This window comes from Myotis myotis, unplaced genomic scaffold (assembly GCF_014108235.1).
Source record: "Myotis myotis isolate mMyoMyo1 unplaced genomic scaffold, mMyoMyo1.p scaffold_m19_p_12, whole genome shotgun sequence".
Classification (NCBI taxonomy): domain Eukaryota; kingdom Metazoa; phylum Chordata; class Mammalia; order Chiroptera; family Vespertilionidae; genus Myotis; species Myotis myotis.
In genome coordinates this window covers 15,052,138-15,124,226 of record NW_023416316.1, presented here as the reverse complement: position 1 = coordinate 15,124,226, position 72,089 = coordinate 15,052,138, and the positions used below count along the sequence as shown (strand labels likewise).

The window sequence follows — 72,089 nt, the reverse complement described above, 5'->3', positions numbered from 1 at the left end:
ATCATTGATGTTTCTACCTCTCTATCCCTCTCCCTTCCTATCTGAAATCAATATAAAAAAATTAACAAAAAAAGGAAGTCTGATGTGAATATGACTATTGTTCTTTTGTAGGCAAACTTCCCTTTCTCTCAGATATTTGAGAGAAAGGACTTCCCATAGTTCTTTACCCCAAAGAGGGCAACCCTGAATGAGAAATTGTTGTCATTGGCCAGACCAAATCACAATGGCTAATTGCTGAAGATGTGTAATTGGGGCCAGCCATTTCCTGGGGCATCTTCCAATGCCATAATGACTGCCTGGGGTTTGGCCAATTGTGCTGACCCTTATATTCCATCCTTGATTGGGGATATTCAGCTGAAGGATTAAAAAGTAGCAGCCCTCCAAAGAGCTTGACTAAGTAAAGGGAGTAGGGAAGACTTAGAATTTGCTGGTGCTCCCAGATGAATAACTGCCAGGTCTAAGTGTTAGTGATAATCTGCTCGGGACTGGCTAGTGCTTCCTGTCTATTGGGGTGCTCAGCAAAGTGATATATCCATTGTATCTTACCAGTTTTCCTCAATAATTGATGCCCTCTTCTCAAGTTTCCCATTTGGGGAGGCATATGCATTAATGACTGCAGCAGCAGCATGGGCTATTTTTCATGCCATGAATACCCAGTGGAGCAGAGAAAAGATTGGAGATGAGCCTGGGAATATTGGGGTGGGTGGACATTGCACACCCATTTCTATAAGTCTAATGGATCCTGTTATTACTTGAGAATCTGAGGGGATTCAGTATTCATTTGAGGATCACGAGATATGCAAGCCAGTTGGCACATATTGGCAGAAGTTAAAGGTAATTCTGAGCCAGAATTATAAAGGTGAGGCCCAGATTCTTTCCTTTCTGGTGTCTCTCTCTCTTCTGTCTCCAAATGCAACTGGATCCAGACTTAGGAGCTTAGCAAATACCAGGAAATATAGGGAGGGCCAGTTAGCACACCTTTTCATCTGTTAATTGCATAAAATCTTTAATAAATTTGTAATTTTCAATCAGGTCAAATCTTGAACCTCTGTTTCAGTTTCTTACCATGTATTGTTGTTTTTGAGTTGTTATAGGACATACTTTAAGGGGGGGATCTTCTCTACCCAGTTCATGGTGGTACGCTTCCTCTTCCAGGCAGTCCCAATCTGTATCACTAGGATTAGGCGGATCCCCCATCGTTGCTACCTTATTGGCTTTACAGACCCAGGACATAGGCTGGTAGTAGAGTAGCTTTAGCATTTAAGAGGACCCACAGTCACTGCTAGTCCTTTTATAATAAGCCAGCAGGGTCATGGTGTCCTCTGGCCCCTCAGGAGGAGTCAGGAAAAGAAGCCATCATGGCCACTTTTCATAATTGTTTGTGCCACAGACAACCATGGGTCATCTCCCCACCCAATATTCCTTAGAGTCAGGGTCTTTGAATTAATCCCCCCCCCAACATCCTCTCACAGAGCAGCAATAGACCTCTTCCCTAGACCAATTCTCAACCGAGCTTTCCGCCCCACATTCTATTCCAGCTCATAACTGTCTTCCTTTCCCTCATGGGTTTCTCGGTTTTAATATTACTGTTATATTTCCTAGATTATTTTGTTTACCTTAGTTTCTCAAGGACTGTTTTGGTGGGTAGGAACCAGCAGCCTAAGCTAATGACCCGTTTAGCAACAACCTGAAATCCAGAGGCTCAGAGAAGTCAGACAACACCCTCTCCCTCAAGGTAGCGGGGCCAGAAAACCTTTTGGCCAGGTTTGGAGTCAAAGTTTGCTGTTCTACCTCCTGTCCTGACCTCCTTCTGCCCTCGCTTCCAGCTTTCTGAGGAGATACCCCAGAGAAACCACTGCCCTGAGATCAAGACACACTCATCCCTGGGCACAAAATTGATCAAATGCAAACCTCCCCTGTATGCTCTGCATTCCTCCCATGCTCCTGGGTGAGCCTGGCCTAGGGAGCCAGAATATGAGGCTAGCTAGAGTAATTACTTCATGTTTGTCTCTGAGGATCAGCCAGGGGAATCATACTCTAGAGGCCCTGAACCTAGAAATACTCCCATGACAAGGTGCACAAAGGATGTCTAACACCCATCACTGCAGTCAGGGTTGCTGCTCTCCAGCTGGCTCAGTGAAACCAGCCTCACCGGGTCCTTTCAACCTTCTCACCTGCTGTAGGCTACGAAGAGCCCTGCGTGCTTGAAGCATGGTCCTCTGAGACCAAAGGGAGAACCCAGGAACAGTGTGGGCTCCTTTGCGGGTGCATGCTGTTTGGGCCAGAGCAATATGGTGAGTGCTGCAAGAAAGGGGCAGGCAGGGTTGTGTTTTCCCTCTGAGACCCACAACGATCGCAGTCAGCATCCCTGTGCACTGTCCCAGACATCCTGAGGTGAGCAGTGGGAACCGAGTCACCTAGGTCTGCCTCCTGCAGAGGAAGAGGTTCAGCTCAGAGGTGGCCGTGATGCAGGGTATTTAAGGATGTGGGATATGCTGTATTTTCTCTTTGTGACTTTGTGAGAGTGACTGAATATCATTGAGCCTTGTGTAACTCTCTGTGATGTCAGATAACAAAAGCATGCACTACACAGAGCATTTGGTTAGATCCTGCAAAGTATAGTGCTTTCAGTTCAGCAAATGGCAGCTCTTAATGCCCATGTTTTATATAGCATGCATGGAAGTAACCTGGAACTCACATCCCCAGCCAATACCTACCACTTTGCATTTGTGTTTTAATCTCTCTGCCTACTTGCTCTCTCTTACCAGCTAAACTGAAGAGTAGGGAAGAATTAGGGGAGATCCAGGAGGGAGGGTCTAGGGACCTTTATAGTCTAATCTACTGAATAAAATATGACTCTCTCATTGAGGACCACAAGTGTTACTTTTTGTGCAAGTTTCCTGTATCTCTTTTCTCTTCCTAGAAAGAGTGGTGGCATGGACAGAATTAACCAGTCCAGTGTCACCGAATTCCTCCTCTTGGGTCTCTCTGAGAGCCCAGCGCAGCAGCCTCTCCTGTTTGACATCTTCCTGGGCATGTACCTGGTCACTGTTTTGGGGAACCTGCTCATCATCCTGGCCATCAGCTTTGACCCTCACCTTCACACCCCCATGTACTTCTTCCTGGCCAACCTCTCATTTGCCGATGCCTGCTTTTCTTCCACTACAATCCCCAAGATGCTGGTGAACATCCAGACACAGAGTCAGACCATATCATATGGGGGTTGCTTGACCCAGATGCAGTTTTTCATGATATTCGGGGCACTGGACGACTTCCTCTTGGGGGTGATGGCTTATGATCGCTATGTGGCCATCTGCAAGCCTCTGCACTACTCCACACTCATGAGTCCTCTTGTGTGCGTGCTTTTCCTCATGGCATGCTGGGTCCTCACCATCCTCGCTGCCCTCTTACACACCCTGCTTGTGGCTAGGCTTTCTTTCTGTGCAGGCAACACCATCCATCACTTCTACTGTGACATAGTCCCTCTGCTGCAGCTCTCTTGCTCAGACACCAGCACCAACCATGTAGCCTTGTTCACTGTGGCCTCCATGATACTTACTGGCCCTCTCTTCCTGATTATCTTGTCATATGCACACATCATCTCCTCTATCCTCAGGGTCCCATCTGCCTCTGGCAGGCAAAAGGCCTTCTCCACTTGTGGGTCCCACCTCACTGTGGTCTTCTTGTTCTATGGCACAGCAATCGGTGTCTATCTGTGCCCGCCTTCGTCACACTCAGGGGGGAAGGACAAGGTTGCAGCTGTATTTTACACAGTGGTGACTCCCATGCTCAACCCCTTCATTTACAGCCTCAGGAACAATGACATGAAGACTGCACTGAGAAGGCTTTTTGGACTTCACAACTGTCTTCCCAGGGACTCTAATCTTGTATCCGTATTTTGACATTACACTCTGAAGAAACCCAGTGTTTGTGAAGAATTATGATCCGCTATCACATTTACTTAGCTTTTAGAGAAAAGTGATCTAGAAATAATTCTCTTAAACCCTCCAAATTCTACAATGTATGTAGTCAGCATATTTCATAAAGGACATATACTATGATAAGTGTTGTCAGTATTTCCTTGGTTTGAATGGTGAACTCAGCTAGATGGGAGTAAAGGTCAATTAAAACTTCATTTATTTACTGTCTTAATTAAAGTGTGAATTTTTTAACATGCAAATCAACATTTATTAATCTCTCTCATTTGCCAGATACTGTGTCAGGCAGAGGGGATACTGAATCCATCTCTCCATGTGCTATGTAGTTGCACTTATAGTTGCAATTAATGACAATATATGCCCAATCATGATGATTTCTCCATAAAGCTTAATATTTACTTTGTTCCACTTTCTTATCTCTCTAAATGTATTATGCCATTTACTAGTAGTTCCTTAATTGTAATCATCTTGGATATGGTACTATGGGGAAACTATTTTACAGATGGGGAAACTATGCTATAAGAAGGAAGGGAAAGTTGAAATTTGTTTCTTGTCTGACTCTGGAGTCCACACTCTTACATGCTTGTGTATCCTGCTGCTCAATGCTAATGTTTGTACTAAGAGGATTATTCATATTAAAGCTAATATGTATATGTTGATGCCTACCATGTGCCAGGTACTATGCTATACACTATGAAAAAATGTTCAAACGAGTAAGATACTGTCCATGTTTATACATGGTAGAGACATGTTCTATTTATTGTTAATCAAATCAGATGATGATAGTTTCCATAACAAGTGTTGGAGCACAAAAGGAAGAAAAAAAATGTGTCAGGTACAGTTTTACCCATGAGGTGACATTTTATTGAGGTTTAACGTGTGAGCTCATTTGAATTAATGAAGAAAGATTCCATAGGGACAGGCTAGTTACAGAGGGTCATGCTTGTTCTTGGAGCCATTGCAGTCCAACTTTGGAAATGTTTGCAGTGGTTATCTCTCTGAAGGTGGGTCTTGCCTTTCTTTACCAGTTCAGTTTCCATAAAGTCTCTTGGTCAATTCTGTTCTTTGTGGCTCTCTCTCTCTATTGTCAATGCTTTTGAATTCTGGCTGCAGATTAGTATTTCCTAGGGCTTCAGAACTCTCTAGAAAAGAGATCCTAGTGTCTTTCATAAAAACAAAATGATAAAACTGGTAACTCTAGTGCAACCAGGTTTGAGAATACTGTTGTGGGATTTTATTCCTGGCAGCAAAAGGACAGATGAAATAAGGTATGAAAATATCTGGTGAATGGTTTACCCTAGAAGAATTAGTAAGATAAAAATCACTGGGCCGGGGGGGGGGGGGGGGGGAAGCAGGGTGGGGAGGGGCGGGCAGGGCATAGAGCACTAAGTTCCTAAATACTCAATCCTGGCTTAATCCTTTTACACCTAGTTCAGTTTTTAATTCTTTGTCTGCTGTAATTCTCTGTCCAGAAAAATCCTTGGGACTTGCTATATACTTTCTACCTCTGAATAACATTTATTTCACTATTATGCATTATTTTAAATTATGTTAACAATAATATCAGAGTGAGGCATTTGTCACTGCCAAAGAGTCTATTTATATCCTTATCTTTGTGCTTCTACTCCCATTCAAAACAGATAAGCAGATAGATTGCATACTGTTCTGCCCTCTGGAAGGATTTCTCTTCACTGCTATTCTTCAGAGTCACTCCTGGGTGGGGTTGTATATTGCAGTACACATTCTTGACAGTATCTGTCCATTCCACTTTTGCTCTTGAGTCATGATTTTATCCATGAACCAGGTTGAAGTGTTTTCCACTCTAACAGGCCAGTGTTGTGAGCTGAGTGAAAGGAAACTGAAACCAAGGTAAAGGACATGGGGATCTGGGCTGATCATCCCTATCACCGGTGCTCTCTGGATCTGCTTGAGGCTAATCCCAAATACAAGATGTTTCAAAAAAAAATGTATCCACATTGTAACAGCTGATAGCTCAATTTTGAAAATCAAATGCCTTTTAGTAAACACTGCCTTTATAATTATTCAAAGTGTGTGTATACATTTCTTGGGGACACCTATAGTTCCATTGTATGATGGCTTGCTGCACCCTTAAACTTTGATTCAAGTTTAAAACTGGGTGATGGATCATGATTTTTTTTTTTTTTTGCAAAAGCTACCATCAGCTTGCCACATACTATTTTTAATTTTTTTATTATATAATTAAAGCAATACCCTCATTGGCTTCTCCTCTACCTCAGCCTTAGAAATACCACAGTGTATTAGCCAATACAACAGATCTCTATAGGAGATCTGGCCTTGTTGCACATTTTGGTATTTTGCCATTTTCAGTCACATACCAGTGCTGCCTCCTGGGCCTCTGATGCCTCAGGAAATTTTATTCCTGTGGACACCAAAGAGCCAAGCTCCATTTTAGCATTTCCTATCAGTCTGTCCTAGGGAAGAGATCATCAGTCAACTTTTCAGTGATTCTGATGTCCTCAGAATCACTGAATTCTTTATTGCTTTAGTGAAGGGAGTATCTTCTGTCCCTTCTTGGGGAACACAGTAGCTGGTGGATTCTCTGGTCTCCTATAATAAATGCATTCTCATATGGCCATGTACCTAAGATTCTGACCTCTTCTTCAATACTTTGCCAAGGGGTTCTAGCATCTGCATTTCATTTATTGTAGGCTGCCATCATTTCCAAGCCTGTCAATGATTCCAGCTGTGTAGAAGAACTCGTTCTAGGTGTTCCTCATATGAGAAGGCTCCCACATCAAACAAATGTACTCTATCTAGCCTTATGAGACTTATGTTCCATAACTTCCTTGTCCAGCACCCTGAGGATCCACCTCCACTTGTATTCATTCAGCCAGTTATTAATGGGATGTCTTAGCCAAATCTGCTCCCCTTTTGATGAATCAGGTAACTATTCATATAGCCAGGACTGTTGTCCCCTGTTGGGACTATGCTGAAATCTGTTTCAAGTTATGGATCTAGAGAAATGAGGGAGGGAGGCAGGCATTTTAAGAAGTCAAACATCACCTTGCACATCATCCACCTCAGGGGAGAACTTTTTCATTTATCCAATGCTCCAGAACAACTCCAAAATTAGTGTTTAGAAAATACCACCATTTACTTAGTTTTCTTTTCCATGGGTTATCTGTTTAGATTCAGCTCAGCTGGGTAATTCTCTTAGTGGCTTTGGAGGCTCACTGATGTGTTTGCAGAAAGCAGTCCATCGACTGGGTGACAGTGCCCCTGGAGCCTGGCTGCTTTTAAACTGAAACAATGGGAGTCATACAGGATCACATGCCTTTCATCATAGGACAGGCGGGCCAAGGCATGTCCACATGTCACCACTGTTCCAAGAACAGCAAGAAAACAAACACTTTTCAAAACCTTGCTTGTGTTAAATTTGCTGTTACCCTATTGGCAAAAGGAAGATGTAAGGCCAATCCATATTCTAGGGTTGCAAATTTTACCTCTTTGGAGGAGATACCAAGTCACATCTCAAGGATGCAGAATCGGAGAGAAAGAATTTGTAGCCAAGTGCTAAATCTATCACAGAACCTTTTCATGGCAATCAGGCAGTGGGCCTCTGCTTTTGTCTGCCAAGGGAAAGTGGAATGCTTCCACCCATCTGTAGGATTTAAAGGAATATGAGATTCAAATAACTCTATCTAAATGTCCCAATATTAGGTCTCACATTTCCACCCTTTCTCTTTCAGAACCCTGAATTTAGAATAGGAGACCTAGGGCTCTGCCCCTCAAATTCTTATGATCAAATTATGAGCCAGATGTTCTTAAAAATTTTTTTTCAATTACAGTTTACATTCAGCATTATTTTGTATTGGTTTCAGGTGTACACTATCCAGCGGTTCTCAACCTGTGGGTCTCGACCATCGGAAAACACATATAGCATATCAGATATTTACATTACGATTCATAACAGTAGCAAAATTACAGTTATGAAGTAGCAATGAAAATAATTTTATGGTTGGGGGTCACCACAACATGAGGAACTGTATGTATTAAAGGGTCGCGGCATTAGGAAGGTTGAGAACCACTAACCGTTAGACAATCATACTTTAGAAAGTGTTCCCCCTGATATTTCCAGTACTCACCTGACACCATACATAATTATTACAATACTAGAGGCATGGTGCACAGATTCATGCACGAGGGGGTGGGAGAGTCCCAGCAGTCGGACATCCTCCGAGGGGCTGGGTGCCACTGCTTGATAGCACTGCTGCGGAGTCGGGAGAGGCTCCCGCCACTGCAGCTGCATTCACCAGCCATGAGCCCGGCTTCTGGCTGAGTGACACTACCCCTGTGGGAGGGCACTGACCACCAGGGGGCAGGTCCTGTGTTGAGCATCTGCCCCCTGGTGGTCAGTGAGCATCACAGCGACTGGTTGACCGGTTCTGGTTGTTTGGTTATAATGGTCACCTAGGCTTTTATATATAGAGATTATTGACCATATTTCCTATGCTGTGCTTTACATCCCATGACTATTTTGTAACTACCAATTTGTACATCTCAATCCCTTAATCTTTTTCACCCTGCCCTGCAACCTCCCTCTCCTCAGGCATCAGACTGTTCTCTGTCTCTGTTTCTATTTTATTTGTTATATTGTTTTTTAGATTCTACATATAAGTGAAATCATATGATACTTGTTTTTCTCTGACCACCTTATTTCACTTAGCACATATCCTCTAGGTCCTTCCATACTTTTGCAAATGAAAGATTTCATTCTTCCTTTAAAATATTTTTTTTATTGAATTCAAAGAAGAAGGGGGGAGGGGGAGAGAGAGAGAGAGAGAGACAGAAACATAAATGATGAGAGAGAATCATTGATTGGCTGCCTCCTGTATGCCCCACACTGGGTATCGAGTCTGCAACCGGGCATATGCTTGACCAGGAATCGAACTGTGACCTCCTGGTTCATGGATTGACTAGAGTTTGGGGCATCACCATAGCCTTAAATGTCACTCTATTTGCTGATTATGTAGTAATAAATCCTATATTTAGGTATAAAATTGGGTAAACATATTGCATTTTGCATATGGCAGACAAAAAAGAGATGAAAAGATTGGGGTGAAAACTTGATGCCCATAATAACAATAATATGGATGGGACTCACAGCAAATGCTATATTGTGGACTATGTCAAGGGGCATGGCAAGTCAAATGAGGACTTTTAGACACAAATGACATCCTATAGCATAAAATTGTTCAGTGCCTTGCCAAGACCTCAAGTGTCCCTTTGTGGATATAGGTACTTGAAAATCAAGTGCCTTATAACAAATGTACATTTTATTGTGCATCCTGTGTGAAATAATTCTCAGTTAAAATATCAAAATATGCTTGAGTGACATTAGCAAGATTACAAGTGTAACTGAAATCCCACAAGGCTTCATAAAAACAAAAAGCCACTAATGGATATAGGTTGTAATTTTTTTCAAAGCTTTGGCTTCATTTGCATAGAACATATAGTCTGCTGTGATGACACAAAGCATGATATATAGTATCTGATATATCTATGTTATATATGAAAGACAAAAGAAAATCTAATATCTCAGGAAAGAGCCATTAGAGATTGGAAAAGAAATGTACTGCAGGCAGAATCAATCTGAAAATACCATCATGAACCAGGGATTTCTCTATTACTAACATAATTTAAGTATTCTCTTGTTTCACTCTCCCCACTCCCAGAGTTCATGTAAGGTGTTATAATTTTGCATCCCATACCTCCATAATTTAATTCTTTACACCAGGCTCTTCAAATCAGAGTTCACAGATCTGCAGCATCAGCATCTTGTGGGAGCATCATAAGTGCAAATCTGGGGGCCCCATCCCAGAACTACTGAGTTGGACTTCGTGGTGGTAGATTTCAGGAACCTGTGTTTTAGCAAGTTCTCCAGGAATTCTTGTGCACACTAAACCTTGGGCAGCTTTGCTTTCTTTCTTCATTTGGGAAGGCAGGATGTCCATGAAGGATAGTCAATATCAACCACACAGTACTAGCAAAGGGGGGCCTGTGGCCAGTCTTGATCTCCTAAAGGGACCTTCATCTTCAGAGTTAGAACATTTTATATCATTGGTGGAGAGTAATACATTTCTTTTTATATAAGTGACAAGTAGTTTGGATTCTTTGCTTTCAATAGGCCCACAAAGATGAAAAGAAAACCTATTTATTTTACATAAGATTGTGTAGAGAAATAATGTAGCTAATTCTTTAGATTCTTGGGTTAAAGCTTGAGATTATGGTCTCAAAATATAAGAGTTTCCATAAAATCTGCTCTAATAACAGATAACCACACTGTATATTATTATATCTCTTCTGCCTCCAAGTTCCAGAAATCAGTAATAAAATTGATCTAACACTTGCTAATCAAAAGTTACTAATAAAGGAGAGCATTGTTAATAAGATAATGAAGTTCTGGTCAACAAATATTTACCAGGTACATCCAATATGCCATCATTTATCTTAGGGCTTATGTCTCCAAAGACCTTAAAATTTTCAGACATACTCAAATGAAAAATCAGATATGTGAGATCAACAAAAATGAGTTTCTGATTTAAATAAAAGTCACAGATATTACTGTGAGAAAAATGTTACTTTACTGAAAAGTTTCCTAAGGGCCTTCTTCATGTCCCTGTTCCTAAGGCTGTAGATAAAGGGGTTCAACATGGGTGTGACCACCGTGTACATGAGAGCCACAATGATGTCCTTGTCAATGAAATTGCTTAATGTTGGGAAAAGGTACTGCCCAAATATTGCCCCATAATATAGAGACACCACAGAGAGGTGGGACCCACATGTGGACAATGCTTTACAGATCCCCTTGGTTGAAGGGACCCTCAGGATGGTGGCCCCAATGTAGCCATAAGATACCAGGATACATATAAATGGCAGGGTAATGACCACCACCCCTACTGTGAACATGACCAACTCATTGAGAGAGATGTCTGAGCAGGACAGCTTGAGCAGGGCCCCAAGGTCACAGAAGAAATGGGGAATGGAGTTAGCACAGAAGGATAACTGGGTCAGGAGGAGGGTGTGGGAAAGGGAGTTGGCACAGGACAGGATCCAGGACACAGCCACTAGTAAAACACACAGCTCTCTCCTCATGATAATGGTGTACTGAAGAGGGTGACAGATGGCAACATATCGGTCATATGCCATTGATGTAATAAGGAAGCTGTCCAGGTCAGTAAAAAATATGAAGAAATACATCTGTGAAATACACCCTGCATAGGGGATGGATTTATACTTAGTGTGCATGTCTTTGAGCATCTTAGGGACAGTGACAGATGAAAAGCAGACATCAGTGAAGGCCAAGTGGCTGAGGAAGAAGTACATGGGCGTGTGCAGGCGAGAGTCCAGCCTGATGAGCAGGATGATGAGCAGGTTGCCCAGCACCGTGGTCAGGTACATGCCCAGGAACAGGGTGAAGAACACGTCCTGCTCCCCTGGTGGGATGGGGAGCCCCAGGAGGAGGAACTGGGACATGCTGCTTTGATTCTCCCTCCTCATGGTCCTCTTCTGTCTGCTGGGGATGAAGAATTGTTGAGAATATTAAAACCAATCTTTATTGTTGAAAGTATTACATATGTCCCCCATTGACCCCTTCTAGCTCACCACGCCCCCCACCCCAGGCCTTCACCACACTATTTATTGTCTGTGTCCATGGGTTATGCATATATATGGTTGAGAATATTAAGGACTCTGTAGTAATGATTTTTAGCTGTCATATGAAAAATATGTATGTTTTGTCTCAGAAACTGGGAAACTTAACCTGTGTTTCATATATTCCTTATATGTTGGCACATAGGAAATTAGAAAAATTGTCAATGAGGTATGTTAATGTGAGCCAGCTTTTCTTAGTTCACTGACAAAACAGAATTTGTGCATCTGTGGCATCTGGGACCTGATGTCTCAGCCACGTTATTGCCCCAAGGATACTCTGTGGTGAGTGCTCCAAACCATCAACCATGGCATGGCAACTTTTAGAAGATTTGACTTCAGTACCCATTTTTAAATTTCATATGAGAGGCAAAATTTTAAATAAAAGGTTACAAAGAACAGTACTGTATTCCTTAAAGAAGACTCATCAGTATACACATATTTTTATTTATGTCAATTTTTAAAGGATCCCTGAGAAACTCTGGATTATGTTAATTCATTCTTCCTCCTGCAGGGAGGGAGATAGTTTGAAAGTGTAAGCAGCTGGCCTTAAGCTCCTGGCTTACCCACCTGAACAGTTTCAGAATGCTTAAATCCTGGGCTGTCCAGACCTGGTTTCCTATGTTAGGATCCAGCAAGTGGAGATTCCTTCTGAAAGACTCTGCTTCCCTGTGTCTCTGTCTTTATCTCTTGAGTCACTTTTCTTTCTTTTCATCTCTTTCTCTCTTCCTGTCTATCCCTTCACTTTATCTTTCTCTCTCTCATTTTCTCCTTCCTTCCATCTCACTCTCTGCCTCTGTATCTTCATTCTCCTGTCACCCCATGTTTCTTCCCTTCCCTTCCCTTCCCTTCCCTTCCCTTCCCTTCCCTTCCCTTCCCTTCCCTTCCCTTCCCTTCCCTTCCCCCTTTTTCATTCTTTCCCCTTCCATGCCAAAATAATATTTTTGATCCTTCCTCTTCCATACCCATATATAAACTCATATATTGCTGAGAAAAAAATACCCATTCCATTCGTAATACTGACCACACCTGCATTTATAATCCAATGTTTGGTGGGTGTATCTGGAGATTCTCTTTAGGAGACCTATATATCAGCTTCCAAGGTCCTAGACATTCTTGGGCATCAAAAAGAGAAGCTACAAGCTCAGATTTTCACTCCTGTTGATTAGTTCCAGAGCTATGAATTGAAGAGTATAACTAGCCCAGGAGAGAACCCTAGGGGGTAGGGAGCAGAGCTTGTAATTTCCTGTTGAAGACATGCATCAACTTGGATTAATTGTCCAATTTCCCCCTTGATTCTTTTAGAAACGTGTCCTGTGGGAGGGGTGTTTGTGCTGAGAACTTTAGAGAATGAGCCTACAGAGAAAGCTCTCAAGGCACCATTAGTCTTCCTTCTGTCCCAGGCCCTGCTTTCCCATAGGTTAAACTCCAGAGAGCGTAAGAAAAGAATGACTGGCTCCAACCAGGCCCAAACAGAAAGCCAAATGACTAAATGGCCTGTAAGAATTTAGGTAGAACCATATCCCACTCAAAGGGATCTCATTGGGTACCTACCCACCAGGTAACCTTGTATTTTCTCTCTCTAGTGATAATTATAAAATGCAATGTGGGGAGAGACAGGGATAATTACCTTTTTTTTTTTGGAAGTTTTATTGCTTTATTGACAAATTTAGATTTGGTTACATCAAATGAAAACAGTTTTCAAGCAAGAAAAAGGAATGAAGGAAGGAAAGAAGGCTGAAAATAGGCAAAAAATAACCCACAAAGAAAGCAAAGTTGCAAATAGGAAAAAAAGTTGACACACGCAACCCATAAAAATTTGACTCTTAAAATTGAAAAGCTTCAGGTTCTTTGAAATTGACCATTTGAGAAGATGATAATTTGTTGTATCATTAGTGATTCTTAGGGGTGAGATATATAGGACAACAAATAAGTATTTATAGCTTGAGATAATCCTCTTTGGGTATTTATTTTGCCCTTTTTGATGTCTGGGTTTGAAAGGTAGTCAATACAGCATAGCTTCTCCCTGCAGAGCTTCTTTCTAGCTGTGATGACTATATTACTGCCACAACTATTAGACCTCGGAGCAGAGGACTTGGGAGAGACTATCAGCTCAGAATTGTTGAAGTCCAACAGCATTCTAGGCAAAAGCCAGAGAAGAAAATTCCCCGAATATTAGCCAGTAGCAGCTTAGCAAACTCAAAGTGGGCCATAAGCTAGATTGGCTATAGGCTCTGGATTCCCTGGGAAAGACACACTAGACATGCCCTGGGGAAGACATGGTGGGGCTAGTAGGTAGGTCGAACAGACAAAAAGGCTTGGATATAGGATTTAGGGAACTCAGGTAGGGAACACAGGAAGCGATGTAAGCAAGCAGTACAGACAGGAGCAGATGGCAATGCACAGGCAAAGGTGTGTGTGTGTGGGGTTTGGACAGATTGAGTAATGAGTCAGGGTGGAGACACTTTGGAGCAAGACCTGTGGCAGGCTGTGCGGGATAGACCCAGAAGAGCTTACAGTGGGATAGATGAAAGAGAGGATTCTACCTGGAAAGCAAAAGACAAGTTATTGCACCTTTCACAGCACTTTGTAGGCCTCTTCAGATCTTGGAGACATACTACTACCACACCTGGAACACTGATTTCACCAATTTGTCAAATGACTTGATAGACTGCCAGCTTTAAGTAGGATAAAGAGCAATAGAGGGCTCTGCGGCTGGTTCAAACTGTGGTCCAAGGGTCATCTAAGTTGGCAGAATAGTGCTGGAAGTATCCATGGTAGATAATGGCACCCCATGTGCCGGGAGCCGGTCCATCCTTGCTGTTTCAAAGGACCTGGCATATATGGCATACTGTTCTTAATATGTTTGCTCACCTTGGCACTATGTGTTTTAACCAAGGTCTCCTCTCTGAGAAAGGTTGTTTCCCTAGGTAGGGATTTTCCCCTGAAGTTAGGGAGGGAATAAAACCCCTCAACTAAGTGCCAGGCGGGTAATTAATCACTTTAACTATGAACAATCATGCTTAAGCTACATAATCTTTACTCCCTGGAATGGAGATAAGAAACGCCCTAACCTTTGTAAATAGAAATTGACAGAATTAAAATCAACTGGTATAAATACGGATGTAACAAGACAATAAGCAGCAGAACCTCTCTGGAGATCCAGACCAGAACTTGGCTGGAGATCCTGGCTGGAGATCCTGGCTAGGCTGCTGATCAACTGAACACTGTCTCCATGTCCTTCCTTCTTCGCCGACTCCGTCTACGCCTTTGGGAACTCCTGGACCTGCTGGGGTTGGACCCCGGCATCTGGCGCCCGAACAGGGACCCCTAGGTAAGCTCCCCGCACTTGGGACGGATCGGACTCCACCGTAGGAAGAGGGTGGATAGTCTTCGCCGACTCCGTCCACACTTTTGGGAACCCCTGGAACAGGATTCCCCTAGGTAAGCCCCCTCAATTGAGAACCCCCACACTCGGGACGGATAGGACTCCACCAGGGTGCTACAGACCCCCCTATAGAGGATAAGTAGGGTAAGAAGGTGGATAGTACAGAACTTAGATTGAGAAGATGTGCCATGCTGAGTCCAAAGAAAGAAGACTCTGTATTGATCCTTAGATTGAGAAGATGTGCCATACTGAGTCCAAAGAAAGAAGACTCTGTATTGATCTTTAGATTAAGAAGATATGCCATACTGAGTCTAAAGAAAAAAGACTCTGTATTGATCTTTTAACATATATGCTTGCTAGCAGAGGAATTGGGGTTGCTCCCAGTCAGACAGAACGTTTTATACAAGAAGTATGTCCATGCTTTTCTGAGGAAGGAAAGGTAAATGTAATGGCATGGGAGAAGGTAGGCCCAAGGAACCTTATCCTTAACCCCACTGCAGCCTTTCCACCCTGGGAAAGTGCAGGATTGGCAAGCTCTCCCTGGGATGATAGATCAGGACTCAGGTAATAGCGGAAAGTGCCAATCCTACTCTTAAAATGAATACAAGAGAGCATTTGGGGTTTTTCTTTTTAATGCCTGCTTTTAAAAAATAAAAAAGGGGGAATTTGCCGGGAGCCGGTCCATCCTTGCTGTTTCAAAGGACCTGGCATATATGGCATACTGTTCTTAATATGTTTGCTCACCTTGGCACTATGTGTTTTAACCAAGGTCTCCTCTCTGAGAAAGGTTGTTTCCCCAGGTAGGGATTTTCCCCTGAAGTTAGGGAGGGAATAAAACCCCTCAACTAAGTGCCAGGCGGGTAATTAATCACTTTAACTATGAACAATCATGCTTAAGCTACATAATCTTTACTCCCTGGAATGGAGATAAGAAACGCCCTAACCTTTGAAATAGAGATTGATAGGATTGGAATCAACTGGTATAAATACAGATGTAAGAAGACAGAACCAAGGGAGACAGAACCTACACACAGAACCTACACAGAACCTACAGACAGAAGAACTTCGCTGGAGAGAACATGGCAAAAGATCCTGGACTGAACCTGACTACAGAAACTGGCAAAAGAACCTGACTAGAACCTGGTGACTGAACCTGGCTGGAGAATCTGGACAGAACCTGGCTGGAGAACCTAGTGAGGGAACATGGCTACAGAACCTGGCTGGAGAATCTGGAGAACCTAGCAAGAGAACATGGACACAGAACCTGGCTGGAGATCCTAACCAGAACTTCACTGGAGATCCTGACCAGAACTTGGCTAGAGATCCTGGCTAGGCTGCTGATCAACTGAACGCTGTCTCCGTGTCATTCCTTCTTTGCTGACTCCGTCCACACCTTTGGGAACCCCTGGACCTGCTGGGGTTGGACCCTGGCACCCATGGAGCCTCCAACAGACTCAATTAGAAGAGCTTCAATACTGCACTTCTGGAGGTAGGAGCTACTGCCAAGCTACTGGGCGGTAGAGAGTCCAAATGCCTAACTGTGGGCCATCAAGTAATTGGAGCTAAGTGCTGGCTGGCACAAAAAGTCATAAGGTCAGTAGCCCCAACAGCAAATTTGATATTAAGTCTTAGTAGATAGAGCCAAAGTAAATTTCAGAACCAGGTAGCCTGGACCCTCATGTCATCTACCTATGTTGCATCGATGTCTATCCCTCAGTTCGCACCTATGGCCACCAACTTGGAGAACCTGTCACAGGACGTGAGTGGGTCTGAACAGTGCTGGAGGCAAATTCCCAGCTCATACTTGTTTATTTTACCATTTCAGTGCATTCTGGCTAGAACCCCAATGACCACTGTTTTTACTTCTTTGAGGACTTTCTCTGGCCACTGAAGCTCAATTTGCCTATACATTCAGCCGGCCAGAAGTGCCAGAACTACTCTTCACCCTCTACTACCACTCCTAGTTGTCCTCTGTTAAATACAGACAGGAGGTGGCACGTAAACACCTCAGCGCAATCACTGCTGGGGTGGACAGATTTGAGGTTGGATTCTAGTCTTCCCTGTGGAGTTAGCTTCATTACTTGGGTGATAATTTTTCTCCCTTCCCAATGTCCTTCTTCTACACAGTCCAGTCACCTTTTACTTGTTTTGGTTGCCTTGGTGTCTGCTTATGAGTAATATCTTACAAGCCTACCTGCTTGGCCCCTTAAATTTGGGATTGATAACCCACCTCTTTGCTCCCATAGCACGCACTGCTTTGTCTGTCCTGCTCATTAGATTGGGCTCTTGGAAAGAAAAAACAACCCTGTGTTTTCGAATATAGACTCACAGTACTCACAGAATTCTCGCTACATAATAGGTACACACTATTTTAATGAATGAGTAAATGAATGAATGAATGAATGAATGAATTATTGAAAAACAATGAATAAAATTCTATCTCCTCCCCTTGATTCTGTTACTCTCTGTATTTGCCAGTATTAATGAAGTAGGTTTCGGAGGCTTCTTACACTCATTCTTATGGTTAAAGAATAGATTTTGAAACCTGAGGATGTACCAACTATTATTATGTGTCATAACTGTTAAAAAATATTCTTGCATGCATTCAGGTATTTCTGCAGGAAGAAAAAAAAATCTGTATTTCTGAAAAACAGAAACCCAACTATTCCTTGATACATGTTTTATTCCCCAGGGATTAGCAGCAGCTCTTCTCCCAGTTCCAGATTGAATATGAGAAGGAAGAAGTCCATATGCTACAGAGCCCACTGTTACAAGGGAGGCTTCATGGTGCAATGGAACTAGACTTTATGTTTGAAGCTAATGTGTTTGGGTTTGAATCCTCATTTGGTAATTTTCTTTTGACTTACTCACTCTCAAATGCAATACAATGGGGAAAATCTATCTAACTCAGGAATTATTGTGAGGGTTAAATGAGCTCACAGATGTGAAAATTCTTTATAAAAAATGAACCTGCAGATATGAAAGTTCTCATTTATATTCCCAAAGGAGTTGACTGTCTTTAGTACATGGCTAAGGCACATCTCCACTGGGAATGGTTAAGGAAATGCAGTAATTACTCCCAAATTGTTCCTTGTCCCTCACTGGAAATGTGTGACCTTGGTCTCCTGGGTTCCCAGCCTGGCTGGTAAAAATGGATACCGTTGTTGTTGGCTGGATCTGGTTTAAAAGAGAGAGTGTACCTCCTTCCCACTTCAGGGTTGAGCTTGTGACTTTTCTTCCTTTCCCAGCTCTAACCCTTTTGGAGAGAAATTGAAATATTAGTTCATACCTTAGGGCTGACAGTATTTGAATTTATTGCTCCTGAGCTAGGTAAGGGCAGTTCTTGCAGGCTGCAGTCAGCAGTGTGTGTGTGTGTGTGTGTATGATTTATGCCAAGCACTTTATATGTTTGTTGTGTCATATTGAATAACTTAGATGGATGTAATAATTATAATTCCTTGAGGTTTGTACTTTCCTCTCTAGGAAAATATGATCTCTTTTACAATTTTGCTGAAGATCTGGCCTGCATCCAAACTATGGGCACAAACTTCCAGATTTAAAACAGTGGTCTCTATTTTTTTGCAAATAATTGTAAACATGCGTGTATAGATTTTTTTTATTATGTTCTTTCAAATATTATAACATATGCTTTTCATGAACTTATTTCATTGGCTAAATAATATTATTTCCAATGGATATGTACCATAGTTGCTTTAAACTTTTCGATATTGGCTGAAATTAGGTAGTCCATCAAAAACATTGACCAGGGCCTGACCTGGAGCCCCAAGAAATTCACTTCATAAGCAGCTGTCTTTTATTTATTAAAAATATTTTATTGATTTCAGAGTGGAAGGGAGAGGGAGAGAGAGATAGAAACATCAGTGATGAGAGAGAATCACTGATCGGCTACCTTCTGCATGCCCCACACTGGGGATCAAGCCTGCAACGAGGCATGTGCTCTGACTGGGAATCGAATTGTGATCTCCTGGTTCATAGGTCAACACTCAACCAGTGAGCCATGCCAGCCGAGCAGGCAGCTGTCTTTTTAAATTCAGTGGTTGGTATTCTAGTTTCTCTATTCACGTTTGGTCATCTGATTAGGGACTGAGGCAATACATTTATCCAAAAGCTTTTGGGAAATTACAAATCCAATCTTCTCCTCTTTAATGAGGAGCAGATGTCTCTTTTTTGGTCAAATTATGCTCTGCTAGAGAAAATATAATATGGTGGTTAGAAACATGGGTTTGATATCTGATAAATCTGAGATTGAATGACCTGTCCATATTTCCATGCTGAATATTTTAGGCAAATTATTTATACTCCCTAAGCCCTAGTTTCCGAGTGGTTAAATAAGAATAATGCCTTTTTTTGTGGTCCTATTAGGCTGATATGATTTAAAGTATATGTCACACCAGTTGGCCTATATTCCACAATAAATATGTGATTAATAAATGGTCTTCATTATAATTGTTATTGTCATTATTATTGATATTACCATGTAGGCACATATCTTGAAACCATAGGTTTTCATTCATTCTCAAACTTTCAGATTTATTTCCTAAGGTTCTAGAGTGCTTTCAGGCAGCAAGCACTGTCTTCCTTGAGGATATAGTTAATAAAATCCTGTAATACAGTGGGAAGAATTTAGTCTTTGAAGCCAGATAGACCTAGTATCAAATCCCAGGTTCACCATATACTTGTGCTATAACATTGGGTTGGTTTCATCACTGAGTCCCAATTTTCTCCTCCCTAACATGAGAATTAGATGCCTATGTGGGAAGAAGTGAGCAGTATTTGAAAAGCACCTGGTCCAAATTAGGTGCTAAATCCTATTTTATTGACAATGTGACTGTTACTAGCCCCATCACAGCCATCTCAGTCAAACTGGAAAGATAGTAAATTTCCTTTCAGTGTCTACAGCCTCTGCTTTCACTCTACCTGTAATCCCCACCCCTCCCCACTTTGTCTTAGTAGGCCAATGGCCTTGTTCAGCCACCCAAGCCTGCTCCCCCACAAATGTACGGCTCCCAGCCATTCCATCTCAGTGAGAGTGTTGAGCAGAGGACTGTCTCTCAGGAATACTTGCCTTTAAACCTAATCTGTAGTTGGGACCTTAAAGCCTTTTTCCTCTTGCTGAAAGAATTTAAGGTATCTGCAGGCTATTGAGGGTGGTGTTTTGGGAAGGAATATGGAAGGCTCGATGCTCTGGAAGCCACACCACACAGGTATAGTTCTGCATGTCCCCTGAGAAAAACTGACCCAGATAATCTGAAGAATCTCAAGAAATTTAAGAGTGCGTTCCATTACTCATTTCCCACAACCCATGAAGACTGTGGGATCAGGTTTGGGTCTGAGCATTGGAATCTGTGCGGAAAGTCTCTCTGCCTCTGGGGCTAAGGAGCAAACCATCTTCACCTCTTTCTAGAAGACCTGATGGTTAAGCATTCATTAATATACTGATTTGATATCTGGTTCCAGATATATAGGGAGCCAGTCAGCTGCTTTGCTGTAGTCATTGAAAGTTATCATTTGACATGAAATTTTCCTTACTGGATTAAGTTGGTTCATAACTACACTCTTTCTTTCACTCAGTTGGGGTGGGAAACCAGGTCTGGTGGCATATGGTGGCCTTCTGAATCCAGTTGACAAAGTGATGATGAGACCTCTGGACACTATCTTCTTGCTCCTGCTTCTTTCCCTCGTGTTGGATAGTGTATTGATTATTTGACTTCATTTTTTTCTGTGTATTTCTAGCTCATATTGATTGAGCTTTTTGTCTTGTCCTTATTAACTCACAGGAATTCTGCATGTATCCTGAGTGCTAATCTCTTACTGATTTGGGCAGTGTGCCTTCTCCATCCATGGCTTGTCTCTTTGTGGCTTTGTTACGGTGGAAGTGGTTGTACTAAAGAAACTTTATTTTAATGCAATCAAATTTATATTTATGCAGTATGCTTTGGTAAGTCTTGATTCAGAAATGTGTTACTACCCTAAGATCATATTATAATTTACAAAATTTTTCTAATGTTTCTGAAATTTTGCTTCTTACATTTAAGTTTCTAATATATCTGGGATTATTTTTATGTATGGTGTGAAGTAGTGATATAATGTTATTTCCCCCTTATGGAAAGAAAACTGCCTTAGCAGCATTACTTGAAGAGTCTGTATTTTTTTCACTGATTTATAGTGCCACTCTGTCAGTTACCAAGTCCTCCTCATAAATGTGTCGGTGTCTAGGCTCTCTATTTTCCTCCACTGGTTTATTGGTTTACCTTCATAAAAATACATTATTTGTTGTAATCAATGTAGCTGTATAGTAAGATTTGATATGTTACAGTGAATTCCTGTCTTTACCATTTATATATAGTGATATTTCAATAATTAATGATCTGGGTTAGGAAATAAATCTCTTGTAGGCTAATTTAAAAACACTGGAAGGAATAGAATTCCTCTTTGAAATTATTTTTGGCTTTTAGATGCACTTCTTTGAATGTGATGCCATGTTATTAGGATTATTAGGACTAAACTGGGGTCTTGAATAAGGCCTGATGTAAGTTTCTTAAATGGGCTGTCATGACGAATTTAATTGGATGAGACATCTTTTATTTGATCAACAAATTTATATTGTGTATATTGTGTATGCATTAATTATCTGTGACAGATTCTTGTTCTACAACCAATGAACCAATTAGAAATAATGATGGGATATGTAGACAAGCAGGGGATACAGAGTTAAACAGATCATTACACACAAAATTATGAAGGCCGATGAGATTTCTGATATCAAATAATTTGCTTTGTTTCAAGATGACAAACTCTGGAGTCAAAATGCTTGGATCCAAATCCCAGCTTCTCCTTTTCTTACTGCTGTGAGAGTGAGACTGTCTGCCTCAGCTCTCTCATCTGAAGGGTGGAAATAATAACAGAACCAATCTAATTCATATACTTAAGATTGTTGAGTCAGTTACTGCATGTAAATTATTAGACCAGGGCACAAAACAGCGTTTAATAAACATTAACTGTTAATATTATCATTTACAGAGACTGGGACCACATTGGGAAAGAAAGTGGTTGTACATCCTAAGCTATACTTCTTTTACATTTATTCAGCAAAATATACATAAAATGTAAGAAAATATGAAGACATTCTCTAAATCAAAAGAATGTCTCTATTTTGCTATGTCACAACTATCATTTTTTTAATTCCAAGGAATTCCACCTTTCCCTTCAGCTTTTTCCACCAGTCTGCTCCAGCTAGGGTGCCAGTATGAGGAGGGAGAACCAGAGCAGCGGGTCCCAGTTCCTCCTCCTGGGGCTCCCCATCCCGCCAGGGCAGAAGGGCCTATTCTTCAGCCTGTTCCTGGGCATGTACCTGACCACGGTGCTGGGCAACCTGCTCATCATCCTGCTCATCAGGCTGGACTCTCGCCTGCACACGCCCATGTACTTCTTCCTCAGCCACTTGTCCTTCACTGATGTCTGCTTTTCATCTGTCACTGTCCCTAAGATGCTCACAAACATGCAAACCCAGCACCCATCTATCCCCTATGAAGGCTGTATTTCACAGACATATTTTTTCATACTCTTTGCTGATCTGGACAGTTTCTTGATCACATCAATGGCTTATGACAGGTATGTGGCCATCTGTCACCCTCTGCAGTACACCACCATCATGAGTCAGAATGTTTGTGTCATGCTGGTGGCTGGGTCCTGGGTCATTGCTTCTGCTTGTGCTCTTTTGCATACCCTCCTCCTAGCCCGTCTGTCCTTCTGTGCTGACCACACTGTCCCACACTTCTTCTGTGACCTTGCGGCCCTGCTCAAATTGTCCTGCTCAGACACTTCCCTCAACCAACTGGTAATCTTTACTGCAGGATTAACAGCCATTATGCTTCCATTCTTATGCATCTTGGTTTCTTATGGCCATATTGGGGCCACCATCCTCCGGGTTCCCTCTGCCAAGGGCATCCGTAAAGCTCTGTCTACGTGTGGTTCTCATCTCTCAGTAGTGACTCTGTATTATGGGGCAATTATTGGTCTATATTTTCTTCCTTCATCCAACAACAGCAATGACAATAATATAATCGCTTCATTGATGTACACAGTGGTGACTCCCATGCTGAACCCCTTTATTTATAGCCTGAGAAATAAAGACATGAAAGGGGCACTGAGGAAATTCTTGCATAAGAAAACATATTACTCCAGCTGATACTTTCTTTTTAAAACACCCATGTGATCATATTTCCTTAATAGCATGTAAATATAAATTACTAAAAACAAAGCTCACTTGTCTTCCTTCTATAGCTGTCAATCACAAACCTTGGCTGACATTATTCTTGGACTTGTTATGGGAATAGTAAAATAGGATGTGCTTTATAGGACTTAATTTGCTCTTTTTTTAATAATGGGGACTATAAAATACTTGGAGGATACTGTGTCACTTTGACTGGTATCATTAAATAGAAGCTGCCAGAGCTGGTCCTTCCCCCAATTTTTAAGTTGTAAAATGTGTTTGGCCTTTCACACCTTCATTTTGAAAGAATTTTTCATTTTGGTGATGATATGACGTCTTCTCCCCCAGGCACCCACACATCTAGGGACTCTGAGCCCTTCTATAAGTTTAAGGGAGAACATATTAAATCTTCCTCTCCTTACATAATAATTCACACACTGCATTCCTGTCCTTTAGGAATATATCTCACACATCCTTTCTCTCCAACACATGCAGATATTCAGCAACAAAATAAATGTCACATCCATTGTCTCAGGTGCCAGTCAGAAAGCTTAATATGCACTAAAGCCATCTACTTTAATCCTGAGAACAACCCTAAGAGGGAAAACTCAGGCTCAAAGAGGCGAAGGACAGTTTATAATTGCAGTTAGTGAAATGAAAACTTGAATCTTGGCTGTCTGACTCCACAGCGATTCAGTCAAGAATAATTCTATAGAATGCTGTGTCCTGAGGAGGAATAATCAGCTCAGCCCAGTGGCAGAGGATATATGAAAAACTCCTCAGAGAAAGTGCTGCTTTACCTGAGACTTAACAAATCAGAATTACCCAGACACACAAAGTCTTCTCTCAGCCTGATGATCAAGGCAAAGGGAGCAGCCTTGAACTAGAAGTTCCACCAGAAGCACCATGATTTCAGAGACACCAGATACCAAAGGGAGTTGTAAGGCACACAATAAAGATGTTTATAGGAAATACCCCGTAATCAATGTCATAACTCTTGAGTGTCTGAACCTGGATCTAAAATGCTAAGAGATGGAGGAGATGAGAGGTTCTTGTAAAGATGTTTCTTTTGGATAAAGCTGAGCAGTGAGTCCCAAAATCTCCCTTGGGGGGATGTGCCTTCCTCCTCACCTTAAACTTGGAGAAGCTTCAACAGCACCGTTTAGAGAGTTTGATATACTATATCCCCTGTTTTTATGACTGTGAAGAGCAATAGGAAAGATGAAATGGGAGGAGAGCAAGAGTGAGAGTGAGCAAGAAAGAGAATGAATTATATTTGAGAAACACCTTCACTTATTTTCATAGTGGCGCAATAAAAGCATAAATGTTTCCTATGGACCACAGATGGATTATGTGTGAGAGAGAACTGATATGCAACCATTTTCCCAAGAAAACCCATTAGAAAGTCTGGGAGATTCCAAGAAAGAGTAAGAGATCTGTAGGGGATGCACCACCCCAGAACCAGGGGCTATGAGAGGAAACATTCACAGGAAGAAAATATATTTAGTACTTTAGCTATATCACAGAGGATTTGTGGGAAGACATTCTAGTATGGAAGTCTTTGAACATCCCCTGGCCTGGAAGTGACAACAAAAGAATGAATTAGTTTTAACCATCATCCAGGTGGAGAGAAGTCAAACCTCTTTAATATGGTAGCAACCAAAGAAGCATATTATTGTCACCCCTTTCTCACTCTTGCTCTCATGCCCCATCCCCACAAAGGTGGGTTCAATAAATGCAACTAGACTTCAGAAAAATGAGAAAAAAGGCAATATGCAATTCTGACAACTTCCTGGATCTCAGATTCTTGCCTGGCAGAAAGAAGTGATAGAAAGTATTAGTTTTTAAGAGTGAGGAATTGATCACTCAAAAGTAAAAAGAAATCTGTATGTTGGATGGAACAAGTAAATATTTCTGTGAATTAAAAAATATGTAGATTTTTTTCATCCAGTATTTTATCTCTGTGTGTTCTAGATTCCCAGTCTCAAAGAGGCCACAATTCATCTCATCATTCCCATGTCCTTAGAAAAAAATCAGGAAATAAACTATTTTTTACAGGATTTTTAGATATTTTATTTTTTGTTAAGTAGGTATATTCCAGGGTCCTTTCCCTGCCATTCCTATTGACGTTAGTTTAGAACAGGGGTGGGAAACCTTATTTCTGCCAAGAGCCATTTGGATATTTATAACATCATTTGTGGGCCGTACAAAATTATCAACTTAAAAATTAGCCTGCTATATTTGGTCAAACATTTAATTAACTCACCCCTAATGCCTTGGCAGGGCCAGACCAAATGATTTTGTGGGCCTTTTATGGCCAGTGGGTCGGACAGTCCTCATCCCTGGCTTAGAATAATTAGTTTTATCACAAAATATAATATCCTTCAGTACTTTTGAGAAATGCTTCAAAGTTCTCTTTTCATTTCAGTGATCTGAAATTATAAGCACTTCCTGGGTCATCATAACAATCTCCTTATAATGGAGATCCAAATATCTACTAATTGTGAGCTTGGATTTTCCAGTTCTAATCTATACTAATAAAAGGTATTATGTTAATTAGACTGAATGTCTTCCGGATGTCCTTCTGGACATCTTTCCAGACAAAGCCATGGTGGTGGGGGCCGAGGCAGAGTCAGTTAGGGGCGATCAGTCAGGCAGGGGAGCAGTTAGGGGGCGATCAGGCCGGCAGGGGAGCAGTTAAGGGCGATTAGGCTGACGGGATTGCGAGAGGGATGTCTCACTGCCGGTAGTCGGACATCCCCTGAGGGGTCCCAGATTGGAGAGGGTGCAGGCCTGGCTGAGGGACCTCCCCCTTTACATGAATTTTGTGCACCGGGCCTCTAGTAGATATAAATAAAAATACATTCCAGAGCAATCTTGGTCATCATGTTTTGTTTTGTTTTCATGTACTTTTGAGATATTTTATGAAGATTATTAATTTAATCTACCATGTCTTTCAAAGAAACATTGAAAGTGATCATAAGAAAATGGGGAAATATTTGCATGTTTGGCTATCAGTATTTTTCAGTGGGGGTACTCTTAATACTTTGAATAGGGCAGTCCTTTGTTGGGCAGGATGTCTTGAGCATTTCAAGCCATTCAGCAGCACTGGCCACTGACCACTAAATGCCGGTAGCAGAGTCAGTCATTGGATTAACCACACATGCTCTCAGAACTTCTTAAACTCCATTGGAAATTTAAAATACCTGGAGAAGTTCACTGACATTGTTTTAAATTATTTTGTTAGCTTAAGATATTTTGGGAGAAGGCTAAGGGTTAGTTCTAGTACTTACATACAAATTAAGTGTGATTTTTTTTTTTTTAAGTGCTTCTGATTAGGGTGAGACTAAAGCAAGGCAAAAGAAGCATATGTGTAAAATTTACCTCAAGTGCAAAATTTGAGACATTTCAAAAATTCAGTAATTAAAGCAAATATTACTTAAAGATTAATTTTTAATTAAGATGAGCTCAATTCACTCTTTTACCAAATTAAAATTAATACAAAAATATATGATCGACAAAATAATGAAATGTAAATAAAGACAGAAACTGATCCTGTACCTGCACAACTCAGCCTCCTTACCCTAATCCTGCCTAATTCCTTAGCAGTCTTCCTAAGGTGTTTTGTATCCTTTTTCTCTGGCATCTTCATGGGTTTATTCTTTGCCTTTGGTTTTCTTTTTACCCTTAGTTATGATGTGTGTAGGTGCATTTCTTTTTTTCAAATTTATCTTTCTTTCAGTTTGCTTCACTTCTTTCTTGATCCTGTAAGTTGATGCTTTTAACCAAATTTGAGAAATGTTGAGTTTTTATGTTTTTACATGAATTGTGTGCCCCACTCATTATACCATTTTTTTTTTTAATATATTTTATTGATTTTTTACAGAGAGGAAGGGAGAGAGATAGAGAGTTAGAAACATCGATGAGAGAGAAACATCGATCAGCTGCCTCCTGCACATCCCCTACTGGGGATATGCCCGCAACCCAGGCACATGCCCTTGACCGGAATCGAACCTGGGACCCCTCAGTCTGCAGGCCGACGCTCTATCCACTGAGCCAAACCGGTTTCGGCATTATACCATTTTTCTTTTATGTAATGAACATACTTATGATAACTACTTCCACATATTTTTTGGTCAGTTTCAGTGTCTATGCTTTCTTGTGATCTGTTTCTTATGACCCTTTCTTGACATGATGCCCTTTTGTTTACTTCATGTGTTATGTAATTTTTCAATGTTTATTGAAAATTTTGGAAGATGCATTTTGTATGAAGCATATTTTAGTTTTAAAGGTGCTGAGTTTTGTTCTGGTAGATAGTTAAACTACTGGCAGAACCTTTTTAATCTTAGATTTTGGATTTTGGAGAGGAAAGAATGTTCATGTTGCATGTGCAGGACGAGCAGGTCTTATATCCAATGAATAGGGAGAACAGTGCTTATCGTGGGGAACACGTTCCTCTACTGAATATACTTCCTAGAGCCCCTTTCATATCCCGATTCCTCAGACTGTAGATGAAGGGATTTAGCATGGGAGTGACGAGGGTGTACAATACAGCCACAATGACATCCTTGTTGCTAGAGTTGTTGGATGAAGGAAAAAAGTACAGCCCAATAATTGCTCCATAGTACAGAGACACCACAGAGAGGTGGGAGCCACATGTGGACAAGGCTTTGCAGATGCCTTTGGTGGAGGGGACTTTCAGGATGGTGGCCCCAATGCGACCATAAGAAACCAGGATGCATATGAGTGGCGCAGTAATGACCACCACTCCCACGGTGAGGATAAGCAGCTCATTGACTGTGGTGTCTGAGCTGGACAGCTTAAGTAAGGTGGAGAGATCACAGAAGAAGTGTGAGAGAGTGTTGTCTCCACAGAAAGAAAGACGGGCCAGGAGGAGGGTGTGCAAAAGAGCACTAGCACAGGATTGGACCCAGGACACAATTACTAGCAAAACACACAGGCTCTGACTCATGATGGTTGTATAGTGGAGGGGATGACAGATGGCCACATACCTGTCATAGGCCATTGAGGTAAGAAGGAGACTATCAAGATCCCCCCAAAATAAGAAGAAGTACACCTGGGAAATGCATCCAGCATAGGAGATGGATTGATCCTGAGTATGCATATTCATGAGCATCTTTGGAGCTGTGACTGATGAAAAGGAGATGTCAGTGAAGGCCAAGTGGCTGAGGAAGAAGTACATGGGCGTGTGTAGGCGAGAGTCCAGCCTGATGAGCAGGATGATGAGCAAGTTGCCCAGCACTGTGGTCAGGTACATGCCCAGGAACAGGGCAAAGAACATGCCCTGCTGCTCTGGCCGGATGGGGAGCCCCAGGAGGAGGAACTCTGACACGCTGCTCTGATTATTCGTCCTCATGATCTTCTTCTGTTTTGCTGTAGATGAAAAAAAGATATGGAGATGTGAAAGAATGTGAAACCTTAATGACTACAAGTAATAGAAACATGACAATTAGTGAGTACATGAATTTTAACCTGAATAACTCATGCTTTTTGCCCACTAATTGGCTAATGGTGGTCTGATATCAGGATAGTATATGTCCACCTAGAAACCAATGCAATCTCTTCTGGAAAAACCACGAACCATCAGAATGACAATCATGTCTGGTCAGGTACAACTTTGAGGAGTCTAGGAATTCATGACAGAAATCTGAGATTAGGGGCAAGGCTAGGTCAGTAACTAGTTATTAGAAGCACTAGTAGAGGCCCTCCATGAGGCCTGTTGTCCTTTCTTAACCTCCCCATGACTCTCAGCCAGAGCATATTTCTAATATTTTTCTTTCTCCAGAAATATTTCATTAATAACATTGTTTCTATACCATGCTTTATTTCAATGGATTGGGTCAAGATAAGACAACCAAGTGGACTGCACAGGATCTTCCAGAAATCAGGATTTGGCAAGTTCGTGGAAACATCGCATATAACTTACGGACATTAAGAAGAATCTATGCTAATAATAATAAATCTAGAGAAATAGTTTATTACATAGCCATCAGTCCTTTAAGATAATTCCTTCCTACTCCTCAACATTTTCTGTCTAGCATTACTCTTTCTAAAGGATTTGTCATGGAATGTGGAGAAAAATGTCTGTTTCTCTTCCAAATTCTCAACTTATTCTCACAATTCTTACCAGATCACTCTTGTTCAAGTTCTCAGAACACCAGGAAATGCTTTTCCTCCCAGTCATATCTTGGATCTGCCAAAGAATAAAGTTTGTAAGTGTCCACTTTTTTTTTTTACAGTTCCTATCCTATGCTAGTGATTCATAACTGATATTTTTCTTGTCATATTCTAACACTTCTTACGCTTTGCCAGTACTATCATTTCTCTCTCTTTCAGGTCAATAATTTTAGACTTGCCCATGTGATCACTCACAAAATAATAGTGAAAGAAAACAGAAAGATCTAAGTATTAAAAAATAGAATCCACATATTATGTAAATATTTATTCAATCTAAAGATCCTTCTCTTTGAAAGCTGAGAAAGTGTCGCACTGTAGGACTCATCATTCATCTTGGGGGTTAACTAAAGTTTACATTATCTACCAATTCTTCCAATTTGACTGAAATTATCTCTAAAATACATTCTTTAGTCTATTACATTAACAGTCCTGTTAATTTAATGTTGTTACCTGAGATGAATTGCACATTCAGTTTCACTAGTCATTCCCACGTTAATAGTAATCAGTTTACCTACCACAATGAAAGGGCTAATTAGCTGTGTGATGGAAATTTTGGTTGTTTCTAACATTCTTCTGTTTCTAACAATATTTCACTAATAACATTATTCATATGCCATTTTCATATTAATATATGTATTTGAAGGAAAAAACTTAGAAATGGAATAGGAGGATGTACATTCACAATTTTGATAGATATTGTCCAATTACAAGAGGCTAAGGTGCTGAGGAAACCTTATCTTATGTGTTCTTTAAGATGAGTCCTGAAAAATGACAGCATGTCATGTGAAGATTATAAAAATGGTCATTCAGGTTAAGTGGAGAAGACAGGGCTATGGTGTTTGAGGAACAGGGAAAATTCAGGAGCGTGTCAGCATAGGAACATCATGAGGTTGGAGATTGGTCTGGGAACCAGATTATATAAGGTCTTTTCTGCCATAATGGAAAGTTAGTATTCTATTCTCAGAGCAACAGAACACTCATGAAAACGTTTAAGGAAAGGGATGACTGCAAACATTTAAATAGTATGCTGGCTCCTGGGCAGAGAACAGATTAGGGCAAGGCAAGAGTGTTAGCAGAAATATTAGGATGACATAGCAGTAGTTCAGATACAAAAGTGATACCTGCTTACACCTGGATTATAGCAGAAGATGAAGATCATTATAGAATTGGGATAAAATTGGAGGAAAACCCAGTAAGACTTAATGGGGGATGAATGATAAGCAAGAGGAAGTATGTTTTTTCTATTTCATGAAAAATTAGACAGAGGATCAGTTTGAGATCAATTAATCTACATGGAGCTCTGTGTTATACTCTGGTGTGAGGTGCTGCAGGGACAGGCTAGAGACCAGTAACTTACATTGGACACACACAAACACACAAACACATGCAGTCACACTACTGAATAGTGAATTCCACTTCTGATCTAATATTGCCTTTTAGGTGATGAGCACTTACACTTTCAGCTGCAGCATCAGAAGGTTCCACTATTTCTCTCTAGAAGACACACAATACAGTGAAGCAGGTGGAGTCTCTAAGGGTCTCAAAGATACATCACAACAGGGAGAATAATTCTTGGTTTAAACCCAAATAAGATAGATATGTGAAACACACTTGTTTAACACTCTCAGCAATGGGTGTGGGCTCTAACTTAATAGATTATGGAGAAAACCCAGGTGGTGGTGGGTGGCCAACTCTACACCCCACCCCCTGCCTCCAAATTAGAGACAAACTGGAATAATTGCTTTTTTGCCTTTAGTTCCCTTGAGGGGATAACTGTTTGTTGATAGCAGGCACTTAGAGAGTTCATCCTTGGAGGCACAATGCTAATAACCACAACGCAGCTAATAGGGACTTGGCGATTCCAAAAGGTTTTTGTCTTCTCAGTTGACATTAGGGAAAATGCTTTTCCAAGTTCATAACAAACCGAACTGGAAGTTGAGTGTGTTAGTGAATCTCTCTTGTTTCTGAACCCAGTGCTACTTCAGGAACACCAGAACCACGCGAATACTTTCACTCTCCGAACAAAAGGTTGAGGGGCATTATAGCCCACCATCACAGTGGGACCCTGGGGAATGGATCATGGTTTCTATAAACCCTGGTCTCCTGCGCACATATGCAAATGTGCATATACACACACGCAGAGAAAGAGAGACAGAAACAGAGAGAGATCTGTACTCATAAAAATAAAACTGTAGAAATTTAGTGAAATCGTAAGCATAAAAATCAGGTTGTATCCTTTTAAGAGAAGGCAGACAGGCAGGATTTGAAGGAGCTCATGGGTAGATTCAAATGATGCTTTTAAAAAATAAGTATTTATAATGGAAGTATAACATGCATACAGCAAAATTAGCATGCATTAAGTGCTGATTGATGAATTCCAAAGAAATACATTCCTAATATTATCAGCCAAATAGAGAAAAATCCTTCATCATGCCTTTCCCAGTAATTTCCTCCAGAGGTAAATCTCCTTGTATTTATCACCACATATTACTCTTGTGTGTTGTTTTTTTTTAACTCATAAAGGTGAAAAAAATTAAGTAGTCTACATTCTTCTTATATTTTATTATAATATATGCTTTACATGCTCAGATATTACTGAACTAGTCCATCCATTTGAACAAATACACATGAGTACACAAAGCATTGCCCTCACTCCACACAGTTTCTTTGAGCCCCTTCCCATTGACATCCTGTAGGAGCCGCCAGTAATCTCTCTTTCTCTTTTTTGAAAAACTTCTTTATTGTTGAAAGTATTACATACGAATCCTTCCCCCCCCCCGTTGACCTCTCCCCACTCATTCCCACCCCCTCTGCACATGTCCTCACCCCCCTACTGACTGTGCCCATGGGTTATGCTTATGTGCATGCATACAAGTCCTTTGGTTGATCTCTCCCTCCTCTTCCCTGCACCCCATAGCAATAAGTGAAAACAGTTCTGGAGGTGGCTCCAGCTCTGGCACTAGAGCTGCTCTAGCTCTATAGCTGGTGCTAGAGTGGGCGATGGAGCTAGCTCTAGCTCTGAGACTGGCTCTAACTTAAAACTTGTGCTAGTTCCAACTTGAATGGGTAGCTGAGCTGGTGGTACTGGATGTGACTCTTATGTCTGGAGCTGGCTCCAGCTGTGGACTGACTCTAGATTTGGTGCTGATGCTGAAAGTGGCACGGTAGCTGGCTCTAGTTCTGGGACTGGTGATAGACTATGTTCTACTAGGTGTACCGGTTAATAATGCGGATTTTTTCAATAGATGGATTTTCACATATGTTGATATATATGCCATATATATATATATATATATATATATATATATATATATATATATGTTGATATGTATGCTATTTTGTTGTATTGACCCCCAAGCTTCAAAACTGCAGATGTCAAATTTTCTGAAGGTGTTAACATAATAGATATTTTTATGCTTAAATTGTCAAAGTTTGTGCCAAAAAAAGAGCATTTGCGGCAAGGTTTAATTCGTTACTTTATTTTGAAGAAAAGTGCTACTGAATGTTATCGTATATTTCAGGAAGCTTATGATGAACATGCTCCATCTCAAGATACTTATGAACGCTGGTTTAAACACTTTAAAAGTGATGATTTTGATGTGAAAGACAAACAACATCCAGGTCAATTTGAACCACGCTTTGATTGTAAAGCGACCAGAATGGTCCAGAAGACACAGCAAAGTAATTTGCTTCATGATAACACACTATCACACACTTCAAAACCAGTTAAAGACACGTTAAAAAATCTTGCCTCGGAAGTATTAACACCCCCTCCCCCCCTCCGTATTCACCAGACCTTGCTCCTTCAGATTACCACTTGTTTCAATTGATGGCACACGCACTTTCTGAGCAGCACTTCAAAACGTATGAAGAAGTGGAAAATTGGGACTCTGAATGGTTTGCCTCAAAACAAGAAAAGTTCTATTGGGACGGTATCCACAAATTACCTGAAAGATGGGGGAAATGTGTAGGTAGCAATGGACATTACTTTGAATGAAGCACTTTCGATGTTTCTCTTGAAATTATCGTGTTTTCTTTTTTAAAAAATATATTTTATTGATTTTTCACAGAGAGAAAGGGAGAGAGATAGAGAGTTAGAAACATCGATGAGAGAGAAACATCGATCAGCTGCCTCCTGCACATCTCCCACCGGGGATGTGCCTGCAACCCAGGTACATGCCCCTGACCGGAATCGAACCTGGGACCCTTCCGTCCGCAGGCCGACGCTCTATCCACTGAGCCAAACCGGTTTCGGCTATCGTGTTTTCTTTGATTACAAAATCCGCCATTGTCAACCGGTACACCTAGTAAACTTGGCACTGAAAATGGAAGAGGAGAAAAGTTAACCAAGATGAATGGCTTTCTATTTGCCTTTGCAAAGACAGATAAACATCATACTGCCTTTACGAGACCTCTCAGCCCAGACTCCGCCTGCTAGCTGCTGTCTGAGGCTACACGTTGTTCCTGGCCCAGCTCCAGACTCTGGAGGCTTTTACTAGTGTGGCATAACCCCCCCTCCCCTCGCCCCCTCGAATGCACACATTTATCAATCCCTCCCTCTTCCTGTCCCTCAGGCTTTGCCTCAGTAGATTCTGGATACTCCAGCTGGGCCCCGAGAAGGTAGGTGTGGTGCTCCAGGTCCAATCTGGGCAGGCTGAGCTGCACATAAATCACCAAGTGCTTTATATCAGTAAAGTGCAGAGGCTGACAGAAATGAGGTCCGGCAAGGTGCCTAGGATGGAGGAGATGATGCTGAGTCAAAGGCCTGGCCTTTCACACATTTCTCCCACAACATCCCTTCAAGGGGCTGGGTTCCTGTGCCAGCTCCTGCCCATCCAGAGGCCAGCCTCATACCCAGACCCCAGCTCTTGCTATCCTGGCAGTGGCAGACCTGGTCACTGAGCAGGGACTGACAGAGAGCCTCCATCACAGAGAACCCTTGGTAAAGGGTCTGACCACCCCCTCGCCTTCTTCAGTAAGGCCGAGGCACTTCTCTGTTGGCATCCTGTGGCCTCCTCCCCATTGGAACATAAACTCTATGAGAACAGTGAGGGTGGGGTCTGCTGTACCTTGCCGGCACACTGTCTGTGCTCCATGACTGTCTTACAGATGAAGGAATAGAGTCTGTTTCCTCCCCAGACTTCGCAAGGCCTGCATGCACCTCAGCCTGCAGCTTATGGAACTGGGGTAGTTTGGGTCTGTTTCTAGCTCCAGTGTCCCAAACCTGATGCTCTGGCCTTCCTACAACTTCCTTGAGCCACCTGCTGTGTTTTATAAAAGTCCCCATTTTTCTTAATTAGCCTAGCTAGAGGTTTATCAATTTTATCAAATAATCAACTTTTGATTTCATTGATTTTATCTATTGATTTCCTGTTTTCAGTTTTACTTATTTCTGCTCCAATATTTGTTATTTTTGTCTATTTTAAGTTTATATTATCTTTTTTCTCTAGTTATTTAAGGTAGAAGCCTATACTATCAGTTTTAGAGCTTCTTATTTCCTAATATGTACATTTTTAATTCTATACATTTCCTCGAAGCACTGCTTTTGGTGCATCCCATAATTTTTCATAACTTGTGTTTTCATTTTAATTTAGTTTAAAATATTTTAAATTTGTCTTGAAACTTCTTGTTTGACCCATGTGGTATTTAGATATATGTTGTTTAATCTCCAAACATTTTGAGATTTTTTTTCCAGCTTCTGCTATTGATCTCTAGTTTAAAATTCACTGTGGTTTGAGAGCATACTTTGTATTTCTATTCTTTTAAATTGTTGAGGGTTTGTTTTATATCTTAGAATGTGGGATATATTGTTTAATATTCCATGTGAGATTAAGAAAAATGTGTACTCTTGCTGTTGTTGGATGAAGTGTTTTAGAAATGTCAGTTAGGTCCAGCTGATTGATGGTGCTATTCAGGTCAACTATATCCTTGCTGGCTTTTTGCCTATTGGATCTGTCAGTGACTGATAGAGGGGTGTTGAAATCTCCAACTATAATAGTGAGTTTGTCTATTTCTCCTTGCCAGTCTATCAGTTTTTGACACTCTGTTGTTAGGTGCCTATGCGTTAATGGTTGTTATGTTTTCTTGGTGAATTGACTTCTCTATCATTATGTAATGAACTCTTTATCCCTGATAATTTTCCTGTTCTGAAATCAGCTTTTTCTGACATTAAGATAGCGACTCCAACTTTCTTTTGATCAGTTTTTACATGGTATGTCTTTCTTTATCCCTTCACTATTGTATTGTGGTAAAATATGCATAATGTGAAATTTACCATTTGAATGATTTTTAAGCAAACATCATCACGATCCATCTCCACGACATTTTCATCATCCCATACTGAAACTTTGTACCCATTAAATAATAACTACCCATTCTCTACTCCCCAGCCCCTGGTAACCATTCTACTTTCTGTCTCTATGCACTTGCTTATTCTATGTATTTCTCTATGCACTTGCTTATTCTATGTATTTCATTACATAGATATTTGCCTTTTTGGGTCTGGCTTATTAGCATAATATCTTCAAGGTTTATCCATGTTTTAGCATGTATCACAAGTTTATTCCTTTATAAGGCTAAATAATGTATTCCATTGTATATATACATATTCCACATTTTGATTATTCACTCATCTGTCAATGAACACTTGGGTTGCTTCCACCTTTGACTATTATGAACACGATTGTACAAATATCTGTTTAACTCACTGCTTTAAATTCTTTTGTGTGTATGCCCAGACATGGAATTGCTGGATAATATAAAATTCTACTTTTTAGATTTTGGGGGAACCACAATAATATTTTCCAAAGTGCCTGCACCATTTTATATTTCCATCAGCAGTGCACAAGAGTTAGGATTTCTCCATATCCTTGCCATTTGTTATTTTCTGTTTTTTAAAAAATTATAGTAATCCTAGTGGGTGTGAAGTGGTACCTCACTGTGATTTTGATTTGCATTTCCCCAATGATGTTGAATATCTTCATATGGGCTTATTGGCCATCTGTATATCTTCTTTGGATAAATGTCATTCAGGACCTTTGCCCAATTTTCAATTGGGTGTCTTTTTTTTGTTTTGTTATTGTTGTTGAATTTTAGTTCTTTCATATTCTGGATGTCAGTCCCTCTTCAGATATGTGATTTGTAAATATTTTCTTCAGTTTTCTGTGTCCACCCTATACTTTTAATTTATTTGTGCCTTTATATTTAAAGTGAGTTTCTTGTAAGCACATATAATTGGGTCTTATCTTTTTATTCACTTTGCTAATGTTTACCTTTTAATTGATGGTTTTAGTCCATTCACATTTAAAGTGATTATTGATGTAGTTTGATTTTAGTACCCTGCTGTATTGTACCTGTTTTCTATTTGTTGCATTTGTTCTTTGTTTCTATCTTCCCCTCTTTTTCTGTCTTCTCTGGTTTTAATTGAGCATTTTACATGATTCTTTATTCTTTCTTTTCTTAGCATATCCATTATTCTTCTTAACATTTTTTCAAACTAAAGTATCCTATAGTTTGAAACATATCTTTAAACTTAATCTAAGTTCACTTTGAAATAACAGGTAGTGTAGTTACCTTATATAAGAGTACTCCCAATTCCTCCCTCCCATCACTTAGAACATTGCTGTTAATTCATTTCTCTTATGTATAAGCCAATATTTCTCTTTACATTATTTCTGTTATTACCTTTAATATAGGTTAGGGACATGAGAACTATATAAATTAACTAAGTCAAACAAAGCTAAGTCAGGGGTCTGCTACATGCTGTCTGACATGGAACTGGACTGACTGGAGATGCAAGGAGACCTCAAAGAACTTCCAGATAAGGAAAATTCCTTCAAAGGTTGATTAATAGCTTCTCACCCACACCTTATTGTTTACCCATACAATAAGGGCCACACAATATACCTTATAAAGGTTAAAGTTAATCCAAACTTTTTGCTATTCTCTATTTCCCCATACCAGCAATTTTCCATAGAAACCACAAACATATATAAGCTCAACTTCTAGAGATGGTTGGGGTCTCTCTTCCTTCTCTCATGAGGAGAATCCACTATTCTCTATGGAGTGGCTTTTCCTGCTTGTCTCTCTTCATCACATTGGGGGTAAGGATTTTAACATATAAATTTGGGGGGAACACAAATATTCAGTCTATTGCAGAGAACTTAATATAAGATCTACCTTCTTAGCATATTTCATATATACAACATAGCATTATTAAGTATAGACACTATTACAGCACAATTTTGAATTTAAGTGGTACCACTGAAATTGTTACCTTGTTCCTGATCTTAGGAGGAAAGTATTCAGTCTTTCACTGTTAAGTATGGTATTAGTTTTAGGTTTTTCATAGATATCCTTTACCAATTTAAAGAAGTTTTCTCTATTTCTAGTTTCTGAGATTTTTAAATCAAGATTGGATGTTGAATTTTATCAAATACTTTTACTTTATATATTGATATCCCTTGTTACCTCTCATCTTTATCTTCTACCAATCCCCTCAGTACACTGCTCACTCTCTGTCAATTTAGCTTCCTTTCTGGTTTTTTTTTTGTTGTTGTTTTTTTGTTTTGTTTTTTTTAATATGCCAACCACTCTCTCATCTCAGACTCTGCAGTTTCTACTCCCCAGTCTGGGATATTCCTCCCCTCAGATAAAAACAATGACTTATTCCCCTGTTCTCATTAAGCTTTTTGCTCAAATCCCTTGTTCTTATGGAAGCCTACCTGGGCCACTAGACTACTTAAAATAACAGGGACACCTGCAACACTCCTTTCCCGCTCACCCTGTTAATGCTAATATCCACACTATGACACTCATTATCTTTTAACATAACATGCATTTTTATTTTTACTGATAATGTCTCTCCTCTTTAGTGTAAAAGCCTCAAAGGGAGAAATTTTGACTCATTTGTAAAGCATTGCCCAGTACATAGTACAAATTTGAAATACAAATTTATTTAATGAGTGTTATATCATGAATAAATGTTAGAACATTTATTTTTGCTTCAACTAGAAATGGATTGTTTTAGTTTGAGCAGAAAGAAATCTTCATTTTCGCAAACTGGAAGGAAGAGGAATATAAACCACCCCACCAAGAAACATCCCATAGAGGGAAAAAGACTTAGAATCAGGAAACTTTTAAATAAAGTGATTGCCCTATGCATCTCTATTGGGTTCTTTCCACCATGGGCACAATAAAACTAACTAGTAAGGTCAAAGCTTTACTTTTTAATTTTAGGTAGCTATAAGGAAGCACTTTACTAATTAGCTACCTCAGTAGCAAGGAAAACACTTTGAACTTCCTAGAACTTTATAGTGCTAGAGAAAAAAAATTAAGAAACTAGATTATTATTAATTTTTTATGCAACTATTTTATGATACCTCAATTTTTTAAAAAAACTCAATTTTGTAGATATGAAAACTAACTCAAATAAGGATCAAATGTATATTTTACTTTTTATTTAAAATGTATTATCACATAACACATTTGATAGTTCCAATCTTCAACTTAGGAGTCAAGAATTTAAAGAGTAAGAAGGTACCTTCTGCAATTATATTTTACATTTCTAATCCAGGGAGCATAGGGGACCAAACAGGGGAGACTATTAAAAGTGGGTACAGAGCAAGAAACAGGATGGTTACCTGACTGCACATTTTTCAAGGAGATTTCTCTGACAGGATCAGTGGATGAGATAATAACGAGTAGGGCACTGTCACTTAGAGAAAAGGATCTCCCTCTTGAAAAGTTTCCCCAGAGCCCCCTTCATGTCTCTGTTCCTTAGGCTATAGATGAAGGGGTTTAGCATGGGGGTCACCACTGTGTACATCACTGAGGCAATTATGTCTTTGTCATTGGAGTTGTTTGATGATGGGAAAATGTACAGACCCATAATTGTCCCATAGAATAGAAACACCACGGAGAGGTGGGAGCCACAGGTGGACAAGGCTTTGTACATACCTTTGGTAGAGGGGACCCTCAGGATGGAGACCCCAATTTGAATGTAAGAGACCAGAATCCCAGTAAATGACAGGATACTGATCACTCCCCCAATAGCAAAGATAAACATTTCATTGAGGGAGATGTCTGAGCATGAGAGCTTAAGCAGGGCAGCGAGGTCACAAAAGAAGTGAGGGATAATGTCAGCACAGAAGGACAATTGAACCAGGAGGATGGTGTGGGACAGAGCACTGCCACAGGAGAGGAGCCAAGATCCAGCCAACAGAAATATGCACAGCTCCTCCCTCATGATGGTGGTGTAATGTAGAGGGTGACAGATGGCCACATACCTGTCATATGCCATCACTCCAAGGAGAAGGGTATCAGTACAACCAAAAAATATGAAAAAATACATCTGTGTTACACACTCTGGATAGGAAATAGATTGATCCTGAGTCTGCATGTTCATGAGCATCTTAGGGACAATGACAGATGAGAAGGAGACATCAGAGAAGGCCAAGTGGCTGAGGAAGAGGTACATGGGCGTGTGCAGGCGAGAGTCCAGCCTGATGAGCAGGATGATGAGCAGGTTGCCCAGCACCGTGGTCAGGTACATGCCCAGGAACAGGGTGAAGAACACGCCCTGCTGCCCTGGCGGGATGGGGAGCCCCAGGAGGAGGAACTGGGACCCGCTGCTCTGGTTCTCCCTCCTCATGCTGCCCTTCTTTCTGCTTAGATGGAAGGAATATTAGAAATGTCTCAGATGATAAATAATGATAATGGCTAACACAGTTGGGTTATCTATTTTCTATGGAGAAATTCCTCAGGTATTTCTCAGATGCTGTTGCCTGAATCCTCACTCACACATCGTAGGGAGATAAAGAGGGAGTCATCAGACCTAGAGTGGTCCACAAAATGCCCTTCAGTGTAAACCAGATGAAATCATTTATTTATCTAACATGTTAGGCACTGAACTATTTTCTGGAGAAAATAAGATAAAGTTCCTTCCTTCCAGAGCTCACATTTTAAGGAATCGCCTCTTCACGAACTGCTTCTGAGTATCTGAGAATCTGAAACTAGACTTCTAGTGGGTTCTGACTCCACCACTTTCTAGCTGGTTTCAACAGTTTACCTTTTGGCCTGTTTTTTAAACTTTACCAAATAAGCATGATAATTCCTACCCATAGGGTTTGTAGAAGAATTAAATGATCCCATGAGAGTTATGATATTATAGCAGAGTTCTTTATGTAGTAAGGGCACAGCTATGTCATCTGACATCTTCAGGCCTGTGTGAGTGTCCAGATAAATCTTGGTTGTTGTTTTTTAAATATTGGGTTGATCTTTAGGAATCTAATATACCAGAAATGTGAGGTGGGCATTAGAAAGGAGCAGGTGGCTAATCTAAAAGTTGTGTTAACCTATAAATTTGTTTAATTTAGATTAAAATATTTTTTTCTTTACATATTTTTGTTGTTCATTTCTTTGAGTCTATTTCAGTGAATCAATTGGCTCATATATGAGATTTTAAATGCAGTAACCACCTAGGGACCTGAGAATTGATAGATGCTATAAGATTGGTGATGCCTATTAGAATTAATATTTACCTGATTAGTGTGACTATTTCCCAGTGTCAATATTAATGTAATTGACATTTGTTGAACATGTATTCAACTGTATGCCAGGCAAAAGGAAGGGATTTTTGTGTATATATATTTATGTAGTGTGTGTGCATGTGTGCACATGCAAGCATGCTGAAACTAAGAAATGTTAATAAATGAGCTCATCATCACATGGCCAGTAACCGCTAGTCTTCATTTTTCCCCTTGTGTCTATTTTATTGTGTAAGCTCCTACTGAACATAATCTACCTCACTGTATTTAATTAAGCAAAATAGTCAGGCCTTGAGGCATGTTATTCCAGTGTTTGAAAGAGGATCTCTATGCTCAATATTACCTTAATCACCAGCTCAGATGTCTGCCCATCACTCATTCCTACAGCCATTTATATGCCTACAACCTATAGTTTGCAAACAGCTTTCACATACTTTCAACTACATGCAGTCAGTATATATTTTGTGTCTGAGAAGGAGAGAAGACAGAGACTTTTCTTTTCCATTCTACTAACCTGAGCAGTGAAGTCACTTACACAGTGTGTTTGGTGGTGGAACTTGATGTCAAAGAGAACTCTCCTAATGCTCTTCTCATTAGAAACAGACACTTCCCATTTCTTTGCAAGGGAGTGGCTGGTAGAGTTAAAATACCCGTATTTTATGATGCCTGGAAGAGGAAACTGACATAAGACATGGGAATCCACATCTGACAGTAGATTCTTGTTCCAGACTAGGGTGATTCTCAGGGACAATGGGACAGTAGGAGGAAGTTGGTGACCTCACCCCTTACTAGGCCTCCCTGCTCATTGACAATGGCTGGGTGAGACTTCCACTAAGAGCTCTGGCTTCTCTGGAGGTGAAGTGGGGGTGCTGAGGGACCAGAAAACCTGATGTGTGCAGGCACAGCGCTGCGGTGTCAGGGAGCTAATCAGCGGGAAGGGAACCTGCATCTTGTGTGTAAATGGTCATGTGACCTGTGCTCAGTTATGAAGCTGTAAAGTAAGGTTTGAGAGAATTTTGGCACGGGCCTGCTGTCCCTACTGGCACAGTGCATTCTCTCATGTGGAGCTACCTGGATGGGCAGTCAGGAAAGTCAGCCTCCATCTGAAGAAGGGTATATACTGGCCACAGGGACTGGTGGCTTACTGCGTGCCTGGCATGTATTAAACTGTTGCCAGCAATATTGTACAGGAGCTATTATTATTCATTTATGTTTAAGGCTTCTGGCCTCAGAGAGATCAAAGTAAGGCCACAAAATTATTGGAGGACAACTAGCAGATTTTGAGGACACCCGAACCAGGACACTTAATGAGGCTGCCATGTTCCCTAAGTATAAATATGGGTAATGCTAAAGGCCAGAGTGAGAAATATGAACCCAGGGCACTGGGGCAATACTGGAACATTCAACCCACATAGTCCAATGGCCCCAATAGGGCTTAATGTGGATCCAGTTTGTAAGTGCCTAACTACGTTCTGGTCTTGAGTCCAAAGGAACATCAGAAAGTGAGATTGTTCCAAGCATGGATGGAGCTGGAGAGCATTATGCTAAGTGAAATAAGCCAGTCAGAGAAAGATAAATACCACATGATCTCACTCATTTGTGGATTATAGAGAACAGCATAGACTGATGAACAGGGACTGATCCCAAGACAGAGAAACAGCGATCGGACTATCAATCCCCAGAAGGAAAGGAGGGGAGGGAGGGGGTAAGGGGAAGAGATCAACTAAAGGACTTGTTTGCACGCATATAAGCCAAACCAATGGACATGGACAACAGGGGGATGAGAGCATGAGCCGGGGGTGGGGGGAGGATGGGGGTTAATGGGGGGATTAAGACACATTTGTAATATCTTAACTAATAAAGAATGTTAAAAAATGGTATTTAAATATATAAAAAAGGGAAAAAGAAAGTGAGACTGTTCCATACATGGGCAAATATACAGACACGCATACACATGCTCTTAGAGTTTCAAGCCTTTACTTTCTACTTTCTCCCTATCCATTCTACTCAAACTCCGATTTAGTGGAAGTGTGAGTGTGTTAAAAACAATACACACACTTCTATACATATTCTCTCTCTCTCTCTCTCTCTCTCTCTCTCTCTCTCTCTCTCTCACACACACACACACACATCCAGCACACATATTGTTGAAGGATGATTTGCTGTTTTTTTCCTGATATATGCATATCCTAGATCAGTGATGGCGAACCTATGACACGCGTGTCAGAGGTGACACGCGAACTCATTTTTTTGGTTGATTTTTCTTTGTTAAATGGCATTTAAATATACAAAATAATTATCAAAAATATAAGTCTTTGTTTTACTATGGTTGCAAATATCAAAAAACTTCTATATGTGACACAGCACCAGTGTTAAGTTAGGGTTTTTCAAAATGCTGACACGCCGAGCTCAAAAGGTTCGCCATCACTGTCCTAGATGAAAATGGCCATGGCACAAAACTGTTTCACACAAGTTCATAAATAATCATATGTGCAAAATGCTCACAATGCACAGTCATACAAAGAACTTATGGACAACATATAATAGAAGCACATACATATAGGCACTTACAGACAGTCACAGATACTCAGATTGCAACATACAAAATCACACCAACAGTACACGGACAACATAGACATAACCCCTAAAGCACATGCATTGCTCAGAGATTTCCAGCCTGGCATGATCAGTGCACATCCCAGGTGGAGGCTGTCCATGTGTGTCAGTGACACTTACAGGTAGAAATACACAGAACACATATACCTAGTCTCATGTTCCCACACACATGTTTATAGGGGCAGAATCCTGGTCCATTCTAACCTATGCTAGTCCTTAAAAATCTCAAATACCTTCTGCTCTGTGCTGTTTCCTTAGTCTTCCCTTTCTGTCCAAGAGACCGGGGAGGCACAGGACAAGATGCAGCCTCCATGGCCCAAGGACCTTCATAAATTTGCTTGTCTGTTTATCAGCAATAGAACAATGGGCAAGAGGGGTTTATTTATAGCAGAAAGAAGATATGGGGGAGAAGACACCTAGGATCTTCAATAGAGAAACAGCCAATGTGAACTAATTGAACAAATTACTGCTGGCCTCTTGGGGAGGAGCCTGTGCAAGGACCAGAGGGGCTGAGCCACTGGAGTCCCTGAGGGCAACGTCTCTGATGTCGTCTGAAAGGGGCACTCTGGGCTCCTTTCTATCTGATCTGGTGGTTCCAGGTGGATGGAGGAGAGGCCAGGGTCAGTCTGGGCTTCTCAAGTCTACACTATTGTAGAATAAGCCTGTTCCTTTATCACAAGCAAGGCTCTTGTAGCTCCTACACAAGCCTCCTCTAAAGCTCAGCAGGTCTCCCTGCTACCTGGGGGGCAGGGGCTGGGCCTCACTCAAATGGTAGGAGAATGAAAGGATGGACTCTGTAGAGTCTTGAATTGAATATGGACTCTGCCACTTACTGTGAGCTCCTGAACAATTCAATTTAATTCAACAACATTCAGAGTCTTTAAGTGTAACGTGGTGATAAGAATAGTACCTTCCTTATGAGGTTGTTGTAAGAATTAAATGATACAATGCATCTCAGAGTTCTTATCACAGTGCCTAACACATGCAAATGTCCAATAAATATTAGGGCATATCACCAATAGTGGCAGGGCACTTAATAAGCATTGGGAAATTAAGTGAATTAATTAATTTATTTGTTTTTTTATAAATAGTTATTAAAGACTTCTTAAATGTGACAGTCTAGGCTGTGGGAGCACAGCAATGAATAAAATAGAAATACATCATCTGGTAGAGCTTACATTTTAAGGGGAGGAAGCAAAGAAAAAAATAAAACAAATCAATACACAACAGAACAAAATCACAAAAATCACAATAGTAAAATCCATGACATGGCAGTTGGTGAAAGGAGTCATGGAGTAAAACAAAGCAGGGAAGGGGTACAAAAGAGGACAAGAAGCAATTCAGAATTAATAGGGTGGTCAATGTAGGTGTCCTGAGAAGATGAGATATGAATTAAAAATAGTTTATTAGAATGGGAATGTTTTCATTAACCTTTCATTATCTGAGGAGGAAACTTCACACTCCACCAAATAATTTATTAAATCCACAGAAAAATTTCATAATGTATGAAATCCACATTTGGCCATAATCATTCTCAATGTCAACCTACAGTCATAGCTGCCACCACTGTACCTGCTGGGATAGCTGCCTCAGACCTCTCCACCTCTCAAAAATTCATGATCTTCTAGATCAGTGGTTCTCAACCTTCCTAATGCCGCGACCCTTTAATACAATTCCTCATGTTGTGGTGACCCCCAATGTCATTGTTACAAATTGAGCATAATTAAAGCATAGTGATTAATCATAAAAACAATATGTAATTATATATGTGTTTTCCGATGGTCTTAGGCGACCCCTGTGAAAGGGTCGTTCAACCCCCAAAGGGGTCACGACCCACAGGTTGAGAACCACTGTCCTAGATCCCGCTTAAAGCTCTCTCTCAATCTAAAAAGATTCCCAAAATATCAATCTTGAAACACATATCTGTCCCCAAATATACCTTAGACTTTTGCTTTTTAAAATATTTTTATTGATTTTGGAGAGGAAGGGAGAGGGAGAGAGATATAGAAACATCAATGAAGAGAGGGAATCATTGATCCGCTGCTTCCTGCACACTCCACACTGGGAACCGAGCCCGCAACCTGGCTATGTGCCCTGACTGGGAATAGAACTGTTACCTCCTGCTTCATAGGTCTATGCTCATCCACTGGGCAAGATGGCCAGGTTCAGCACCCAAATATAATGTGGCTCATTTACTTTACCCCAAAAAGTCTAGGCATGCCAAAGAAAGAGAGCTTTAGTTGACATTCCTCTATGCCCAACTGCCTAACACAGGTCTGCACACATAGAAGGGGCTTAGTAATTGATGTAGTCAATAGATCAGCTCCCTTCCTATAAACCAAGGGGGCGTAAAACCTAAGTCATAACCCAAAACACTGACACCAAAAACTGGCAAGGATCTTAACAGGAACTGTCATTCATTGCTGGTAGGAATGCACAATAGTACAGCCATTTTGGGGGACAGTTTGGCTGTTTCTTATAAAACTGAACAAACTCTTCCTATACAATCCAGCAATCACATTCCTTGGTATTTACTAAATGTGAGGAAAACTTATGCCCACAAAAAACCAACACATGGGTGTTTAATAGCAGCTTTACTCATAGAGTAATTGTCAAAAGTTGGAAGCAACCAAGATGCCCTTCCGTAGTTGAATGGGTACTTGTGGGGACATCTGGATGGAGAGTCACAGGGTGCCTGTCTTAGTCTGTTTGGGTTGCAACAACAAAATACCATAGACTGGGGGCTTATAAAGAACAGAAATTTATTTGTCACAGTTCTGGAGGCTGAGAAGTTTACATTCAAGGTGCTGGCCGATTTGGTGTTTGGCTTGGGCTAGCTTCTTACTTCATGTACAGCTGTCTTCTTGCTTCTCATGCCCTCAGATGATGGGAGGGGCAAAGGAGCTCTCCGGTGTCTCTTTCATAAGGGCACTAATCCCATCCATGAGGGCTCCAATCTTGTGCCCTAATTACCTCCACCCCAAATATCATCACATTGGGGAATAGGTTTCAACATGTGATTTTTTTGGGGGGGAGGGCACAAACATTCAGTTTATAGCAGATATTATGCAGTAGATTGTAACAATTCCTTCTGAGCATTTCCCTTTTTTCATTTGCTTTGAATGGTTTTACATTTCATGTAACACTGCTACCAAGGTGACTACCCCCTTTTCTTTTCTTTGAACTTTTGGATATTCTTTTGAAATCCATCTTCTAAAACAATAATTTTTAGGTTAATTCACTTGTTTCTCAGCATTATTTAAACCCTAGGGCAGTGATGGCGAACCTTTTGAGCTTGGCGTGTCAGAATTTTGAAAAACCCTAACTTAACTCTGGTGCCGTGTCACATACAGAAATTTTTTGATATTTTTAACCATAGTAAAACAAAGATTTATATATATATATATATTTTAAAATATTTTTATTGATTTCAGAGAGGAAGGAAGAGGGAGAGAGAGATAGAAACATCAATGATGAGAGAGAATCATTGATTGGCTGCCTCCTGCACGCTCCCCACTGGGGATTGAGTCCACAACCTGGGCATGTGCCCTTGACTGGAATCGAACCTAGGACCCTTCAGTCTACAGGCCGACACTCTATCCACTGAGCCAAACCAGCTAGGGCAAGATTTATATTTTTGATATTTATTTTACATATTTAAATGCCATTTAACAAAGAAAAATCAACCAAAAAAAAGTGAGTTCGCGTGTCACCTCTGACACGCATGTCATAGGTTCGCCATCACTGCCCTAGGGTTTTCTTGTTTCTAAATTCCTGGGCCTCTGGTTCTTGTTAGGTCAGGGAGGAGACCTGAGGTCAAAATTCCCTTTTCCCCACCAGGCTAGGGTTTGATTTGTCTACATATCTCTACCTACAGCCATAGCTAACCTGAAGCCATCAGTCAGACATCCCCCGAGGGCTCCCTGACTGTGAGAGGACTCAGGCTGGGCTGAGGGACCCCCGAGTGCACAAATTTCATGCACCGGGCCTCTAGTGTCAATATAAAGTAAGAAAATACATAATTAAGTTAAATAGTTAAAGGATAAAAAATATATCATGCAAACACTAATTTAAAAAATCTATAGTGGCAACATTAATATTAAACAAATTAGATTTAAGAGCAAAGAATATTGCCAGAGAAATGGCCATCATTTCATGATGATAAAACAGTAAATTCGTGAAGAGAGCATACAAATTCTAAGCATATGAGCACCTAATAACAGGTTTGAATAAAAAGAGAAGCACAATCTGATGGAACTGTAAGAAGAAATACACAAATTTATAATTATAACAGAAGTTTTCAATATTCCTCCCTCAATAGTAAAAAAGACTAGAGAGGAATTATTAATAATATAAAAACTTAAGCAACACTATCAACAAACTTGTCCTAATTGACATTTCTAGAACATTCTTCCCAACAATAGCAGAATATACATTTTTAAGTGTATATGTAATGTTTACCAAGAGGAACCATATGTTGGGCCACTAAACAAGTTTTACTAAGTTTTAAAGGATTCAAATAATACAAAGTGTGCTTTCTGACCAAAATGGAGTTAATTTAAGAATTAATAAAGAATATCAGGTGAAAATATCCAAATATTTAGAAATGAAATTATATACTAAACAAACCATAAGTCAAGAGGAAAAAGTCAAAGGAAATTTAGAAATATTTTCAGCTGATGGAAAATGGAACAGAATATATAAAAATTTGTGAGATAAACAAACAGAAATGCTTAGGCTTAGAGGGATATTTATAGGACTAAATGCCTGTAACAGAAAACAACAAAGGTCTCATATCAGTTTTCTAAGATTTTACCTTATAGAAACTAGAAAAAGAAGAGCAAACTAAATCCAAAGTAAGCAAAAAGAATAATACTAGAGGCCCGGTGCACAAAATTCATGCACACAGGGGGGGGGGGGAGGTCCCTCAGTCCGGCCTGCACCCTCTCCAATCTGGGACCCCTCGGTGGATGTCCGACTGCCTCTCGCAATCTGGGACTGCTGGCTCCTAACTGCTCACCTGCCTGCCTGCCTGATCACCCCTAACCCCTCTGCCTGCCTGCCTGATCGCCCCTAACCATCTCTGCCTGCCTGCCTGATCGCCCTTAACTGCTCCCCAGCTGGCCTGATCATCCCTAACTGCCTCTGCCTCACCCTGCACCCGGGACCCAGGATTCCCTCCTCCAGCTGGCCGCAGGCACCCAGGACCTGGGCCGGCTTTGCCAGGGCTGGCTGCAGCCACAGGGGATTGTGGGTGGGCAGCTTCACCCAGGCCTCAGCTGCAGGTGCCTGGCACCCCAGGGTGTGTGGCTTGTCCCTCTCCTGGGCCACAGCCTGGCTGGTCCCCATTCCTCTCTCGTGAGCTCATTTGTGCCTGGCAGGTCCCCATTCCCCTCTCCCCAGTGTTGAGTGTCTGAGCAGTTAAGGTGTGACTGCGTGAGGGCGTGATGGCATGAGGGCATGATGACCATTTGCATATTAGCTCTTTATTATATAGGATAGTGGAAATAATAAAGAGGAAAGCAGAAATCAATAAAATAGAAAATAGAAAGGCAATACATAATACCAATAAAACTAAAAGTTTGTTCTTTCAGAAAAATTATGAAATTGATAAACCAGACTAATCAAAGAAAAAAAAGACACAAATTACTGTCAGAAATAAGGGGAGGGAGGGCAGGCTTACAAAAACATCTGAGGCAACTTTTCAGGGTGACTTGAGGATATGTTCATTGCCTTGATTGTGGTGATGGTTTCACATGTATATATCAAAATACATTAATTTTAACTTTTAAAAACTGTATGTCAATAAAAATGTAAGTGAAAAGGAAAAAAGGGACATATGTAATACTTTCAGCAATAAAGATTTATTAAAAATAAAAGAAATAAGAAAGAAGCAGGTCCCCTCAGACAACAGAGGCATTTCCATTGAGACCACTTTCTCATTATCTTAATGAACACAATTTCAAACCAGGGAAGCCTTTCCGCACAAATGTATTTCACAGCAGAATTTAACATAGAAATATTATTTTTCTCCATCTTTATTTTTCAGAGCAGATTCCTTTGGAAGAGTAAGCTTTTCCCACCCAGTCACCATCCAAATGACTGGAGATCAGAGTTACATCTGCCCTATTCCATTGCTTCCTTAAGGGATGATTCCTATGTTTGGTCCACATTGCATCATCTACAGGGCTCCCAAGGATATACAGTTCTTTCAGTTATTTGCAAAGTTTTGGCAGAATTTTCCTCCATATCGATTATCTATAGCAATCCCCAGTGAAGGTGTAGATGTTTATTTTTAGGACATGCATCTTGATTCAGTTACATGTATTGCTCTTAATCGCTTAATTTAAATGTTCTCAACCTCGGCCTCACATAAGAGTCATCTGGGAGAAGTTTTGTATTGTGTTTAGATTTTAGGAAACCATCAGAAGCATTCAATTAGTCAGCTGCTCCATTCAGTAAGCCAGCATTCTGAATTTCCTTACCTTAAACTTTGGAGTTAAATTAAGAAACCTAGATCTGGAAAAACATGTTTGACAAATTGAGGGTGGAACTAAGGAGCCCATTGCTGAAATACGGATTATGATTAGTTCTTACGCAGCCATTTCAAGTGTTCTAATTATCTACACCACTGAGTTACACAAGTATTGATACAAACTCATATAAGATGTCCACATAAACACTACAAAAGTTTCCAAACCACAACACATTAGACACTTTCCATATTCTTCAACTTCAAGAACGAGAGGATACGGCTTGTAAGAATGCCTAACAAATTCAAACACCAAATACATTTGCAGTCAACATTTCTTTTACCTTAAAGAGGAAACATGTATCAAAGCAAGATTTTCTTGTCTATTCATTAATATAAGGAAATACTGCAATTTTAAAGGATGCAGTTTTTTCTACTCCTGACTTAAAAGAAATTGGGTGCTTTAAAGACAACTGAGATAATGGTGCTGTTGTATGTATCAGATCCCAAGGCTTATGGAAGCATAAAGAGACAAAAAATAAAAGCTAAAGCAAAAAGAAGTTGGTTCAAAGAGCACAGTTGGTGAGTCTGTGCCTGGAGGAAGCCACGGGGTTCGTGGGAAGCAAACAGTAATAACAGTCAAAACAAGTAACCGAAACATGGAGCTGAGATGGATGTGTCAGTAGCAAGGATAATCCCCTGCATAGTTTTCCACAGTGACTTTTGGTGAACTAACGACTGAGAAGGTGAGGTGATTGTCACTTGGAGAAAAGGATCTCCCTCCTGAAAAGTTTCCCCAGAGCCCCCTTCATGTCTCTGTTCCTCAGGCTATAGATGAAGGGGTTCATCATGGGGGTCACCACTGTGTACATCACTGAGGCAATTACGTCTTTGTCATTAGAGTTGTTTGATGATGGGAAAATGTATAGAACTACAATTGGCCCGTAGAATAGAAACACCACGGAGAGGTGGGAGCCACAGGTGGACAAGGCTTTGCAGATCCCTTTGGTAGAGGGGACCCTCAGGATGGAGACCCCAATGCGGACATAAGAGGCCAGGATGCCAGTCAGTGGTGTGATGATACCCAGTGCCCCCACAGTGAAGATGACCAACTCATTGATGGAGATGTCAGAGCAGGACAATTTGAGCAGAGCTGCAAGATCACAAAAGAAATGCGGGATAGTGTTATCAGCACAGAAGGACAGCCTGGCCAGGCTGAGAGTGTGGGACATTGCACTGCTACATGAAAATAACCAGGATACAGCCACTAGTGAGGTACACAGTTTTTCCCCCATGATGGTGGTGTATTGTAGAGGGTGACAGATGGCCACGTACCTGTCATATGCCATCACTCCAAGGAGAAGGTTATCAATGCAACCAAAAAATATGAAGAAATACATCTGTGTTACACATCCTGCATAGGGGATGGATTGATCCTGAGTCTGCATGTTCATGAGCATCTTAGGGACAGTGACAGATGAAAAGCAGACATCAGTGAAGGCCAAGTGGCTGAGGAAGAAGTACATGGGCGTGTGCAGGCGAGAGTCCAGCCTGATGAGCAGGATGATGAGCAGGTTGCCCAGCACTGTGGTCAGGTACATGCCCAGGAACAGGGTGAAGAACACGCCCTGCTGCCCTGGCGGAATGGGGAGCCCTAAGAGGAGGAACTGGGACACGCTGCTGTGGTTCTCAGGCCTCATGCTCCTCCTCTCTCTTCTGGGGATGAAAGGGCAGTGAAAAATGTCAGAGACTTTGAAAGAGTGATTATAGCCACCACAGTAGGGTCTCTTACTTTCTCCTGGAGAAAAAGAATAATTTCTTGAATACGTATCATCAGCTAGCTCTGCCAAAGCGAGCAACAACCCTCAATGTCAAGCATGGTTTCTTTCAAATTGTATGCATGCATATAAGCATAACCAATGGACACAGACACTAGGGGGGTGAGGGCATGTGCTAGGGGTGGGGGTGGCTGGGGGGAGTTCAGTGGGGGGAAAGGAGACATGTGTAATACTATATGTAATACTTGAAACAATAAAATAAAATTTAAAAAATAAAATAAACAAGGAAATAAAGGAAACATTAAGACCAGGTCCAGCATAAAAGAGGCACACCTTATTGAAAGTTTGTGTGTGTGTGTGTGTGTGTGTGTTTTAAAAAGCAACCAGACTGAATTTTTTTCCTCATTTTTCCTCCCGTCTATGACAAACACCCCCCCAAAAATCCAGCTTTAAAGCCATTTTGCAATGGTTGTGATTTCCAGTTAAATACCTTGTAATTAAAAAAAGAAACCAGAACAAATTCATTCTACTTATTATTTTAATCAAACAGGTTCCTGGCACTATGCTACCAAATTGAGATGTAAGAATAAATGGGACACACAGGACCTCTTTCCTCAGCCCCCTGACCGTCTGGGCACCCCTGACAGAGGACTGAGTAAACGTGAAGCTCTGCAGCCAGATTCCTTGTGCTGCAAGTCTGGCCCCACCACTTTCTGGGTGGATGAGTTGAGGGGGTGATTGTCTTCGCCTCATGTTGTGCCACAGCTTGTGAAGATACCAATGTCACACATTCCTAGAGTTCATAAGTGGGTTCTAATTCAAGACACATCAATATATAAGAACAGTGTCCTGTACAAAATAAACATACACAATTTTAGCCATTATTTTTATGACATGCTAACTTTCCAAATAAAGCCAAGATCAAATGCAGGAATTTAATTAAACAGCATAATGAGATGGTCAGCACACTCTTCTGATCTATACCAGGGCTATGAATTCTGATACCCTGTGCTTCGTGCTGTTTCCTGAGTCCTCACTTTCAGTGCAGGAAATCCAGGATCAAAGTAAAGAGAGCAAACCTTTGTGGTTCGAGGACTTTTACAGACTTTCATGTCTGTTCACCAGCTTCAAAACAGTGGGCAGGAGATCTCCTTTTACCATCAGAAAGAGACCCCAGAGGGAGACAGCCCCAGGTCCCTGAGTAGAGCAGCAGTCATTTGGGATAACTGCCCACCTTCCTCCTGGCCCCTTGGGAAGGAGCGTGTTTAGGGGCCACAGGAGCTGAGCTGTACCTGGAGTCCCAGGAGAAAGGGTTCTTAATGCCAGTGATACCTCGGGCCTCTGGTCAAGTCTCTGGATGGGAAGCAGGAGGTTCCCAGTTGCCCGTGGCCTCTGCATCACAATTTCAGCTTCTCTGCCCAGCAGTGAATGGCCCAGGCAGTGTACGGCTTCAGCAAGCTGGCAAAACGCTACACAGACCTGTGTTCCAACACAAAGCCCCTTCAAATGTACTGGTGTCCCCACCCTCTGTGGGGTCCTATAGGGTAGGGTCTGTACCTTGTTCAGGGGCAATGGGATTGAGTCTGTAGGCTCTGGGAAAAAGATTCTGGGCTCCGTCCCCTTACTAAGAGAGCATGTCTGAGAGATTTATCAAAGATCTCTGAGACCTGGGTCCTTCAAAGTGGAAATAATAATAATACTCTTCAGATGAGTTGAGGGATGATTAAATGAGCACATAGTGTAAGCTTAATAAATGTTCAGGGTTATTGTCAATATCTTTGTAACACCAGGCATCAGCTATGGCTGAAATAGGCACTTGGTAACGTTGAATGATTCATTTGTTCATTCATTGACACATTCTCTTAAGTAATTATTAAGGTTCTCACAAAAGTAAGACAGTGATATATACTCTGGAGACACAGTAGTGAATAAAACAAACAGAAATTCCTCTTGGAGAGCAGGGGGAGCAGAAAACAAGTTTTAATTAAAAATATGGTAGGTAAAAAAAAATATGGTAGGTAAATGGCAAAAGTGCTCGGGTACAACAAAACCAGGTTTGGAGCTCTGTATCCATGGATCTGTTTCTGTTTTGTTTGTTCCTTTATATTGTTCTTTAGATTCCACATATAAGTGAAAAATCATTTGGTATTTGTCTTTCTCTGACTTATTTCACTTTAGTATAATAATCTCTAGGTCCATCTTTGCTGTCCCAAATAGTACAATTTCATTCTTTATAATGGCTGAGTGATATTCCAGTGTGTGTGTGTGTGTGTGTGTGTGTGTGCGCGCGCGCGCGTGTGTGTAAAATAGCTTTTTTATCCACTTGTCTTTTGATGGGCCCTTGTGTTGCTTTCATAGCTTGATTATTGTAAATAACACTGCAAAGAACATAGGGGTGCATGTATTCTTCTGAATTAGTATTTGGGGTTCCTTCAGATATATACCCAGAATGGGAATTGCTGGCTTATAAGAAAGTTCCATTTTTAATTTTTGGAGAGAAACAATAACAACATTAAGTATGCTCGTGTTATTCCTCTATTGAATAACTTCTAGTGGGTTCCCAAATCATTCAGACTGAAAACCAAAAACTCTGCTATGGTGATCAATTTTATGTGTTAACTTGGCTAGACTACAGTATCCAGATATTTGGTCAAACATATTCTAGATGTTTCCATGAAGATTATTTTTGAGATGGAATTAACAATGCAGCTAGCAGACTCTGAATAAAGTAGATTGGCCTCCAGAATGTTGCTGGGCCTCATATGATCAGTTGAGGGCCTTAAGAAAAAAACTGACTTCCCCCAAAGAAGAGATTGTGTTCTCAGAAGACTGCCTTCAGACTCAAACTGCATCTTTTCCCTGAGTTTCTAGTCAGCCAGCCTACTCTGTGGAGTTTGGACTACCAGCCTTCACAGTTGCATGAGCCAATTTCTTAAAATCTTCTCTTCTCTCCCCCTCCCCCTCCCCTCCCTCTCCCCCTCCCCTTCCCCTTCCCCTCCCCTTCCCCTCCCCTCCCCTTCCCCTTCCCCTTCCTTTCCCTTCCCTTCCCTTCCCCTCTTTCCACACAAACCCCTATTGGATCTATTTATCTGGAGAACCTTGGCTAATACACCTACTATGACTGTAAGTACCCTACAAATATGGTCTCCTGATATCTCCAAACTTATCACCTACTATCCCTCCCCCACTCAGCCTTGTCCAGCTCCAGAGGCCCCCTTAATGTTCCTGCAATGGGCCAGGCACCATCTCACCTCAGAGTGTTTCAAGTTGCTGATTTCATGCTTGGAATGCTTTTCCTCAGATATGCCCATGGCTCACTTACCTATCCTCACTAAGGTCTTTGTTTGGGTGTTACTTCTCCAATGAGCTCTACTTGGGCCACACAATGTAAATTAAAAACCCTGACCACACCACTCTGATTCCCCCCTTTTTTCAATTGCAGTTGACATTCAATGTTATATTCATTTCAGGTGCACAGCTTAGTAGTTAGACATTTATATAACTTACAAAATGGTCCTCCTGAGAAGTCCAGTACCCGTTGACACTATACATAGATCTTACAATATTATTGACCGCATTCCCTAAGATGTACTTTATATCCTGTGACTATTCTATAACTACCAATTAATACTTCTTAATACTTCACCTTTTTCAGCCATCCTCCCACCCCCCTCCCATCTGGCAAACATCAGTTTGTTCTCTGTATCTATGAGTTTACTTCTGTTTTGTTTGTTCGTTTATTCTCTCTTTTTTTAGATTCTACATATAACTAAAATCATATGGTATTTATCCTTTCCTGTCTGACTTATTTCACTCTGCACAATACCTTCTAGATCCACCCACATTGTTGCAGATGGAAATATTTCATTTTTTTGATAGGCATTTTGCTCCCCCTTTCTATACTTCCTTTATTCATGGCAGTTTTTACCTACAAACAAAACTTAGAATTTATTTCTTTTATTTCAGATTCAGACCCATCTCATGTAGAGCTGAGATTCCAATAAAGAAACAATGACAATAAAGGGAATTAGTAAAGCTATGATGTGTTAGAAGATTAAAAACTGCTCTGGAGAAAGAGGAGCATGAAAGTGGGGTCAGGAGGGTTGGAATATACATCCTATGTGGGGATGGGGTGTCTTTAAAAAAACCTGATATTGCAGAACTTAGACAATCACCTGGCATATCATAGTCTCTAATAAATGTTTTTACATGCGTGAATTATGAATTCATGCATTTAGCTTTCCCCTATTAGAAGTGGGAGCTCTCAATTTGGGAATAAGACAATAATCATTTCATGGACTAACATTAATCAGACAGAGATAGCCTATTCTCACCACAGAAATCCAACTCAGAGGCAAAAATTGCAGTCTTCCTAGAATGTGGTCCCTGGTTAAGTTCTTGTCACAGGCAGAATCAAATTAAAGTTTATTTAGGTTTTAGAAAAACATCAAAAGCACTTTATTAACTACTACATTAAAAGGTATAGCATTCCAGGCTTTATTAAACAAAACATTAGAAACTTTACTGAATATTTGTAGCTTTGGAAAACAATAGATAAGAGAGAGGAAATGAAGTGATTTATATCTCATTTACTCTGACAGACAGAAACTGTGAATTATAATTAAAAGCCATATTGCCTAATCTTGAGGTTTTTTTCTAACCTATGAAAACAATATTTCACAAAACGTAAACTGGCTCTGATTCAGGGTCCAATTGTTCATTTCCTTATAGACAAAGTAAGTACCATAAACAGACATAAGAATTCTGACCAGGTGTCACCTAACAGTTAGAAAATCAGGGCCTGAGAAGGTACAGCCATATTTCACACCTTAATTTAGCTTGAAGCCAAGCTGGTGTTATCTTTTAAAAGGAAGCATAACATGCCAGTGTCATTTTCCTTATGAGAAAGATGGTTGGTTTTTTGTGATCTTAGCAAGTCCTTAATGTCCCTTCAGGAAGATAAGCTAATAACGCAAACTATTTAGAAAGATCAATCCAAGCCTGACTAATCAAGAGTTTGAAAACTACAGGATGAGTGTGTGTTGTGGGCAGTGCCATATTTTGATCATGAGAGAATAAATGGACAGAAGATATGACTAAATTAAAAGGGATTAGATCCAATAAGATCCGTGGGGAGGATGCTAGAGACATGGGTGGTCAACACACCATTTTACAGGATTTTCGACAAGGTCAATGTGTGAAATAAGAACACGATCAGATAATTCTCACTTGGCAACAAGGACACTGTTTCTGAAGAGAATCCCCAGAGCCAATTTCATGTCTTTGTTTCTCAGGCTATAGATGAAGGGGTTCAGCATGGGGGTCACCACTGTATACATCAGAGAGGCAATCATGTCTTTGTCATTGGAGTTGTTTGACGAGGAGGAAAAGTACAGAACCATAATTGTTCCATAGAAGAGAGACACCACACACAGGTGGGAGCCACAGGTGGACAAGGCTTTGCAGATCCCTTTGGTAGAGGGGACCCTCAGGATGGAAGCTGCAATGTGGCCATAGGAGGTCAGGATGCCACTCAATGGAAAAATGACAACTACAGCCCCTGCAGTGAATATGACCAGCTCATTGACAGAGGTGTTTGAACAAGACAGCTTGAGTAGACTAGGGAGGCTACAGAAAAAGTGCCGAATGATGTTGTCAGCACAGAAGGATAGCCGGACCAAGAGGAGGGTATGCAACAGGGCACTGCTACAGGAGAGAATCCAGGAGCCAGCCACCAATAGCACACACAGCCCCTCCCTCATGATGATGATGTAGTGTAGAGGGTGACAAATGGCCATGTACCTGTCATATGCCATCACTGCCAGAAGGAGATTATCAACACAACCAAAAAGTATATAAAAATACATCTGTGAAATACACCCTGGGTAAGAAATGCGGAGGTGCTGAATCTGTATGTTCATGAGCATCTTAGGGACAATGACAGATGAAAAGGAGACATCAGAGAAGGCCAAGTGGCTGAGGAAGAAGTACATGGGCGTGTACAGGCGAGAGTCCAGCCTGATGAGCAGGATGACGAGCAGGTTGCCCAGCACCGTGGTCAGGTACATGCCCAGGAACAGGGTGAAGAACACGCCCTGCTGCCCTGGTGGGATGGGGAGCCCCAGGAGGAGGAACTGGGACACGCTGCTCTGGTTCTCAGGCCTCATGCTGCTCTTCTGTCTGCTGGGGATGAAGAAGGGTTGGGAGTCTCAGGACCTAGAAAGGACAACCAGGACCATCCACAATTGCATGAGCCAATTCCTTAAAATCTCATACTGTCATTTTCTGGGAAAACCATTAATTTTTAAATACTTTCATATTTCTCACACCTATGCGTGTGTGAATCTTCCCTCTAATACAATCTGGCTCCAGGAAAACACTGAACCCCCAAATAGTCAACAAGACCTCACCACACAGAAGCAAGAGGGAGTTCACCGTTTTATTAAACCATTACTTTTAACATCAAGTCTATGTTGGGACCTCTACTAAGGACTGAGATGCAGCAGAGACAAGAGAAGCAAGGTGCCCACTTCTATGAATTTACATCTTTTTTTATTTTTGACTTTTAATTTCTTTATTGATTAAGGTGTTACATATGTGTCCTTATGAGTTTACATATTGATGAGCATGGAGGGATAATTTCTACATCAGGCCAGAGCCAAGCCATAATAATTCACTGTGACAGAAACAGAAGATGAACCCTGGAAAAGTGGTGTCAGTTTTTTTGTGCCTTAAGGTAATATGAGACTCTAGTGCTCAGTTGGCATTTTGGAGGGTTGTCACCCTCCTCCTATGAACCTGCTGGGTCCCATTACCCTCAGCTTTAAACTCAGGGACAGTCTGGAAATGGGTGGCTATTGAAAGCCACTTGATGCCAGAATAGCTCCAAAACAGAATAGTCCACAAACTGTCTTTCATAATCATGCTGAACATTTAGATGAACCTTTGGGTACCAGCTACAGACTTTACCTACATCTCCTAATTAATTCCACATGTCAGCCTTACTTTCCCAAATTTTAAAACCTCTTCACAGCTGCTCTAAGAATTTGTATTCTTTGACCTATTTTAGTTTTTAAGAAATATAAACATAAATGACACAAATTCTGTAGGCACACAGCAGTACAGCAGGGACAGAATGGCGCTCAAATACGTGTGTGTATATTAGTATCTATTACATATGTGATATGTTTATAACTTGACATATATGTATTACCATTTTCTATAAATTAAAAATCACCAAGTATTAGCTACTTCATGGGGTTCAGTCTAATATGTCTGTGTGATCAGAACCCATGCTCTTAACTGTTACACAGGGAAACTTCCTTTTTTTTTTGCTTAGGAGCCAAACACAGTGTATCATTTTAGAGCTGTGAGGACCCAGAGTTGTCCAAAAACTTTTTATTCCCTTTACTAGATAATTTTAGTCCTTCATATTTATTTAATTTCCAACTGACAAAGAATTCTCAAATACATTAGGTCTATTTATGTAATAACTATTTACTGAGGGCCTCTGTGAGATTCACAAAACTTGTGTCATTTTTTCCATTTTATAGATGTGAAAGTGAGACCAATGTTTTATATACCTTCCCGGGTCTCATCACTATTTAATGGTAATTCTGCCCAATACCTTCACACTCATGATGCCTGGAGTTTATGGTTGTTTGTTTGTTTGTTTCCCTGGGATGTTTAGTAAAAGTAAAGAAGAGGTTGGAAAATCCTGAGTAACTCAGTCACACTCAGGTAAATAAAAATGATAGCAGATCCATTTCAAGAAACAGGGTGTTGCTTAGAATTTGAGTATCTTAGGTAATGGTGCCCCAGAAGGAGGACACTTTAGGAAATACTTGAGTCATGGATACAGATCACACGCGCACACACACACACACACACACACACACACACACACACTGCTGATTTGAGGATTTCAGTGAACTGTGATCATGTCCCCATCCTAAGGGAAGGATAGCCAACATGGGGTTCAGCTCATAAACACTCATATACATATACACATTTAATAATTAACACACAAAGTTGGACATACACAACATACAATGATGCACCAGTCACCCCAAAACACACATGCACATCAACACACCTGCTTCATAACACACCTGGTAAACCTCAACTCACCACATATATGTAACTCAAATACTATACACAATTCACCAAAAACACACACGTTCACAAACAATTCAAAAATCTTGCAAGAAATACACATCACAACACATATGCACACCCAGCCACACTCACTACAACAGTGTACACTCTCCTATTAATGAGAGGCATGCTGTCCCCCTTCTGGTCATTCCCTTCCTGGGGAAGGCAGTCAGTATGGGGCAGTTAAGCCTACTCAGTCATAGGCAGTCGTTAAACCACCACCAACACTCATCCATGTGGTTACACACAGATGGTGACATACACACAGAGAAAACCAAATAACACACCTTCCAGCTCTGACACATGAGTGTCTCACCCACAGGCCCAGCTCACATGTGCATCACAACACACTGTTGAGCAGAGGTCTGAGCCTCTCTAACATGACCTTGGTTCCTTGTGAGATCAGCAACTTCTTGTCCAGCAGCAGAAACAACAGTCTCACTCCTGGTGCTTAGCTGTGATGCCAGTATTCACAGTCACAGACTTGAATCAGGAATCCCAACCACATGCCAAGAGGCTGATAACTTGGTCTACATGCACTAAAACAAGACTGAATCAGATTCATAGTACATACACACATGCAACTATCAAACAGTATGTACACAAGCATATACAATACATATACACACACATTGGTGGACTCAGAGTCTCACACATGAACCCACTAGCACACAGGCAGATCCATCACCAAGTGCAGATTTCCAGCTCTTCTCACCTGGGCTCATCATTGGTGAGTTCAGACACCTTCTGCTCCACGCTGTCGCCCATCTCCTCAGTTTTTCTTCAGGAGACCTAATGTCCTGACACACAGAAGCAATATCTGTGGCCTTGGCACTTCTACTGACTTTCATTTTCCTCAACCAGCTCCATAGAAATGAGTCCACAGATGACACTTAACTGCTAATGAGAGACTGCAACCAAGTCCTCAAGCTTGTGGCTGATTTCTGACTGCCCTTTGGGAGCTGTGTGTCCAAAAGCCAGAGGGACTGGAGTCCTAGGGGACAGTGTCCCTGATTCCAGTCATGCCCTGGACGCCTTTCTTCTTGGGCATTGTTCCAGCTGGGAGATTGGATTTTTCAACTTTCTATTTTGATATTATTTTAAAGATATAGAAAAGATGTAATAATAATATTAAGAATTCCTGGACAAAGAATTCAGCCATATTCCCTAATGGTTAACATTTTACTACGTTTACCTTCTGTGTATGTATATGTATGTATGTATGTATGCATGTTTGTATGTATATTTCAGGCTTAGATTTATAGCTGATATACCACAGTGCATATTATCAGAAGGCATATGGTAATGTTTCCAAAAGCTAGTGTTATTATCCTTTTTAAACAAATTTTCAAATTTTATTTATTTTTTATCGTTTAAAGCATTACATATGTCCCCTTTCCCCTCTCCATTAACCCTTCTAGCCCACCCACACTCCCCACCCCAGACATTTACCACACTACTGTCTGTGGTGGATTATGCATATATACATACAGGTCCTTGGGTTGATCTCTTCCCAACCACCCATCATCACCTTCCCTCTGAGATTTTACAGTGTGTGCTAGGCTTCTATGTCTCTGGATTTATTTTGTTTATTACATTCCACATATGAGTGAGATTATGTGATACTTATCTTTCTCTGACTGGCTTGTTTCTCTTAGCATCATTACTCTTCAGGTCCATCCATGCTGTTGCAAATGGTAAGAGTTCCTTCTTTTTCTTTTACATTATTATCTTTTTATTGTTTTTGTAATGACAGTGACAATAATTCCCAAGCATTAAAAATATATACACAGTTTATGTTTTCTTTCTTTTTTTGTATTTGCCTGCTGATTTTGCCTTAAAATATTTAGAGTTCAACATATTACCTTTATATTTTATGCAAGAGTTCCTATTTAAATCTAAACCTCAATCTCTACCACTTGTTCAGCTCTACTTCTATGCAGAAGACAATCTTTGGGGTCTGAGGTATTTTCTCTTTTTTAAATTCTTTATTGCTTAAAGTATTACATATAGTATTACATATGTCTACTTTTTTCTTCATTAACCTCTCCCTGGCCACTCCACCTCTCAGCACATACCCTCAACCCCTTAGTATCTGTGTCCATTGGTTATGCTTATATGCATGCATATAAGTCCCCTTTGGTTGATTTCTTCCCCCAACCCCTGCCTTCCATCTGAAGTTTGACGGTTTGTTCAATGCTTCTCAGACTCTGGATCTATTTTTGTTCATGAGTTTATGTTGTTCATTATGTTCCATGTATGAGTGAGATCATGTGATATTTATCTTTCTCTGACTGGCTTCTTTTGCTTAGCATAATGCTCTCCAGTTCCATCCATTCTATTGTGAATGGTAAGTGTTCTTTCTTTTTTTCAGCAGCGTAGTATTCCATTGTGTAGATGTACCACAGTTTTTTAATCCACTCATCTGCTGATGGGCACTTAGGCTGTTTCCAAATCTTAGCTATTGTAAATTGTGTTGCTATGAACATAGGGATTCCATATATCCTTTCTGATTGGTGTTTCTGATTTCTTGGGATATATTTCTAGAAGTGGCATTACTGGGTCAAATGGGAGTTCCATTTTTAATTTTTTGAGGAAACTCCATACTGTTTTCCACAGTGGCTGCACCAGTCTTCATTCCCACCAGCAGTTCATGAGGGTTCCTTTTTCTCCACATCCTCGCCAGCACTTGTCATTTGTTCATTTGTTGATGATAGCCAGTCTGACAGGTGTGAGATGGTACCTCATTGTTGTTTTGATTTGCATCTCTCGGATATTTAGTGATGTTGAGCATGTTTTCATATGTCTCTTGGCCTTCTGTATGTCCATTTTCAAAAAGTGTCTATTTAAGCCCTTTGTCCATTTTTGATTGGATTGTTTATCTTCTTTTTGTTAAGATGTATGATTTCCCTATAAATTTTGGAGATTAGGCCCTTATAGGATATAACATTGGCAGATATGTTCTCCCATGCAGTGGGCTCTCTTGTTGTTTTGTTGATGGTTTCTTTTGGTGTGCAGAAGCTTTTTATTTTGATATAGTCCCATTTGCTTATTTTCTTCTTAGTTTCCATTGCCCCAGGAGCTGTATCAGTAAAGATATTACTACAACATATGTCTGATGTTTTGCTACCTGTGGATTCTTCTAAGATTTTTATGGTTTTCTGTCTTACTTTTAAGTCTTTCATCCATTTTGAGTTTATTTTTGTTTATGGTGTAAGTTGGTCGTCTAGTTTCATTTTTTTGCATATATCTGACCAATTTTCCCAACATCATTTATTGAAGAGACTGTCTTTTTTTTCTGTATTCACATGGTTTATTTTAAACACTAAATACACACATATATTTTTATTGCCTAAAGTTTTACATATGTCTCCTTTTTCCCCAATTGACCCCCAGCCCCCAGCCATTCCCACCCCGGGCAAGCCCCCATCACCCCAGTGTCTGTGTCCATTGGTTATGTTAATACGCATGCATACAAGTCCTTTGGTTGCTCTCTAACCCCCCCGCTCCCCTACCATTTGTCTCTGGATCTATTCTTGTTCATCAAATTATGTTGATCATTATATCCCACATATGAGTGAGATCATGTGGTATTTATCTTTCTCCGACTGGCTTATTTTGCTTAGCATAATGCTCTCCAGGTCCATCCATGCTGTTGCAAATGGTAAAAGTTTCTTCTTTTTTATAGAGGCATAGTTTTTCATTGTGTAGATGTATCATAGGTTTTTAAACCATTCATCTGCTGATGGGCACTTAGGTTGTTTTCAAATCTTAGCTATTGTAAATTGTGCTGCTATAAACATAGGAGTGCATATATTCTTTCTGACTGGTGTTTCTGGTTTCTTGGGATATAGTCCTAGGAGTGAATTGCTGGGTCAAATGGAAGTTCCATTTTTAACTTTTTGAGGAAACTTTATACTGTCTTCCACAGTGGCTGCACTAGTCTGCATTCCCACCAGCAGTACATGAGGGTTCCTTTTTCTCTGCATCCTCACCAACACTTGTCATTTGTTGATTTGTTGATGATAGCCATTCTGACAGACGTGTGATGGTATCTCATTGTCATTATGATTTGCATCTCTCAGATGATTAGTCACTTTGAGCATGTTGTCATATGTCTCTTGGCCTTCTGTATGTCCACTTTCAAAAAGTGTCTATTTAAGTCCTTTGCCCATTTTTTGATTGGATGGTTCATCTTCCTTTTGTTAAGATGTATGATTTCCCTATAAGTTTTGGAGATTAGGCCCTTATAGGATATAACATTGGCAAATATGTTCTCCCATGCAGTGGGCTCTCTTGTTGTTTTGTTGATGGTTTCTTTTGCTGTGCAGAAGCTTTTTATTTTGATACTAGAGGCCTGGTACACAAAAATCATGCATGGGGTGGGGGGCTCCCTCAGCCCGGCCTGTACCCTCTCCAATCTGGGACCCCTCAGACATCCCTTTTGCAATCCAGGATCGCTGGCCCCTAACTGCTCTCTTGCCAGCCTGCCTGATCACCCCTAACCACCTCTGCCTGCCAGCCTGGTCACTCCTAACTGCCCTCCCCTGCTGGCCTGGTCACTCCTAACTGCCCTCCTCTGATGGCCTGGTTGCCCCTAACTGCCCTCCCCTGCCAGCCTGATAGCCCCAAACTGCCTCTGCCTTGGCCATCACCACCATGGTTTTGTCCTGAAGGACGTCTGGATGGATGTCCGGTCTAGTTAGCATATTACCCTTTTATTAGTATAGATAGTCCCATTTGTTTATTTTCTCCTTTACTGATACTGCCCTAGGAGCTGTATCAGTAAAAATATTGCTATGACATATGTCTGATATTTTGCTTACTATGGATTTTCTAAGATTTTACGGTTTCCCTTCTTACATTTAAGTCCTTTGTTAATTTTGAGTTTATTTTTGTGTATGGTGTAAATTGGTCTAGTTTCATTTTTTTGCATGTATCTGTCCAATTTTACCAACACCATTTATTGAAGAGACTATCTTGACTCCATTGTATGCTCTTGCCTCCTTTGTCAAATATTAATTGAGCATAATGGCTTGGGTCGATTTCTGGGATCTCTGTTTGATTCCATTGGTCTATATGTCTGTTCTTGTGCCAGTGCTAGGCAGTTTTGAGAACAGTGGCTTTGCAATATAGTTTGATATCTGGTATTGTGATCCCTCCAACTTTGTTCTTCTTTCTCGAGATTACTGTGCCTATTTAGGGTCTTTTTTTTTTATTCCATATGAATTTTTGGAGAGTTTGTTCTAGGTCTGTGAAATATGCTGTTGGTATTGTAATAGGGATTGCAGGAAATCTATAGACTGCTTTGGGTAGTATGGACATTTTAATGATGATTCTACCAATCCATGATCACAGTATATTCTTCCATTTGTTTATGTCTTCCTCTATCTCTTTTTTCAACACCTTCTAGTTTTCAGAGTAGAGGACTTTTACCTTCTTGTTTAGGTTTATTTCTAAGTATCTTTTAAAAAAATTTATCTTTTTTTTGCTATGGTAAATGTGATAATCTGAAAGATGCAAATCAAAACAACAATGAGATACCATCTCCCACGTGTCAGAATGGCTATCTGGCTATCATCAACAAATCAATAAACAACAAATGTTAGCAAGGATGTAGAGAAAAAGGAAACCTAGTACACTGCTGATGGGAATGAAAAGTGGTGCAGACTCGGAGGAAAACAGTATGGAGTTTCCTCAAAAAATTAAAAATGGGACTCCCATTTGACCCAGTAATACCACTTCTAGGAATATATCCTAAGAATTAAGAAACACCAATCAGAAAGAATATACACATCCCTATGTTCATAACAGGGCAATTTACAATAGCTAAGATTTGGAAACAGTTTAAGTGCCCATCAGTGATGAGTGGATTAAAAAACTGTGGTACATCTACACGATGGAATACTATGCTGCTGTAAAACAGAAGGAACTCTTACCATTTGCAACAGCATGGATGGACCTGGAGAGCATTATGCTAAGCGAAATAAGCCAGTGTGAGAAAGATAAGTATCATATGACCTCACTCATATGTGGAATCTAATGAACAATGTAAACTGATAAACAAAAATAGACCCAGAGACATAGAAACATCGAACAGACTATCAAACGTCAGAGGGAAGTTATGGTAGGGTTGGAGGGGAAAAGATCAACAAATGAACTCATATTTGTATATGCATAACCTATGGACACAGACTATAGAGTGGCAAAGGCCAGGGGTAGGGGGCAGGGGCAGGATGGGAGAAGTCAATGGGGGAAAATGGGGACATTTTTAATACTTTCAACAATAAAGATTATATATATGTTATCTTTAATATGTATGTTATTTTTTAAAAAATTACATAGGAATAAATTTAAACAATGGTGTAAAAGACCCATACTAGGAAATTATAAGACACTGAAGAAAGAAATTGGAGATACAAATATGTGGAAGCATGTACTGTGTTTATGGATAGGAGGAATTACCATCGTTAAAATGTCCATTGTACCTAAAACAATCTGTAGATTCAATGCAATTCTTACCTGGGTACGAATAGCCTATTTCACAGAACTGAAACAATATTTCAAAAATTCATATGGAACCACAAAAGACCCTGAATAGCCATAGCAAACTTGAGAAAGAAGAGCACAGTTTGAGGAATCACACTACCTAATATCAAACTATACTACAAGGTCATAGTAATGCAAACAGCATGGTACTGGCATAAAAACAGACATATAAATCCATGGTACAGAATAGAGTCCAGAAATAAACCTACTCCTATATGTTCAATTAACATTCACCAAAGTAGGTAAGAACATACAATGGGGTAAAGACAGTATATTCGATAAATGGTGTTGGAAAAATTGGACAGATATGTTCAAAAGAATGAAATTAAACCACCCACTTACACAATACACAAGAATAAATTCAAAATGGATTAAAGACTTAAATGTAAGACTCAAACCATAAAAATTTTAGAAGAACACATTGCCAGTAAAGTCTCAGAGATTTCTTGTAGCACTGTATTTTCTGATATATCTCCACAAGGGAGAGGAAAAAATAAATGATGGGATTACATCCAATAAAAGGTTTTTGCACAGCAAAGGAAACCATCAGAAAAATGAAAAGACAACCCACTGAATGAGATAACATATTCACCAATGATATATTGATAAAGGGTTAATATCCAAAATGTCTAAAGAATTCATGTAACTCAACACCCCAAAACACAAAAAATCCAATTAAAAAATGGAAACAGGACCTGCTTAGACACTTTGCAAAGAGAACATGTAGATGACTTATAGAAATATGAAAAGATGCTAAATGTCACCAATCAGCAGCGAAATGCAAATGAAAACCATAATGAGAGATCACCTCACACCTACCAGAATGGCTATCATCAATGAACAACTAAGAAATGCTGGCAAGACATGGAGAAAAGGAACCCTTGTGCACTATTAGTGGGAATGCAGATTGGTGCAACCACTGTGAAAAACAGTATGGAGTTTCTTCAAAAAATTAAAAATGGAACTTACTTTTGACTCAGTGATTTACTTCTGGGAATATATCCAAAGAAACCTGAATCGCTGATTTGAAATAATATATGCACTCCAATGTACATTGCAGCACTATTTACAATAGCCAAGATTTGGAAGTAGCCTAAGTGCCCAGCAGTAGATGAGTGGATAAAAATGCTGTGGTACAAATTTTTCTCTGAGTTGCTTATTTCAGCAAAAAAAAAACCCCAGTAGACACTGACAATAGTATGGTGATTGCTAGGGAGCAGGCTGCATGGGGGAAAATGGAAGAGGAAATAGGTGTGATAGATGGTGATGGAAAGAGACTTGTGTTTGTGAACACATAATAGAGTGTACAGATTATGTATTGTGGAATTGTGCATCTGAAACCAGTATAACTTTGTTAACCAGTGTCACTCCAATAAATTCAATAGAAAGGGAAAGGAAGCCATGGAACATTTATACCAGCTGTGGGCAAACTACGGCCCACGGGCCGGATCCAGCCCGTTCTCGGCTGTTCAATCCAGGCCGCAGAGCCGAAAGAGCAGAGGGTTCTCTTGCTCTCCCCTCCGCTCCTTCACCAGCAGCAGTGTTAACATGGCAACGTCGGGAAACACAGCTGCAGCTCCTTCTTCTGTCCAATTTAAGGCCCTCGAGTCAAAAAGTTTGCCCACCCCTGATTTATACAAAGGAATACTGCTTGGCCATAAAAAATAAGAAAATCTTACCTTTTGCAACAGCATGGATGGAACTTGTGATTATTATGCAAAGCAAAATAAGCCAGTTATAGAAAGACAAACATCATATTATTTCACATATATATTGTCTTTAATGAACAGAATACAAGCTCACTCATAGATACAGAAAACAGACTGATAGCTGTTAGAGGGAAAGGGTGTTGGGGGGCTGGGTGAACAAGTTGAAGGGATTAAACAAAAAAAATCCCACAATTCATAGACAGAGACAACAATATGGTTATTACCAGAAGAAAGGGGGAGGAGGAGTAGAAGAAGGTAAAGGGAAGATAAATGGTGACAGAAGGAGACCTGAATTTGGGTGGTGAACACACAATCTATGTAATAAAAACCTAAGCGACCCTTATAGTGGAACGACCAGAACGACCAGTCGCTATGATGTGCCCTGACCACCAGGGGGAAGATGCTGAACACAGGAGCTGACCCCTGGTGGTTAGTGCACTTCCACAGGGGGAGCGCTGCTGAGCCAGAAGCTCACAGATGGCGAGCGCTGCAGTGGTGGTGAGAGCCACTCTTGCCTCTGCAGCAGCACTAAGGAGCAGCGGGCAGTTGGGCTGTAAGGAGCAAGGGGTCCTGGACTGCAAGAGGGATGTCCAACTGCTGGCTTAGGTCCACCCCTTGGGGTGTGGGCCTAAGCTGTTAGTCGAACATTCCCTGAGGGCTCCCGGGCTGCCAGAGGGATGTCTGACTGATAGCTTAGGCCCATTACCCCCTTACCCCCATGGGAGCAGGCCTAAGTCAGCAGGTGGACATCCCCTGAGGAATCCCGGACTGCAAGAGGGTGCAGATCGGGATGAGGGACCCCCACCATAGTGCACAAATTTTCATGCACCAGGCCTTATAAGAGATGATGGACAAGCGCAAAACAATAATGAATTATTAACAATCCAAGTGGCAAATATGACGTAGTTGACATGTTAACAACATTTGTACATGACAACAGAATGTATATTCTATTAATGTTATATGGAAATGTCAACCATAAATAATTTTAGATATATCTCCCTGTGCTCCTGACTGCAACAAGAGAATCTAGTGATTGCCACTTTAAAAAGTTACTCTATTCATACACATCTTTAGAGCCTGTTTGATATCTCTGCTCCTCAGGCTGTAGATGAAGGGGTTCAGCATGGGGGTAACTACTGTATACATGACAGAAGCAATTATGTCCTTGGAATCCCACGATGAGGAGAAAAAGTAAACACCAGCAAGTGTCCCGTAGTATAAAGACACCACAAAGAGATGGGAGCCACAGGTAGAAAAGGCTTTATAGAGTCTCTTAGTGGAGGGGACCCTCAGGATGATAGTTCCTATACAGATATATGAGCCCAAGACAATGCTCAATGGCAGGAAGTAAAGCATTCCTCCCTCAGTGAATATTACCAGATTATTGAGGGAGATGTCTGAGCAGCTCAGCTTCAGGAGCACAGTGAGGTCACAGAAGAAGTGGGTGATGGTATTGTCAGTACAAAAGGACAGTGGGACCAAGAGGAGGGTATGAAAAAGAGCATGGGCACAGGCAACCATCCAGGAGCCAGCCACCAGCAACGTGCACAGTGCCTGACTCATGATTGTGGAATAGTGCAGAGGGTGACAGATGGCCACGTACCTGTCATATGCCATCACAGCCAAAAGGAAGTTGTCAAGAGAACCAAAAACTATGAAAAAATACAACTGAGAAATGCATCCCCCATAGGGGATGGATTGTTGCCAAGTCTGCATGTTCATGAGCATCTTAGGGACAATGACAGAGGAGAGAGAAATGTCAGAGAAGGCCAAGTGGCTGAGGAAGAAGTACATGGGCGTGTGCAGGCGAGAGTCCAGCCTGATGAGCAGGATGATGAGCAGGTTGCCCAGCACCGTGGTCAGGTACATGCCCAGGAACAGGGTGAAGAACATGCCTTGCTGCCCTGGCAGGATGGGGAGCCCCAGGAGGAGGAACTGGGACACGCTGCTCTGGTTCTCAGGCCTCATGCTGCTCTTCTCTCTGCTGGGGATGTAGAAGGTGTGGGAATCTCAGGAGCCTCGAAAGAATGGCCAGGACCATCACATCTCATACTGCCATTCTCTATGAAAACCACCTTAAAATACTTTCATATTAATTCCACACACCTATGGGTGTATACATCTTCCCTCTATTGCAGTCTGGATCCAGGAAAACTTTGGTCCCCCATGTTGTAGTTAACAAGACCTTATCACACAGAAGCTAGAGGGGGTTCGCTGTTTTGTTCAACCATTACTTTTAGCATCAATTCTTTGTCAGGACCTCAACTAAGGACTGAGATGCAGCAGTGAACAAGAAAAGCAAGGTGCCCACTTCTATGAGATTAGGTCTTGATGAGCATGGAGGGCTCATTTCTACACCAGGCCAGAGACAAACCATAATGAGTCACTGTGGCAGGAATGGAAGGTGAGCTCCTGCAAAGTGGTGTCAGTTGTTTGCCTGAAAGTAACGTCAGACTCCAGTGCAGAGTGGGCGTTGTTGGAATATTATCATACTCCTCCTGTGAACCTGCCTGGTCCCATTAACCCACAGCTAATGTAAACCCAGGCACAGTCTAGAAATGGGTGGCCATTGAAAGCCACTGGATGCCAGAATAGCTCTAAAACAGAATAGTCCACAAATTATATTTCATAATAATGCTGAGCTATTTGGTGAGCATAGGGACCTCACCCACCTTTTTTAATTAAAACCACTCACCAGTCTTACATTCTCAGATTTAAAAAAAATATATATATTTTTATTGATTTCATGGATTAAGGGAGAGGAGAGAGATAAAAACATCAATGATGAGAGAGAATCATTGCCTCCTCCACCCGCCCCCCCCCCCCAACTGTGGATCAAACCCACAAACCAGGCATGTGCCCTCACAGGGAATTAAACTGTGACCTCATGGTTCATAGGTCAATGCTCAACCACTGAGCCAACACAGCCAGGCACATTCCCAGATTTTATAACCTCTTCACAGCTGTACTAAGAATTTTATGTTCTTTCACCTATTTTAGCTTTTAAGAAATAGAAAAATAAGTGTCACAGATTCTGTAGTCACACTATACCTTAGGGGACAGAAGGGCACATATACTCTTGTGTGCATATCTGTATCTAAATATATGTGACATAATGTTATAATGATATATATATATGTATTATCATTTCCTATATATTAAAAAATTCCAGGTATTAGCTACTTTTTCGGGTTTCGTCTAATATATCTTTGTGATCAGACCCCTGCTCTTAAGCATTACACATGGAAATTTCCCTTTTCTTGCTTAAGGGAGGCAAGAACAATGTGTTATTTTAGAGTTGTGAGGACCAAAAGATGTCCAAACTTCTTAGTCCTCTACCTAGATAATTTCATTTCTTCATATTTATATTCTTTCCAGCTGGTAATAAATTCTCAAATACATTAACTTTATTTATACAATAGATATTTACTGAGAGGCTCTGTAAGATTCACAGAAACAAGAAAACTGAGGCCAAAAATTTATGTAACTTTCCCTAGCTGGTTTGGCTCAGTGATAGAGCGTTGGCCTGCAGACTGAAGGGTCCCAGGTTCAATACTGGTCAAGGGCAGGTACCTTGGTTGCAGGCTCCTTCCCAGTCCGGGCCCTGATTGGGGTGCATGCAGGAGGCAACCAATTGATATGTTTTTCTCATATCAATATTTCTCTCTATCTTTCCATCTCTCTCTCACTCTCTCTAAAATCAATGGAAAAATATCCTCCAGTGAGGATTAAAAAAAGTTTATGTAACTTTCCCAAGGTCTCACTGCTATATGGTGGTGATTCTGCCCTATAACCTCACACAGCATGATA

The 72,089-nt window shown here is 40.8% G+C and overlaps 5 protein-coding genes across 6 annotated transcripts; 2 read left to right on the top strand and 3 right to left on the bottom strand.

Moving 5' to 3' along the window:
- The first annotated feature begins 2,933 nt into the window (after nucleotides 1–2,933).
- On the top strand, nucleotides 2,934–3,902 carry LOC118667687 (olfactory receptor 1N2-like). Its single transcript, XM_036331473.1, has one exon. The coding sequence runs from the start codon at nucleotides 2,937–2,939 to the stop codon at nucleotides 3,900–3,902; it is 966 nt and encodes a 321-aa protein (XP_036187366.1). The 5' UTR covers nucleotides 2,934–2,936.
- Nucleotides 3,903–10,541: 6,639 nt separating this feature from the next.
- LOC118667142 (olfactory receptor 1J2-like) lies at nucleotides 10,542–28,628 on the bottom strand. The gene is made up of 2 exons (XM_036329933.1): nucleotides 28,140–28,628; nucleotides 10,542–11,489 (listed from the first exon to the last, which is right to left on the bottom strand). The coding sequence occupies exons 1-2, from the start codon at nucleotides 28,626–28,628 to the stop codon at nucleotides 10,542–10,544; spliced, it is 1,437 nt and encodes a 478-aa protein (XP_036185826.1).
- Nucleotides 22,286–23,227, top strand: LOC118667148 (olfactory receptor 1J1-like). The gene has a single exon (XM_036329939.1). The coding sequence runs from the start codon at nucleotides 22,286–22,288 to the stop codon at nucleotides 23,225–23,227; it is 942 nt and encodes a 313-aa protein (XP_036185832.1).
- Nucleotides 28,629–39,161: 10,533 nt separating the features above from the next.
- On the bottom strand, nucleotides 39,162–51,783 carry LOC118667141 (olfactory receptor 1J4-like). 2 transcript variants are annotated; one of them, XM_036329931.1, is made up of 2 exons: nucleotides 51,287–51,783; nucleotides 39,162–40,101 (listed from the first exon to the last, which is right to left on the bottom strand). In XM_036329931.1, exons 1-2 carry the CDS (start codon nucleotides 51,781–51,783, stop codon nucleotides 39,162–39,164), a joined length of 1,437 nt encoding a protein of 478 aa, XP_036185824.1. The 2 variants fall into 2 exon arrangements, with proteins under 2 accessions (XP_036185824.1, XP_036185825.1); XM_036329932.1 differs by lacking the exon at nucleotides 39,162–40,101 and having other exon boundaries at nucleotides 50,842–51,783.
- Nucleotides 51,784–57,086: 5,303 nt separating this feature from the next.
- On the bottom strand, nucleotides 57,087–70,247 carry LOC118667140 (olfactory receptor 1J4-like). The gene is made up of 2 exons (XM_036329930.1): nucleotides 69,751–70,247; nucleotides 57,087–58,029 (listed from the first exon to the last, which is right to left on the bottom strand). Exons 1-2 carry the CDS (start codon nucleotides 70,245–70,247, stop codon nucleotides 57,087–57,089), a joined length of 1,440 nt encoding a protein of 479 aa, XP_036185823.1.
- Nucleotides 70,248–72,089: the final 1,842 nt, after the last annotated feature.

Excerpts from the sequence above, each read along its gene's own strand:
- LOC118667687 (XM_036331473.1), top strand. The coding sequence starts at position 2,937 with ATGGACAGAATTAACCAGTCCAGTGTCACCGAATTCCTCCTCTTGGGT.
- LOC118667148 (XM_036329939.1), top strand. The coding sequence starts at position 22,286 with ATGAGGAGGGAGAACCAGAGCAGCGGGTCCCAGTTCCTCCTCCTGGGG.
- LOC118667142 (XM_036329933.1), bottom strand. The coding sequence starts at position 28,628 with ATGAGGACGAATAATCAGAGCAGCGTGTCAGAGTTCCTCCTCCTGGGG. Across the intron at positions 11,490-28,139 it reads TTTTGCACACCCTCCTCCTG|AAGAGGACCATGAGGAGGGA; the intron begins GCCCGTCTTTCT and ends CCCAGCAGACAG.
- LOC118667141 (XM_036329931.1), bottom strand. The coding sequence starts at position 51,783 with ATGAGGCCTGAGAACCACAGCAGCGTGTCCCAGTTCCTCCTCTTAGGG. Across the intron at positions 40,102-51,286 it reads ACTCTCAGCCTGGCCAGGCT|CATGAGGAGGGAGAACCAGA; the intron begins GTCCTTCTGTGC and ends AAAGAAGGGCAG.
- LOC118667140 (XM_036329930.1), bottom strand. The coding sequence starts at position 70,247 with ATGAGGCCTGAGAACCAGAGCAGCGTGTCCCAGTTCCTCCTCCTGGGG. Across the intron at positions 58,030-69,750 it reads ACCCTCCTCTTGGTCCCACT|CATGAGGCCTGAGAACCAGA; the intron begins GTCCTTTTGTAC and ends ACAGAAGAGCAG.